This window comes from Festucalex cinctus, chromosome 14, assembly GCF_051991245.1.
Source record: "Festucalex cinctus isolate MCC-2025b chromosome 14, RoL_Fcin_1.0, whole genome shotgun sequence".
Lineage (NCBI taxonomy): Eukaryota > Metazoa > Chordata > Actinopteri > Syngnathiformes > Syngnathidae > Festucalex > Festucalex cinctus.
In genome coordinates, this window is record NC_135424.1 from 18,308,621 (window position 1) to 18,380,081 (window position 71,461).

Here is a 71,461-nt window from a genome sequence, read left to right on the forward strand (position 1 = left end):
AGTGTGTCATAGGTCACACCGTCCCCATATATCATATGTCCCTCCCGACGCCGGCTCCCCCGTGCTATGTGCACAAAACTCTCAGCTATTTCTTGTGGCATGTCCAAAGACTAAATACACGACGTTTCCAACATTTCCTTAAGCAGACCACCTTCCATGGCACGCTTTAAAGGGACACGCCTAGAAAGTGAAATTCCACAGTAATATCAGTGATTATAAATTATAATTACACTTAGTATTTTCATCTTTGGGGGTGTCTTTTCAAGAATTGTGCAAGATTACATGGCAAAAAAAAAAAAAAAAAGTTAAATATATAAGGAAAAACAAATAATTTTAGTGGGTTATTTGCACAAGATTTTTTCTTTTTTCTTTTTTATTAGAATAGTAAGAGACTAACACTTGTTTAATATTTCCGGAACTCTAAATCACATTTTTTTTTTTTTTATACAAGCCTTTTAAATTTGTTCATATATCAATTATTATTAATCATTTACCAGTATAAGGTAATTTTCCTTTTTTTAGTTTCATGCATTTTTCCACAATTACTAATAAAGATGTAACAATAAGCGCAATATTGTGATATTAAAACTGCCACAATATTGTCGTCGTCATGTTCACGATATTTAAATTCAACTCAACTCAACTCAACTTTATTTATAAAGCGCTTTAAGAACAGGCGTTGCTGTATACAAAGTGCTGTGCATAAACATCAGTTTTGCAGTAAAGAAGAACAAAGCAAACATATTGAAGTGAAATGCAACACATCTGTTAAAAAAAAAGTCAGGTTGATTTCCAGTTGTGCAATTCTAGCACCCTCTCGTGGCTAGTTTTTTAGTGCAATTTAATTTTTATTAGGGATGTTTTGGACCTTCTGTGTTTAAAATCTACACTAATTGCAACTCAACTCAACTCAATGCCGAGTTACTAAGTTGTCAAATAAGTAAGTATTAAAGTAAAATTAAATAAATTATTAATAGTCTTTTTTTTTTTTGCCCAAGAAAATATAGTTAATAATATATCACAATATTGCAAGGAAAAAAAAATAATAATCTATAGGAATAAAATTGTAATTTTACCAGAATAAATTAATGATTTTAGAAGAATAGAGTTGTAATACTGCAAGGTAAAGTAATTATTATCGTATATAATATTGTGGAAATATTATAAGGAGAAAATATCATAATGAAGTTTAAATACTACCCTCAAAAAATAATTTTAGAATACTGACGTAATATTAAAACAGAATGACTTAATTCTCCGAATTCCTATTTTATCCCCTCCAATCTTTATCGATTCTATATAGGCCTTATTCCATCTCTGAGCACGTGTAATCTTCAAATGCTCACGTCAGGGCCTCCTGTGGTTTGTGTTGCACGTGTAATAAACTGTTGGGTGTGTCTCAGTAAAGACTTTAATTACGGTCTGAGACAAGCCCTCCCTCCACAGTAGATAGGGCGTGCAAATATAGCACAGCGCCAGCTGCTCTGATAACAGTGCCGCCACACAGAAAAAAAAATACTCTACCCTCACACTACACGACAACAAGCCGCCTGTAACATCAACATTTTCCACACAAATGTTGGGAATCAATTTGAACTGTACAATATATATATATATATATATATATACATATATATATATATATATATATATATATATATATATATATATATATATATACACCGTATTTTCCGCACTATAAGGCGCACCTTCATTGAATGACATATTTTAAATCTTTTTCCATATATAAGGCGCTACAGTAGAGGCTGGGGTTACGTTATGCATCCATTAGATGGTGCTGCGCTAAAGGGAATGTCAACAAAACAGTCAGATAGGTCAGTCAAACTTTATTAATAGATTACAAACCAGCTTTCTGACGAGTCCATTCACTCCCAAAATGAATAAACAGCTGTTTTGTTATTTTCTCTGAGGGAAAGTATTAGTATTAGCTAGCGATCCAAGATGGCGGGACCTTCTGCGCATGCGCGTCACTGATCGTGCAGGGTCACCGATAGTGTCTTGACAGCGAGACCTGTTGTGGCTCAATATTGATCCATATACAAGGCGCACTGGATTATAAGGCGCATGGTCAGCTTTTGAAAAAAATTGAAGGGTTTTAGGTGCGCCTTATAGCCGTGAAAATACGGTGTGTGTGTGTGTGCGTGTGTGTGTGTATATGTGTATATATATATATATATATATATATATATATATATATATATATATATATATATATATATATATATATATATATATATATATATATATATATATATATATATATATATATATATATATATTATTATTATTATTATTATTATTATTATTATTATTTTAAAGATTTTTACTTTACACAACATTTGTATTAGTATGCACTGGTTTAATTGTCAGATAAGGAATAATAAGATATGGATAATCAAGAGGGTGACTGGTTGTTGTTAAAGGTTAGTGAGTGGGGGACAGAATCAACTTATCTAAATTGTTTTGTTTTCCTTTGGGAAAATCTCGAGGGACTGCCACAGAATACTGATGAATATTTGCCAAGTTCTTCTCTTCTGCCACATTTTTTTTTTATTTATAGTGAATCATATTCCATGCAAAGCCCTACCTTAGTGGAACTCCTCATCTCTGCTTCAGTTGCCTCCCTAAGCCACAAGTTCGGCTTGTTGTCGGGCTCACGTAGCAAGAGAGCAGCTCTCTTGCCTGTTTGACGAAAGCAGCATGACCACTTCTCGGACTCGCCGCTTGGAGTTTGATGTGGGCCGTGCCGCCATGCCGCCTTCCTTTTATAGACGCTTAATAGACACAAACAGCTGGCAGACAGCAGGCCAAGGGTGAAGTGCACCGCCAACAATGTTCACACTGGAAGCTGCAAACAAGTGTGCTTAAAGAATTATTTCGCCACACAATATACGAAAATAGATATGAAAATCTGTTATATGTAAGAATAATACACTTTTTTATTTGTATTTTTTTACGAGTGGAAAATCTGACACCCCAATTGTGGTGCAATTTGGAGTTCAACCAAAACATATGCCTCTGAAGTCAGTCTAACAAACTTGGACTTCAAACCATTATCATGCATGATGATGTCAAATAAAAAATGATTAACCCCCAAGATTTTTATTTCTCCATTATATAGGGTAACATTGATAAAGAAAAGGACCAACAGTGGTGCTGACCAGGAAAGGGTCTGCCTAATCAATATGAGCAGTTAATTAAATCAGTTCCCATAAAGCCAGACAGCCAAAAGGCACTTCATAGCTCATTAATTTCAAAAATACTTAAAAAGTGAGTAGTTTTAATTCATTTTTTGTTCAATATAATTATGGTTTAGAGGAGTTACACTTGTTTGGCAGATAAGAATGTTAATTAAAACGTTGCCTACACATTAAAGTGGAAGTCAACCCCAAAAATTGTCTTCTCGATAATATGTTCTATGCAGGCGCGCTAGTCTAAGCACCGTATTCTGATTAATATTGCGGTTGTGGAATAAGAACTATGCAACAAAATCCAACTGTTTTTATCCATCTCAGTGGGCGACCATTTTGTCTTGCTTTTTTTCTTTTAATCAGAAATTGTATCCATTTTGTCTTACACTGCCACTTACTGTTGATTGAAAATGACACCACAGTTGTTGAGAGCTCAGGTAACGGCCAATCACCGCTCACCTGTTTTCTGAAGCTGAGTCGTGATTGGTCGCTACCTGAGCCCTGATAAACAATTGGATTTTGTTATTAAACGCTAAATAATATTTTTGGGTTGACTTCCCTTTTAAATCAAAGTGATAATTTGAGTTTGGAATGACTTAATTCACTTTATATTCTTTACAATAGGTAAATGTCTTTTGTTACGATTAAAACAACTCAGAAGTCAACCAAATAGTGATGGTGTTCAACTTTTGCGAGCCACACTAGTGGCAAGCTATAATATTTTTCTTTTCTCTTGCTGTGGACAGTGACAAATTGCACATTATGGCCACCCCATTGCCTAGATATGTTTTTTTTTTTTTTTTCCTTATGATTATGATTGGAAGAGCGAGCTTGTGTTGTTATTTCTGGCTGGTGCACTCTGACAAGCAGAATAAAAGCGCATGTGTGACATGTCTGACAGTTGAAAGAAAAAATAAGTGCTCGACATGGACATGACATTAAATGTTTTTTTTTTTTTATTGTCTTTTCATCAAAAGCTGTGAAATTGTGTGTTGTGTTGTTTTTGTCCTTCTATTGGCAAATGATTCATTATGATGATGATGATGATGATGATGATGATGATGATAATGATGATGATGATTATTATTATTATTATTATTATTATTATTATTCATTGGATGGCAACAGTGAAGTGAGTGTGCAAATTGATTCATTTGTTTGCTTGTTTACAATTTGTTCCATGTAGCCCCACAAGTGTGTGAAAGCAGACCTCTGAAGTGAATGCTAAGCGCTTAAGTACTCTACATTCTTCATTCCTGTCACAGCTGCCCTTGTCTACATCCATCTCGCTGTTTATGTGTACTATCGCAGCACACAATCGCACACTGCTGCAGCACTTGCTCCTCTGCTGATTTGGAATAGAATTAAATCAAATTTAAAGCCGTTTTTGATTTTACAAAGCCCTGAAAATGACCTCTTTTTTTTTTAATCTTGCATTCATGGAAAATGTTTTAATAAAACAAATATAAAAATAAAAAAATACAATGAGTGAAAGCATTTCGGATAATCCTGAACTCTGTCCCTGACGGCTCCTGTCCCTGGCGCTCAACACTGCAAGCTGTGGGGTTCGGGGTCATTTTTAGTTATTAAATATTGATGAAGGAAGACAAAACTGGGCTCCAACAGACAGTACAGGTCAAAAGGGTATGCGCCTGTACACCCTTAGGGGGCTATCTGCGCATGTGCTTGCTGTTGAGGGGGATTTTTTTATTTGCTATCTATGTCAAAGCAACATGCCCATTGCAGAAGAACACAAACTTCTACGGTAGGGGACAAAAGTAGTGCATCTCGAAAACAGGTTCCACATTTCTGGTTACACTTTCTACACTGCAGGGGTGTCCAAACTTTTTTATTTGTTGGTCACAAGTGCTGATTTCAGTTTGGGTGACTTTAATTTATCAAACACAATGAAATTTATTAAACACAATGAACTCAATCATGTAAGTAATTACATATTGTTCATATTTTCAAGGTAGCCTATTTTGAAAAACTGCTGCATAACATCTTTCTGTTGAAGGTGGCAAGGCTTTTTCAAGGATTTTCAAGATTTTGGGGTGACCTTGGCCTTGTATCCCAATAGACGAGATCTACCCCTGCACTGAACATATTCAGCCATATTATATCCATATTCAGAACCAAAACAAGAGCAAATTGTACTAAGCTGACTAATTTTAAAACAATCATTCATGTTCGTATATCAGACCCAGTCAGAGCAGAAAGTGAAAGACACTATTTTTGCTTCTAAAATATTTTTTTTTATAGTTTCTTTGCGTATTTTGCATATCTAGAAAAGCTTTGCAGTATACAAATCAGGGGTGTCCAAACTTTTTCATTTGAGGGCCAAATACAAAAATCAGAAGGACGCAAGGGCCACATAATGTTATGAAGAGAAATTGTGTTTAGTCCTAAAAGTTGTTCAAATAATTTATTAGTGCTTTCGCATATTTAGAAAAATGCGACAGTATATAAACCAATTTATTTGGAATATGTCAGTAGGGTTATTATAGTTTTGGAATTTTTAATTTTAATTAGTTTTTATTAGTTTTCAGGGTGGTTCTGTTACTTTTTATTAGTTTAGTTCTTTAAAAAGATGCTTAGTTTTAGTTTACTTTGTTAGTTTCAGTATTAGTATTAGGTTTTTTTTGTTTTGTTTTTTTAAATGTGTATTATCCATCCATCCATCAATTGTCTTGACCACTTATTCCACACAAGGGTCGCGGGGGGGTGCTGGAGCCTATCTCAGCTGGCTTTGGGCAGTAGGCGGGGTACACCCTGGACTGGTTGCCAGCCAATCGCAGGGCTTAATGTGTATTACTTGTGCGCAATATTTAAAAGACACCATGGGAGCAACGTAATCTGAAGGTGCTTTTCTATTGGCTGCTGCTAGATGACGTCACTTCTGTGTGACATACTTTCAAACGTCATCATTCCGGTTTATATCAAAATAAATCTACTAAAAATCCTATTTAAAATCATCCCCAAAGGCTCATGCATGAAATTAGTGACCAAAGACTAAAACGAAGAACATGTTTGCTTTAATTATAGTTAGTTTTCATTAGTTTTGTAAACATAAAATGTAGTTTCAGTTATTTTTCGTTTTTTTTAAAAAGCATTTTCGTTTTTATTTTATTTCGGTAACAATATTGTTTTTTGAATTTTAGTTTTTTCAATAGTTTTAGTTAAAGGGCCTGTCAGTAGGTTTGACAGTTTCTGTTAGTAAATGAACCGTTTCTGTTTGTAAACAAACAATTCAAAATGGGCGCCTTCCATGGCTCAACCCACACGAGCTCAACGTTCACACTCCCTGCCTCTGCCCACCGCCCCCCTGCCTCTGATCACTCTAATCACTCGACTCGTAAGCAAACAGTTGTCTGCCTACACGCCCCCCGCCGCTCCAGCCACGCCCACTCCCAACCCCCGCTCTGCGATTGGGTGGAAGGGGAAACAACTGTCTGTCCACAGACACCACCCAGAAACGTCCCGTTGTTGACAAAACAAACACAAAATGGTAAAATATAGGCTGGAGGTTGGGGGTAAATTAAAAAAATCACAACCATACATTAACTTAAGCCTAGAGGAGTAGACTGAGAAGGAGTTAAAGTGTGTGCATCCTGTATTTAAAAAGTGCCTTTTCCAGAGTGAAATTGGCAGACAGCGCCTTTAACTAAAATAACCTTTAATGGCACCTGTTTTTCGATACCTTCCCTTCTTACTTTGACCATCTCCAAACATTTTTGTTTTGTTTATTTTATTTGAACTGAGTCAAATGCCATTTTTAGCATTTGTCGCGGGCCACTGAAAAATGGACGATGGGCCACAAATGGCCCCCGGGCCGTAGTTTGAACACCACTGATATAAATTATTAGTAGTGGCTCCTATTTTGTGACACCTTCCATTCTCACATTGCCCAATTGCGCCTTTTTTTTTCTTTTTTTTTTAAGCTAACCTGTGTGAGTGTCAAATATCCTTTTTAGTTTATGCTATGGGCCTCTGAAAGATGGATAGTGGGCCGCAAATGGCGCCTGTGCCTTAGCTTGGACACCCCTGCCCTAGCATATGTTGGAGTGTGTCTGTAGCAAAGTTTCTCCTTTCATCCAGAAGAACATTTATGAAGTCAGAAGTCACTGATGTTAAGACCTGAGAGCGGGCCTGAAGGCTCACCATCTCTAATTTATTACAAATGTGTTTGATAAGATGAATAAGATACAATAAGATACATTATTCATCGACGGGGAGGAGAGGGTGAGGGGTTTCCACAGCCACAAAGGCCTTAGCACTAGTACACCCTACTGCAGTTTCAATAAACACCCCTAGCCACTATATGACAAACTACACGATATACTTGCAGAAAAGAAAATAGAAGATGGGATTCCCTCAAGAGAATCTAATTCAATAGGTCTCCTGCACCTCATTTGACACCGAGAAGGTCTGCTGAAATCCAATAAGAGAGTTGTGATCCTTTACATTGGCCCCTCAGCTTGTAGCAGAGCAGGTGTGCACACTTCATTAACTGAAAGAGTGTGCAAATGGGCACAGCTCATTGGATTTCCGTATTGATTTGTTTCACTTGGAGTAGAATGAATGCACTGAGGGTCTTATGTGGTTTTTAGACACGTAGACCCAGCCAACAAGATGGTAACCGTTGACTATGTAGAGTATGAGCTTTAGTTTCTGCTGTCACTAGTTTTACCTGACTTGTCACTCACTCCACTGTCTGCTGTCAGTTCCCAGTTGCCTCCTTTTGTTCTACCCACCAGTGTCTCCTCTCTAATAAAGTATTTAGTTTGCCGTTTTCTGTCCTCTCGTGCCTCATCCGGCTTTGCTTATGTTTTTGCGAGCACCGAACTAAACTTCAATTCCTGTCTACTTTGTGTTGCTGTCTAACAGCATTTGGGTCTCGCACTATCCACCAAAATGAATTTGATGCAGCGAGATGATTGTTTTTTTGTTTTGTTTTGTTTTTTTGTTTTGTTTTTTTGAGTCGACAGGACCCCAAATAGAGGGCATTGTCCAAACAGAAATATTGTTTACTACCTTGTAAAAAAAAAAAAAAAAAAAAAAAAAAAAGTCAATATAATATCTAGCCCTACTAAACTTGTTTTTCACAAAATGCAAAAATAATATTTGAAGCAGGTGTGCGAATGAAAACTTACATTTGAGTCAGAATCTGGATAATGTATTTGGATGCATGATGGCGCGTCTTATCAAAGTTAAGGCAAGAGATTTTTTTTGTTTTGTTTTGTTATTTTTTATTATTATTGGTTAAATATTTGTCATTTATCATTAAAACCATATTTTTTTTATGTCTTAATTTTAACAGTAGTTAACTAACTACTGTTAACAAGATAAAGGTTTGCAAAATTATCTTGGACCCTCCAAATCCTGGTCACCACCTCTTCCAGTTCTTTCCCTCCTCTAGACAGGATCAAACTATGTACATTAAAACCAGCAGACATTAGGTTCTTCCATAGTGACTTTTTGCTCATGTTTGCCAATTTTGCACATAACAGTGTAAAATGATTACACTTAAGAATTTTAGTTAAAGCTCCTGTGAAGCTATTGAGGACAAGCACAATAAAAAAAATATATGGATGGATAGTTTTGTTAAATTATATTTAACTTGTAAACAGGTTATTATCTATGGGTTTTTGTATATTCACATGGAAATAAATCACATAGCACAGTAGGTGACACTATTTCATTAAATCATTGCTGCCTGACCATCTAGTTGCACAACATAGTGTCCTGACCTTGTCGGTATTTTCTGAATTTGTTTGGAAAAATCGTGGCGTAAACACAATATGTACTGTAACAATATGGCCTGCTTCCATAACACATCCCATCAGTCGTAGGAGTGACTTTAGATGGTGCTCATCTCTAGCAATAACATACCCGCCTTCTGGTAATTGGTTGGACTCGTGACTCTACACACACAGAACACAGAATTACTAGGACTGCCACATTGCCTGAAATCATATTTCCTATAGCCAATATCCTGAGACTTTATTGGAATAAATATGAACAACAGGTGGTTGTTTATTGTGGAACAACACTTGGCACAAACTGTGAAAACAGTCGCGGAAGTGGAACTGTGCTTTCATTGTGATGAAAAATTCACAGTGTGGATGATTAAAAGGCTGCCGGCAGTGCATTTGTTTTATCCATGAGATGTTTCTTCTGTGTCAGTTAACATTAATAGCATCCTTAACGCCATATAGGATGGTGGTTGGAATTAGCTGTATCAACATTTTATGTTGTATTTATATGCAGGTTCTTTAATTGGGCAAGTTAATAAAACAAAGTACTGTGGTGCCTTCAGATACAAGTTGAATTATTTATGTCACCATGTTTGTAACTCAAAGTACCTGTTTGTCAAATTGTTTTTTCTCCAGATGAATGGAAATGCAAGAAAATTCTGCCACATAAATGCTATTCTATTATGTGTTAGCGTTAAGCTACCTGACGTTGTTTTAAATACTCAATGTGCAACGCTCTTTTTTTTTTTTTATGTTTAGTTTGACAGTAAATGTTAACCAGGAGTGGCATCAAACAACTTGAGGATCTTTTTTTGAAGATGTATTCACAATGTCAAACTTCTGCTTGCTGTGAAGTTATGCTTTCAATTCAAATCAGCTCACATCTAAAAAAACAAAACAAAACAAAACATCTAAGTCTGGTGCTCACTTGTATTTCAAAGGCACCACTGTATTTCTAAAGTAATAAATAATACAGGACTTGTAAATCACTTATTTCTATTATCAGCAATTGACATTTTTAAAAACTGAAATTGTAACATTGGAACAACCACGTTCCAGTGCTTCCTTTCAAATGTCCCTTCAGTGGCTTGAAGTCTCTATTGGCTCAAGGTGGATAAAAGGCGCTGTCAAAGCATTCCAAAGGGACACTGCACTCGGGAATGTCAGAGTCGTGATGTGCCTCTCTGCTGGGAGCTTGTGGCAACAGCTCCACATCTTCATCAGACGTAGAGGGATGAGTGAGGATGATCCGCGGGATCTGTCAAAGAATTGACAGGTACCAACTTAACGGTGGAGCTACATTCAGGTGATGTGTTGCACACAGAGATATGGAATATAATACATCCATTTCTTTGTACTGTATTTTGTTTCAATAACTAATCTTGGAAATGGAATTATAAACTGTTTTATGATTAACTGCCACCCTCATAAAACCTTGAATATAGTCATGTTTATATTGTCATCCTAATCATGACAATAATTTATTTTTGATGTTCCATTGTTGTCCTACTAACAATGTTGAGCAAAAAAAAAGAAAGTGGTTGGACTAATATGTGCAATATGAATTCACTTGTATAACGGAACAAATGGTGTTCCACAGGGTTCAATTCTGGGGCCTCTGCTGTTTTCATTGAATCTTATCTGCTGCCATATTTTTAAAGTTGAGTTGAGTGATGGGAGTCAGTCAAGCTTCAACTAACCCCGCCTGGAAGCTAACGTGCTTTTTCAGCCTCATTTGCCTTCAGGCGCTCCTTCATGACCCACTTAAGTTTTGGAAGGGGGGGGGGGGGGGGGGGGGATTACAGTGAGGGCGAAACAGTAAAGAGGAACTGTCTGATGCTCCGGGAATTTTGAGCAAACAAGCTGTCATGCTGTCATGGATGAAGTAGCCGCAAACGCCGCAAGATCTCTTTGCAGATATGCTGATTGATCAGGTGGCCCACATTGATGGGGGAAACTCTTTGATTGTAGTTTGGGTTTGAAATAGAACTTTCATGACACCAGTCCTGGAACTTTTTTTTAACAAGCCTCGTACATCCCATTTAATAAAATTTAAAGAAAAGTAAACCAGACAGGAGCTGGTTCAAATACAGAATTTGGTTGAATTAAAAATGTCCATCATCTTTATGTCAGATAAAATGGAAATAGTCATTATGATTTATTTATAAGGGGAAGTCAACTTTTTTTTTTTTTTTTTACAATTACATGTTCTATGCAGCCTCACTAGTCTAAATATGATATTCTGGTTAATATTGGATTAGTGGAATATGAGTTAGGCAGCAAAATCCAGCCGTTTTAATTAGTGTTGTTCCGATACCGATACTGGTATCGGCAGAGGCACCGATACTGCATTAAAACAGTGGTATCGGTTTCTGTGACTACTCACAAGTAACATGCCGATACCATTAATTCCAACGCTAATATAGGATTTTGGATGCAGCAGCTTGTGTCTTGCTCGTGCACGACATTCACTGGTATATGACATGTTCACTGCATGCCGATCTAAGATATCCTATTGGCCCTTGAATGCTCTGAAACAATGGCAGGACAGCTTTTTCATGTTGAGGAAAAAAAAAAAACTTAAGTATCGGTATGGTATCGGTGTCGGCCGATACTGCAAAGCTGAGTATCAGTATCGGGAGCCAAAAACAGTATCGGAACAACACTAGATTTTATCCATCTCATCTCATCGACTGAATATGACATCAATGTTCCTACCAAAAAAATGGCGGGATTTTGTTTCATATCTCATATTTCACAAATATAATATTCAGCAGAATGTCATGTTTAGACTAGAGAAGTCACATATAGCTTATTGTCAAGTAATGTCTAAGGTTAATTTACACTTTAAAAAAAATAAATAAATAAAGGAACTAGTAAGCAAAATATAGCACTAATCATCTATTAACAACAGTTTCTTGTCTAACTTGACACTTACATGAATCATTTTTAATGTGTGAGAAGTCTAATAATTATTGATCCTTGGTGTATTTCAACACAAGAAAGTCACATGCATGTTATGAAAACATCTGCAAACCTTTTGAAATTGTCAGACAATGTTATTAAAAACTAAACATCTTACTTTCATTGTGTTTTTGTCCAAATGCAAATCATTTCTTTTGGCCAAGGCCTCTGCCTCCGTCTGAGACCTCCGCAAGTTACTCTTGCAATCAGTCTGGGGGAAAAAACAATAATAAGAAAAAAGGGAATACGAATGAGTTTGTGGGGTTTTATTGAGGGCATCATTTCAAGGAAGCTGTGAGAATTAATGACGGGATTGAAATGCATTCTTTGTTCTCTACCCACAATGCCATTGCCGTTGCACACCACATCCATTTTCTTGGTCGAACAGTCTTCCTTGCCCTCCGCCTTCTGCGGCGTGCTCTTTTGGCATTCGGCGGCGTTGTGGCCGCTCGGCCGCCGGCTCGCAGCATTCTCAGCGTCATCTGTCACCTGCCGTTTCACGTCCGCCCCTTCCCGCAGCACTTTCATTTTAATGCAGCTTCCGGCGTTCCTCAGGGCTCGGACGGCCTCCAGGTGGGTCGCTCCCTGCATGCTGAGGTTGTTGACCTGGAGGAGGGCATGAAACTTTCATAAGTCAAGCCTTACATCTTACACAGCAATATGAATCTTACAATATTGTATTTACACTACAGGCACACACGTGTTTTGCTTCATCTCACATTGGTAATGCAAGCAACGATTCGAATTTTCTGTATTTTGTTTTTGTCTGTGAAGTAATTTCACTTATTTATTGATTTGGTCATTGATGGAAGCGGCAGCAACTTAATAATTTCTGGCTATACTTTAGTGCCCCCTATTGTTCGAAATTAAATCAGCATCTATCCAGACATAAAGTAGCAAAAACACAATTTAAAAAGGATGAGAATCAAATGTAACTACATTAAAAGGAGCAATAACAACAAGAAGGAGGCAAAAATAATAATACCTCCAGTAATCTGTCTCCAACATGGACCCCTGCTTTTTCCGAGGGCCCCCCTTTTGTGACTCTGGAAATAAAAATACCCTGAAAGGTAAAACAGCACACTTGAGTGACAGCTGAGATCAATCTTACCCAGCGCCCTTAAAGAAATTGATTTGTTCAAGGTAAACACGAGTCACCCGAGGCTCCTTGTTAAATACTTCGATATGATTTCGAACGGGGTGTAAGGGGGCTCAAAAAACAAATATGTTGCAGGAAATTAAAAGGCTTCAGATGTTATTTACCAACCTCGTCATGATCTTTGTAAGGCAAAGAACCTTTCCCACCAGCTATGCTTATACCCAGACCGTCCCTCTGGCCTGATACTTTAATCTGTAACTAAACAAACAGATATATATAAATAATAATTCTAGAAAATTTCCAATAGAACCCAACAGAAATAAGAAGCAGAAATTTGCCTCTATCAGTCTATATCATTCTGTGACATTAAAGCCAAGGTGCAGGTACCCCTAATGGCACTTGTGAGGTGATCAATTCATGAGGTGTCTGCAAAACAGGCTGTAGATGCCTGCTGACGGAGGGGAGCTTTGAACTGTGGGCAGGGTCTCCATGGAGACGGCATCCGACATTAAGAGGTCCGGGCGGCTGAAATTTCCGTCCCTCTTGAGTGCCACTTCTGTGGTGGCGAAATCGACGTGGGAAGCTATCACTCCACGTCAGCCGGCTCGCGGCATCCTGCTGATAAGGAAGGAAAAGACGGCCAATTACATTTTGAGGTGACAGCAGAGTTTGGAGTGATGAAGGAGGGAAAAATATACAGGGGTGAACATGATGATTACCTGCAGGGGTTTCCAATAATGGAGACTGGGGCTTGATGTCACACTATTTACATCTTTATATGTTTCTTGGAATCAATACATCAAATATAAACAAAATGTGTACCAGATGAGAAATCAAAGTCTCAGATATATATTTTGTATTTATGTTATTTTCATATTTTGTATCAGTGCATTGGGAACATGTTGCCCACCATTGGGTAAGTTGTCTCACTATATGGCGTACGATGTCACAGTGCATTTTGCAATGAATAAAACAAGGACCATTTTTTCCCCCCCTTTGCTTAACTTGAACGTGAACATTGAAGTCAGCCATTTTTATCATTGATCTTGGAAAAAAACAAAGTTGAACATATTCACTGAGCAAATGTTAACATATGCAACATGCATTGAATTAATTAAAGTCCTTAGACAATGCTGACATGTAAGTCAAGGCTCTCAGCCTCAAATTCCTGTTTTGCCTTCCTGTAGGAATAATTGTAAATAAATTTGCTGCAATGAAGAATTGCTTCTCCTTGCAATGAAGAACGCTTTGTTCTGTTCCTACTCACATTCACATAGCATAGCTATATGAAGATGACTCAAGAAGCTGAAGAACCAGAAAATCTAACACAGCAGAATGGTTAGAGCCAGTCTGCTGTTTTGGAAATGATTGCAAACTTGACAACACATGTACTCAGCAATCTTCCACTCACATGCACAACACATAGACAAACAAGTACACCGTGTTCCAACTCTGCCTGCATTTGCATTTTTAGGGTTAGAACGCCGATGTAACTAGGGGCGTGGCCACGTGGAAACCAAATAAAAAGAGAGGGTGAGGAGAGGATTCTTCAGAGAGTGCAGTAGTGAATTGTGTCAGCCAGTTCCTCTCCTTGTGAGCCTTGAACTGAGTGTCTTCTCTCCTTTTTGTGTCATGTTTAATACTTGTAGATGTCAAACAGGTAAACCTGACACTTTCTTAAACTGAAAACTCAAGATTAAATTGAATTCCAAAACATAAAGTGTTCATGAAATTTAAACCAGTCTTGAAATGTGGACATATTGTAGTTCCAAAAACAACTGAAAGATTAATTTTTAAACATACAAACTAAACCTAGCAAACCAAATTTCTCACTCTAATGATTAATCATGGAAATGAAATGTTGGCATACATAAACGGTAAACTAATTTGCCAGCAGGGCATTTTTCATTGGCTTATTGTTTGCATATGTGACAACTAACCCAAATGATTGAGACATCTTACCCCAAACTACCATGTTAGCTACTACTTTGTACTATATCTAGTTTAAAGTTACCTTACAAGTTTTAAGCTGTTCAAACAGAGAATTTGTAGATGGACGCGGCTTGTTTCATGTGTTGCGCAAAAATGGTTAACTGGCAATGTGCAATGAGACGACAGAAGAAAACTAGCATTCCACTTTTTAGATGTGCCCTCTGGTGAGAAGAGAATCACAATGTGACAACCTACCCATGTGACAACAAGCCCTGGTCTTCCCAACCTTGTAATTGAGATCTAGTAAACACACCTTAGCCGGTTTCTCCAATTTCTTTGAATGGTGACCACATACGCCATCAGTGCCTGGGAGGAAGTGGACGCCCCCGTGCAGACACGCTTTCGCTACCTTGCCAATGCCAGGAAGGGCCCAGTTTTGGCAGCTGGTCTTGAGGGACGGACCAGTTTGATGAGTTCTACTCTCCTGGAGCAGATTGGAAGACACCACCTGCTGCTAAAATGTGATAATTGTGTTATGATCAGGATCAGGTGGTTGATTTCAAAAGTCTAAACGACTCTCGTGCTCATTTTGTGGACGGTGATGAGCAGTCACTGAAGGACACCTTCTTCATCTTGATTGCTGGTTGCAAGGACCCTGCTGACAGGTGACACAAATGATGACAGCCAATTGATGTGTTATTTGGATTGATGCCACTACAGGGTTAGGGTCAAGGGTCGGGAAGCTTTTTTTTTTCTATTCCTCTGAGGATTATATTACTTTATACTGCAGCTGTGTCCCAACTAAGGCAATTTGGGACCATTTTTTGGTGGCCTGCGGCAAACTGAAAATAACATTTGACGTTATTACCCAATTTAAAGGCAGCATTCGACATGTAGCTGTTGAAAAATAAACTTTTATAGATATGCAAAGACACAAATAGATTTAAAGCTAAATTTTGCTTCTTGACAATACAGAGAATCAAAATAATTTAGCATCAGGAACAAAAATGATTTCCTCCACTTTCTACTTAGTATCAAGTTTATTTGTGAACGTATTATATTAATGGTTCTCAAGTGCGTATGTTCAACTTACTGCAGATTGCTCTTGTTTTGGTTAAATATGGACATGGAATCCAGTTGTTTAAGCCACCCAAAAACCTTTAAAAAGTCCTAAACTATTTGTATTATCACCTTCAGCAGTAGCTTTTTTTCAATAACATTGTATAATTGCTTGAATGATTGATTTATTTTACCATATTTAGAAAAAACAATAATAATTGCAGTAACCCTTGCCTTTCTATATTTCTTCATGCGGCCCTCGCAAGAAAAAGTTTGGACAGTTTGGCCTTGTGACAGCTGCAGCTTTTTAAAACTGCTATATAAATAAAGATGACTTGACCCGTGATCTACTGTATATTACCCCTGTATATGATAAGATATGATGCAATGATTAAGTGTTAATTATAGTATTGCACTATTATTACACAAGTAATCAGACTACAGTAGTCCTCAAACATAATTAAAGGGATACTTGACTCGTTTACCAATTTTCAGCAGTAAGATATTTTGTCTAGAATTAATTAGTGTTGTTCCGATACCGATACTGGTATCGGCAGAGGTGCCGATACTGCATTAAAACAGTGGTATCGCTATCGGTGACTACTCACAAGTAACATGCCGATACCATTAATTCCAAGGCTAATATAGGATTTTGGATGCAGCATCTTGTGTCTTGCTGGTGCAGGACATTCACTGGTATCTGATATGTTCACTGCATGCCGATCTAAGATATTCTATTGGCCCTTGAATACACTGAACCAATGGCAGTACAGCTTTTTCATGTTGAGGAAAAAAAACCTCAAGTATCGGTATGGTATCGGTATCGGACAATACTGCAACGCTGGGTATCGGTATAACACTAGAATTAATATAACTTTCTTATTTCTCATGTACCTACAATTAATACCTTTAAAAACAAATTTTGCCACTTGGTTGTCGACTGAAGATTACATCTAGCGTGCTGAGGAAACAGGAAATGACCAATCATGGTTCAGTTTGCTAACATCACATGACCAAACCCAGACAACAGGTGAGCCCTAAGTGGCCGTTACCTTTTTCCTGAGCATCAGTGATGCCATTTTCAGTCGACAGCCAGTGGCAAAATGTGTGTAAAGTATGAATTGTACTGTACATGAAAGTAATAGTTATCAATTTAATTCTGGACAAAATATCAACTTTTTACTACTGAAAATGGCTTGAAACATTATTTTGTAGAATATATTTGCTTCAACATGTAGACAGAACAGTATGTATTGTGAACTAAACAGTGTTGCCGGTAACGCGTTACTAACGCTTTACTCAAAAAAGTTGCTTTCTAAAGTAACTAATAGTCTAACGCGTTACTTTATTCTACAAAGTAGTCTGATTAAAGTTACTGTCCAGAGAATCAATGCGTTACTCCACATTTATTCATGAAGAATGCAAACTATCTCACTGTTGTAACAGTCACAAACAACTACTGCTAACTACGAAGATGAGGCAGAAGTCATTGATCACCACACTGAATTCAGCCATGGTCTGGTCATGAATGGTTTGCACATTCAAAACAAAAGTGATGATACTTTTACTACTAGTTTTATTAACCAACAGGCACACAACACAACAAAAAAAGTGTGCATTATGGACCATAAAAGTGGTAAAAAAAAAAAATAATTTATTTCCATCCTCAACTGGTCCGTGAAGCATTATGGGATGAGGTCGTCTCCGCCCTCTCGCCAGGGGGAGTGACGTCAGACAAGTTACGTTTTCAGTAGGGGTGGAACAAAAAAACGATTCGACCGAACCATCGTTCGTCAAGGGGAGCTAAACGACCGTATCGGTTGCGAGTGAGGCTTTATGGTTTTCATAACAATAGCAAGAGTTCTGCGCCGTGCTCTACTTGTTTTGTTTACATTTCAGTAGCATCACCATTCAAGCTACTTCCGTGTTTCCGTGCTCGCGACACGGCGCGCGCGCGCGCAACGAGTGACAACATACAAATGGAGACAGTTAGCAGAAGCCGGTGCCGTACATCTCGGTATTTCCCATGGCTATCGAGTCCTCTCGGTGCACTTGTATGTCTCGGGCCGGCGTTGGTACTGCGCGCGAGCCAAAAAGAATAACTCCCGTGACGATCCAATGCATGGATTCAAACGACACAGGTATGTCCCACAGCCAACACACCAGCTAAGCTAAAAGCACACTGCAAGTATCTCATTTCTCAGTTTGTGGCTCCCTGTCAATGTCTACAACTAGCATGAGCAGCAGATAGGAGAACTGAGACGTGCCCGCGATTACGACAGCCCAAAAAACAAAATATAAACAGTAGTGATTCTGTGGTCATCATCGTGTCTCAGATTAAAAAAACGAAAAAAGATGTCATACATTAACCAAAAATGAAAGTGATGACAAAAGAAAAAAAAATTGTTAAATACAAAAATTGTTGATTAAAAAGGGAAATGAACTTTTGGAAATATTTTTGCATATATTAAGTGGTTAAAATGTGTTTGATAGATTTATTGTTCCATAAGGTGGCTTCATATTTCTTTTGGCTGGACGGTAGGTTTATTTCATGTCTTAAATTTATGTTTCTGAAATACTTCACAATGTGCAAATATTCTGTTTAATTGTGTTGGTGTCTGTCTAAAGGTTAAATATTTATATTTAACATTAAATTATCAACCTTTTGTTTTCCTGATCCTTATTTTGAAGAGAAAAAACAAACAAACCAAAAAACAATTATAACTGTCAATAACTACTAATAAATATTTAAACTGATACATGTGTACACACTGGAATAGCGGAACAAACAAACAATAGAGGAATTTAGGGGATTTTCATTTTCAACCTGGATAGATTTGTATTTTTTGTTTTATAAAAAGTATTTACGTTACAAGAAGTCAAGAGAGACTGCCTATTTTGTTTTTCATTAAAAAAAAACCTTTATTTTCATGTTAAAAATGCACTTTCAATAAAGTATTTGGAACTCCGTTTCTACTGCATTATTTTTATGTTGAGATGGTGTTATCGGCAGCTGCTGAAAGTAACTAAAAAAGTAACTTTTAATCTAACTTAGTTACTTTTAAAATCAAGTAATCAGTAACGCAATTTAGTTACTTTTAAAACCAAGTAATCAGTAAAGTAACTAAGTTACTTTTTCAAGGTAACTGTGGCAACACTGGAACTAAAGAATCAACTTTCGCATGTGAAGTGAAGCAAGGTTGTCGCTGTCTATTAAAAAAAAAGTAACTTGCAATCTAACTTCCGTTAAGTTGCGTTACATTAGTTATACGTATAATGTATAGCATCTTTGAGTAAACATGAGATTTATGTATCTGGAGGCCAGGGCGAGCATCCATTTTTTGGAAATCAAGTGGATAAAATCCCTGTACGTATGAGCAGCATGAATGATGAACATATAACATATGACAACGTACATTCATTGGCTATCTAATGAAAAGCATGCATTTGTACGTGCAGGGTGGACAAGCTAAGCAAAAGCATAAGCAAGCAATAAACAGGCAGGAAATAATCAACAAGACACAAGATTGCTTTATTGATGTATTAGTTTAGAATTGTACGATCTTGTTTTAGTCTGAAATATTCCCACAGATAATAAACCCATTAAGTGCTGCATGATGAAAGTTAAAGTAACAGAAACACATTTAGTGTTGCACTTATTTTATTGATCAGTGGTTAAAAGTCAATCAGATCTCAAGGTTCAAAAAGCTCTTTAAGATCCGAGTTTGTGCAGTTTGATCAGGAAATAATTAAAAAACATATAAAACAACTCTTTATGAACCTGGTCCACAAATCATACACTATGTGTCCCATAAAAACAATGAGATTGGTTGACAAGTGCGTTGTGGTGGAATTTCCAAAACTGCATTTTGAAAAGGAAGCCATTGTTGTTACCGTCTGGTGCGAACGTCAGGCTGATCAACCCACCACTGTTTATTCTGAAAAGTACTCTTGAAAAAGCTGGAAAAGGAACTGCTGTATTTTGGCATCTATTTTGAGAAACGTGAGAAAGCAGTGAATTGTATTTCGACATTGTTGAACTGAAGTTTTGTGCAGTCATTCAAACAGACGCTCAAAAAAAAAAAAGGCTTCAAGGCCATCGTACTCAATGACATTTAAATGGACTGAATAAGACATGAGTGAATGAGATTTTGTTCATTTCCTTTTGATTTTTAAAGAACAAAAAAAGTACCAAGTTCAAAAAGGAAAGAAAAAAAAATTAAATTTGCTATACATTTCTATTTACATTGGAGCTGCCAAAAAGTACTGTATAAAAGTATTCACATGAGACTATACAACAATCCTTAATCAGTAGATCCAAAACCTCCTGCTTTTATATATGCCCAGAATGGAAAAAAATAAATCACCCAGTGTTTAAAAATAGATATAAAGCACAAACATAACATTTAAAACGCTTTGACTGTATTATAGAAATTTAAAATAGTGCAACTACCTAGTGTCTTTTTTCTTTTAAAAGAGGCTTTTAAAACATTTGAGCATTATTGCTGTGGACATGAATTCAAAACAGGAAGGCACAGCAGTCCTGAGGGAGAACGAAGCTTTACAGGCGTTCCAGGGTTCAATCTCAGGACGGGAAGGCCACAGCAGGGTTTGTCGGGTTAAAGGAAGGAGAAGGGAGGGAAAAAAAAAAAAAAAAAAAAGAGGAAAAAAAAAAACAGTTGCTGGATTGGATTTGTGCGGGACGACATGGTGAGACACGGGAGGTAAAAACACAAATCCCCCAAAAAAAGTCAAAGTCACACAGACGTGGTCACATTGTCTACCGCGTTATTGACCTCGTTCTTGTTGGAGTCCAGGCCTTTGGCGGCGTTCAGGTCGTTGCGGAGGTTCTCTGCTGCTTTCTTCATTGTTTTTAGCTCGCCCGGGTGGGGAGTGGCGCGGCGGAGTAGCGTTCCCTGGAAAGAGGATGCAAACTTGTGTTAATGTGCAGCACTGGCGGTCGACACAAGTGGTGCTGAGCCAGCCGCAGAGACCGGCGTAATGGCCAGTTGGACTGTAACCACTCTCATATGCATATAATGCAGCACAATCCAAGATGAATGCATGATTTCTTGAAAAAAAATAAATAAGATGAGTTCGTTCAATGGCGATTAAACGTGGATGAATTTTGTTCTTACTTTCTCACGGAACAGTAAACGTTCAGTGCTGGGAGTCACTGAGAATGATGAAAACTATTCAGCTCTTTCTGAACATCATATATTTAAAACGAAAATCTGTCAAAGATTATAGGTTTTGAATTCTGAGAAAGGCGTCTAGTTGTTAACTCAAAGTCATCGCTCACAGCAGAAAGAACATAATAGAGTAGAAGAAATGTGATTTAATGTTAAAGGGCATCATGCATAAATGTTTTACTGTAAATTCCCACATCATGTAATTTACTGCATACCGAATGACCAAAATGTAAAGAAAATTCTTTTCTTTTTGCATGTTTTTGTAGTTGAAAATTCCTATGTTGCAAAGTTAATCATATACTACAAATGGCAAATATTCTGCCTTTACTTTATATCTTTGTGCTGTAAACGTTCAGATTTTTTCCTGTCGAATATTGGCCTCAAGAAATCTATATTGGTCAGGCCATTCAACATATTATAACAATATTGTGAAAAAGGGGGAATAATTTCATGAGGAAAAATAAGGACGTCCGGATAATACTTTTCCCACCAGACCAATGCTAGTAAGAGTACTCCCTTGAGTAGTCACCGATACTACAAGTGCTTTTAGGGCTTTAGCCACCATATTTTCCGCACTATAAGTTGCACTAGGCCAAAAATAAATAAATAAAACAAAAAACTTATATATATATATATATATATATATATATATATATATATATATATATATATATATATATACATATATATATATACATACATATATATATATATATATATATATATATATATATATATATATATATATTTTATGGGTGTTAAAAAAAAACGATTCAGCAATATACCGCAATACTACAGCACGCAATTCTCGAATCGATTCAATAGGCAGCCGAATCGATTTTTTAACATCCATTTTTGATGGAAAAATATTCAACAAAACATCTAACTTTCACACCTTAAGCATGGAAGAATGTTATATTAATGGAACATTTAGCCTTAAAATTTTATTTCAATGCTGTTCAAACATGAAAAATGTTTTTAAACCTGTTTATTACATACAGTGGCTCACAGTTATAAGATAATAATACATTTTCATACAAATCTTACAGTGTAAGTTTACTGAATGGTATTTTCTAAATTTGAGTAAAAATACCGCAACAATCGACTTGTAAATTCGTATCGAGATTAATCGGTATCGAATCGTGACCTATGAATCGTGATACGGATCGAATCGTCAGGTACTAGGCAATTCACCCCCCCACCCCCCCCACCCCCATATATATATATATATATATATATATATATATATATATATATATATATATATATATTGTTTTTTTTAAAGAATAACGTGATGAGAATAATGGTGTTATATGAGCAAAATTTCAGTTTAATGAAAGTACACGTTAATGCTTCAAATATAACTTGCACATTTTTACTCAAAAGAATATCACTTTATTCAGGTAAAATTCCAACTTTTTGTCATTTCAATGGTACGTTTCAATGGTTGTATTACATTGTAAATCAGTGAATAAGGCTGCCTATAATTTGCTACCAAGTTGAAGGACAGCACACTGAAGGACTCATTTGCATGTAAACAAAGATAGCTTGGCTGTGTCAAACACATTGATGTGATATAAATGCGTCTTTGTTACTCCTCGTTGGCAACACCAAACCCTTGACCTTGAGTTCAAGGCTCTCACCTTTTCATCGTCTTCCTCCTCGTCATCATCCAGGAAGTGGATGGCGCTGATCCTGTTCCTGGCTTTGTTGTCCCACGTGTCGTCCGACATGTCGTTCACCAAACTCTCCAGGGCTCCAAAGCGGGCCAGATTATCCGAGCCTGCGGATTTTTATTGACAAGAGACAACACAATAGATGTAATGCCGACATTGAGATGGCAGCAAGTGGACGAATACAAGAGCAAATTCAAGCAATTGTTGACTTTTTGCACGCTCATGAGCTGAAATCCGCCATTCTTCATGAGAACGAAACTGCCAGATCACGGTTTCAAATCCCGGCTTAGTCACGACCGTACAGCAACACAATCTTCCCTGCCTCCTCCCCCATCCTCAACTTTATTGGTCTGCTAAAGTCTCGTCTCAAACTTCATCATCCATGTGACATTTTATTCTTCAGTAGCAATCTGTTAAGAAACCTGAATTACCACGAAGATGCATATTAATATATTAAAACTGTTGAATCCAGCGACAGAAGTACCAGCATTGAGGCACGTCTTTATACCGAGCGGGCGAGCTTTTATTGGCAGCAGGCCAGCCGCTGCTAAGCCTCTTTAGCTGTCCAATCTACCGCATTTCAGAGTAACAGCGCCAAGGAAGGCCTCAAGGGACAGCAGAGGCCGTGATCTCTTACAGGCGCTCTGATCCTAGACACAGGATACACTCATGATCAACAGATCCTACCGGGAAGGATCAGAGTGGAAGAACAAGAAGTTGGCGTCTAAACTTGAGATCATGACAGCATGAGAGAGGAAGATGAGCAAGATCACTCAAATGTCACTTGGGAGAAAGACTACACATCAAGGAGTTGGTGTAGAAAGAAAAGAAAAAAAAAAGTCATGTTACAAGGATAAATTAGAAATGGCATAAAATAATAGCACCATATAATGTAATTCACCAAAGACAACACCAGAGGGCGCACTATATCCTTTGCACCAAGGATGAGCAGAAATATGTCCTACAAACTTAGCAAAAAAACAAACAAACAAAAAAACAAAAACAAAAACAGTGCATACCTTTGTTGTCAGACTCAAATGGCTGTTGGGGCAGCAGCACGCAGGTGAGAACCTTCTCACCCGAATCGGGGTCCTCGTCAGTCTGAAAGGTGAGGAGGGGCTGTGACTGGTTTTCTGACAGCCATAAAGCCTTCAGGCGAAGGGTGGTCAGAGACATGGGTAAGTGGGCAAGCCTGGTGAGGACACACAGCACAACTCGATCAAATTTAGACCTCATATATTGTATTTTTGATCTCAAGTAGATGACGCATGCTGACTACATGCTATGTGTCAGCATTATTTAACAAAGTGTTCCTTTTCAGTATATTTTGATTCAAACAGAACAAGAGTCAATAGAACTCTCACTGCTAAGTCATACTATACACACTATAAGACGTTAAGTGTGTGTTGTCCCTGCAAAGTAATCACTGATAAGTGAGGAACACTGCTTTACATGGCAGATGATGTTATATTGTATACTATGTATTAATATTGACATAGCTACTACAAGCATTTTAAAAAAATGGTAAGGTCCCTCAAGCAGGATACAAAAAATAATAAAAATATTCCCGTACTTACATTTAAAATCTGTATCAGTAATCAGTATAAGGCCCAATTTCCAGATGTTCCTAAAAGATTGTCCTCAACTCTACTATACTATACAGTACTATCCCATACTATTTATGTAGCACTTCAAAACAACCATCACTGCATACAAAGTCCTGTACATGGAGCAAAAATACATAACACAAAACCATTCAAACAAATGACATAAAAACAGTATTGTAAATCAAATACTACAACAATACAGAGTCTCATACTGAGTAAAAAGCCAAAGGATAAAAATTTGTTCTTTTAAAAAGAGGTGAATTGCCAAACATTTAGAGGGAGGTCATTACAAACAATGAGACCAGCAACTGAAAAGTCTCGAGCCCCTCTGAGTCACCCCGTTTAGTCCTCGGTACCTCCAGTAATGTCTGGTTTGTTAACCAGGTGCATAGAGGTGGATGAGCTCAGAAATATAAGGTGGGGCGACACCATTGCAAGATTTGAAAACAAATTAAATATTCTTAAAATAAATTTTAAGATGTACAGAGTGCCAGTGAAGGGACGCCAAAGTTGGAGTTGTGTGCTCCCTCTTACGAGCATCAGTTAAGAGATTGGAGACGCTTAAGGGAAGACTGGCTGACTCCAAAATAAAGTGCATTACAGTAATCCAGCCGAAATGGAACAAATGCATGGACTGTCTCAAAGTGCGGTTGCAAAGAGAGCAGTTTTAGCTTAGCCAGTTGCCTAAGATGCATTAAGAAGAGAGAAAAAAAAAAGCTTGCACCAATGTAACCAATGTAATTTAAAATAACTGTACAACCTAACAACCAAGTTCAACACTGTTGACTTTAGATAAGGTGCCCAGGGGCCCCAAGTCAGCAGGATGTACAAGGCCCAGTGGGACCAAACCCCATGACTTTTCATTGAAATTCAAGAATATTAGTGACATCCAGGCCTCGATTTTCCCCAGACAGGAGAAAGCGTCTTTTTTTGCTCAGAGGGTCTGACAGTCATCCGCATAGCAGTGGAAGGAAACCATGTTTTCTTAAGATGGAACCCAGGGGCAACAGATACAATGTAAACAGCAAAGGCCCTAGAATTGAACCCTGTGGATCACCATACGACAATGTTCTTTGTTGAACAGCAAATATGAATCAACAGCAGCCATAAAGTGTCCTCTCTCAGAGATCACATGTAGGTTCTATCTGTGATTTATCACATCAATCTCTATTATCTACTTGACTACAAAGTTTTGGCAGCAGCTGAAATGATAGATTAATCACCCTCCACTACCTTACTAATGAAAGAACGGACCTATTTCCAGAAACGTCAAGCACGTGCAGCTCGGTTGCTTGCGACAGCTCCGAGGGTATCCTCGTCAGTCGGTTCTCCCGCACACAGAAGACATTCAGGCCACTGCAGCCTCCGATCTGGAGAACAAAACAATATGATTCAATGAAACTACCAGCCTGGGAAGCAAATCAGCAAAGTGCAACAGCGTGGAAATGTGGGGGCTTCTATCTTTTTTTTTTTTAGACTGAGAATAATGGATGCAAAAGCAGCTTTTAATCCTACTATGAAACATGGGAGAAAATCTGTTGGGAACATTTGAACACTTTGTCCCAGAACTATCAGTAGCGCTCTAGTTCACTTAAAAGTCGATGTAATGCAGCAGTGCGACCTAAAATTAGGAACAATTAGGCTCGCGCTTGACGAGCCATCTAAGCTGACAAGTAATCTATTAATCTGCTCAAACGCAGTGCATGGTGTTAAAAGGTTAAACGCGTGTAAAATGCTTCAACAAGTAGATTAGTGTCAAAAGGTAAGCATTCTGGCAAAGACCTCATAGTGCCAAATTTTCCAGCTCAGTTGAGAGCCTGTTAGAGAAAAATAAATAAACAATCAATGGGATCTAGAAATGCAGACCAATTGTCAAGCAGCACACATCAATGCTGTGCACCATGGTTACAATGTGAGCGTTGATGTCATGCAACGGCCTCTTTGAGAAAACAATGACAGTGACATCATTGTAGAGGCCAAGTGTGCCATTATGTTTCTCCAAGCTGCGCATCATTAAGACACAAGACCATTGTACGGCATCTCGAAGAGCCCCTTACATAGTTTTGCATCAGACCAGCCTCCACTTAAACAGACACTGTGAGAAAAGAACATCACATGCAGACACAATCGGGGGAAAAAAGTCAGATGGAATTCAACAAGTTAGGTCTTGAAAAGTGCAGTTTTACAAGTACAGTGTTAGAATTGTGAGCTTATGACAAAAAGAAAATGTTGCTTGAATTTAGTTGTATTACTACAGAGAAAAAACTTATTTCATGATAATAAAGTCGTAATTTACAGGTGCTTCATAATCCTCCATTCTAAACTATTCATTTTGCGAGGGGAAAAAAAATACTTGGTCAAATATACACAACAAAAAATTTTAATAATTTACTGCTGAGCAATTAATCGAAATTCAATTACAATTTAAATTATTACACTCCACATTATAAAATCAGCATAATAATAATGATAATAATAATAATAATAATAATAATAATAATAATAATAATAATAAAAGATTTAAGGCTAATTTTGGAGTTGTTTAAATTTATACCGTACATTTGCATCTTTTTAAATTTTAATATTTTATTTTTAATAAATTTTGTTTCATCCAAAATGAACTTGCATAATTATAGTGTTTCAAAGAATTGTTTTTGTCTTAAATTAATATTTGTATTTGTTTTTTACATTTAATAATTTTCTTGTTTTGTACCAAAAAATAAATGATCATCCTACTACACAGTGCACATGCTGCACTCCAAATTCCAAATAAATACATATATATTATTATAAATATATATTATTATACATTCTGTTTGTTTAACATTTTCTTCCTTTGTACCAAAAATAATCGTTTGAATACTGTAATTGTGATTTCAATTATTGCCAAATATATATATATATATATATATATATATATATATATATATATATATATATATATATATATATATATATAGTCTTGTAAGAGATACATATTAGGCTTTCAACAGTCAAGGATAAAGTAAATAGGATGATACATTGGCAGTTTATATTTGAAGACAAACCTCTTTGGGCAATGACGTTATCAGGTTTCGGTCACAGTTGAAGTTGGAAAGCCGCTTCAATTTCCCTATGCTTCTTGGTAAAACCTATTGGAAAAGCAAACAATACAAGTATGTGTTTATAACCCAAATATATCCTGGGTGCATCTAACACCTTGCAGCATGAACAGATTGCTTCTTTTGATAAGAGAATCAATTACATTATTGCCAGTTTAGTAGAGAGATGTTGACCTTTCACCCTGCTCATTCAGCAACAAACTACTAAACCAAGAAATATTAGAAAATAGCCATGCAAGATAGACATCTCATTGGCTTTCACTGAAAAAGCAAGCATTATATGCCGTTTTAAGTACTGCAAGTACAAACAGTGTTTTCATTACACTTAAATACAAGTAAGCTCTGAACAAACCTGTATCTGATTCTCTGTGAGCACAAGTTCAGTAAGACTTTCACAGTTGCCAATGCTCTCCGGCAGGTACGACAGTCTGTTCTGATCGGCTTTCAGAATCGACAGATTTCGTAGTTTTCCTTTGGGAATAGACCAAAAGTTTGTAAAGTCTTACAACGTACAGAGGAGCACTAGCTCATATGAAAAAACTTTACCAATGCTTTCTGGTAGAGCGTCAATGAGGTTCTGCGACACCAGCAAATCGGTGAGCGCTAACAGGCCTCCAAGTTCCATAGGAAGTCGCTCCAGTTTGTTTTCAGACACATCCAAACACAGTAGGCTTTTCATGCTGCCCATCTCCTGAAGTTTCATTTTAAAAAAGCAGACATCTATAAAAGATGAAGTGGCTCTATCCATTTCAAATTTAAATATTTGTAAATACTATTTACATAATGTTCAACATTTTAGCGTTATAATTTTCATGAATGCATTTGTTCAATAATTTTAAACAATGTTTCAACATACAAAGAACACACTTTTACATTATCAAATTCTGAGTTGCACAGCGACTAAAATGCTCAGGTACCAAAGTCCAATTCATGCATGTTAAAAATCACACCAAAACTACTGTTGGACGTGACGGTTCTTCAACCCAGATTTAAGCTACTTTAAATAAAGTTTTGCCTTCAAAAATGTGAATGGAAAAGAGACATAAGAGGTGATGTTGTCGACAACAGTAGATAAATTCCATGATGATCTTACCGCAGGTATTTCGGCCAACTGGTTTCCATCTAGCCACAAATCCTTTAAACTGACAAGACAGCCTATTGTGTCTGGCTGCGTGGGGGGAAGGAATGTCACAATGGAATTAGCAAGTAAAAGGATAAAATGACAACAAAATGCAACCAAACAAAATTATTTAATAATCATCAAAATGGAATATGCCCTTGATCAATTCTTCACAAATATTCAATATTGCTAATACTGCATTTTGGACAACGTAAGGAGTTGTCTATGAGTTTCAGCAGACAGACTTAAAAAAATTTAAAAAAACGCAACAACGGCCAGGTCACGGCAGCCTGCTTTTGGCTTGTGCCAGTAAATCACTCACACGATTTTGAGAGCTCACATAAGATTACACCCTAAAACCAAAGCTGGAAGCAGATGGCCCCTTCCCATCTGCGTGATAAGACAGGGGGGAAGCTGTGCTTGAGGAATTCTAATCTACTGCTCTGATGTGATGACAGCAAGGAAATGGAAGAAAAGTTACGAGTCAGAGAATTCAGATTTCCCAGAATCCACAAAGAAACTTACCAAACTATATAATTCATTATTTCCTAAGTCGAGTTCTTCCAGTCTGTGGAGCAAGGAAAGGGAACTGTGGATATAAAGAGAACACATTAGCGAGGATATAAAACAGTTACAGGATGGACAATATCAGTACATAGTATGTGCAACAAGGAAGGCAAATGGTTTGAATACTCACTCTGGGAGGAATGTCAACAGATTTTCTCTGAGTTCTAGTGACACCAAATTGGAGAGGCTGCAATGACAAGGCAATATTTATGTAACACCTTTAAATTTCCACAGCACACATAAACACTCAGAGTGCTTTTAAAACAAAGAGAGCGGACAAATTAAGTCGAGCCACAAACAGCCATAAAAAACCTCTTTGCCATCTAGATGTAAGAAACAGGAAACATTACGGACGCTGGTCCCATCTTATCGCAAACAGGAGCAGCCTAAACAACGGAATCACTTAAACGAAGGGCAAAACGTCTCATGGGCCATGAAAAGAGTGACGCAGAAGCACAGTGTTTATCTTTGGGTGGTGTTTATGTACGTCTTGTACCCACTTTTACAGCGGCAAGCTTTCACTCGCACCGCACAAAGTTCATCTTGATGCTGCCTTCCAGAGAGATTCCAAGGAAGTGTTCTGATTTTTTTTTACGAGGTTTGGTGATGCTCATTTGACTTGAATTCCTCAATTGACCACATGGAAACGTACTGCTCTAATAATCACTTAACAGTTAAGTCACTTAACAGTTGATTTTGACTCTATTCTTCCCAATAAAATACATACAGCAGTTCTTAACCTTGTTGGATGTACTGAACCCTATCAGCCAATACAATGAAAACAGCAGAGGCTCCAGAATTGAACCCTGTGGAACACCATTTGTCCAGTTATACATGTAAATTCATATTGCACAGTCGTCCTTTTCTTTTTGATCGACACAGTTAGTAAAAAGTGATTAGAAAAAATAAATCACACAACGTACCATCACAATAGCCACAAATCAACTACCGAGCACAGCAAATTCCCTGTAGCAAAGATAGGCCAAGAAATGTATCGTGATCACCTGCAACCCATGAAGTGTCAAGCGAGGCGTATCATCATATTTGAGTCAAGTGTGTGTGTCTTGATCTCTGCCAAACCCCTGCGTTCGATCAAACCCAGTTTAAGAAACACTGCAGTACCCTAAATGAAGAAAGCTTTTGTTGTCGTTTTATAAGCGAATGAGAAGGATGTAAGACAGGAATGGTAATTATTTTAACATTCGCTGTCACAACAAGTGTAAAGGTTAAGGCTAACTACTACAGAACATGAATTAAATAAAACAATAGCTAGTAACAAGCGACTATTTCAACCTCATTGTCTGGACTTCATGCCTCTTCAGCGTCACAATCTTCATCAACTTGCATAACGTAAAGCATGAAGTTTAAATCTCTGGGTGTTGTTGTAAACTCTCAGGCCATTTGAATGTTACAGTAGCACTATAACTTGTAGTACTAGTAACAATAAACCACTGTTTGAACACGTGTTTAGCTTTAATGACAAATGAGCAAGGTGGAGTAAAAGTCACCCCATAGTTGTGCATCTCATAACATTAACAAATGTAAATATTATCCATTGTCAAAATCAATAAAACACTGTAGCTTTGATAACATGCGGCAATAGGTAGCTAGCGGTAGCCCTAGAAGATAACGTTTGCAGCTGGAACTATGTCAGGACTTTACGTCTCTTCAGAATCACGTGTTTAGTTTTTGTATAAAATTTAAGGCTGTTTTTTCCCTCCAAGAATTTCAATGGAATTACAAGTTGTACAGACTTTCGTTCGTTCCACTAAAACTCTGACAGCAAATTATGTGGCTAAAAATCAGCTTATCTTATAGACATGACCTCAGACAGTCTCCACAGGAAGAGTCTCTAATAGCTACATATGAAATAAATGTTAATTAACTCAGTGTTGATCAATGAGACTTGTTTTGCAGAGACAGACTAAGTCTGAATCCATCTTAAGCTAATATATCAATGATTCAAAGAAAAGTTTATTTGTGCCAGATTTTTCATCAGATGAAACTCCCCAATGCCTTCCAACCCCAAGAACATCCATTTTATCCTCTTCGGAGAATCCAAAAGATTTTGTTCCGTAACTGTTTTCATTAGCCTCGCCACTTGACGATGAGCAGCTCTCGACTCAGAGTGTTACGCAAGCGACGAGATATGGGACATATGGGCACATAAGCCGTACCAAGAGGAACAAGGTGCAGGGAGATGAGAGATCACTTGAAACAAAACGTTATATTTCATGGGTTTAATCCCTACACATTGCACAAGCACACGTTCAAGATCATTTAATGAAACAAAAAAAGGTTTAAATTTAACTGATTGCCAATATGTTTTTTGTGAGCAATGCTTAGTTTAAATACTCTGGATTACATTTGCCAACCTGAGACTGCCACTGAGGTTGTCCACCATTTTCTATTACACAGTATTATAAACATTACCGGTATTTAAACACAAAACTTCGGAGTTAAAATGACCGCCAGCATTATGCAGAATATATTTTTTTTTCATTTGAACTCTATAAATCCCGCTAGACCTCAGCAAGGAGTTTCTTTATTTTTGTCTCTCTTTCTTTTGAAAGCGCTATATAAATAAAGATAGAGATTGCCTGTACAATGAATAAAGGTTTCATGCTGGTGACAGTTTGACAGTTAATTTTCCTATTTATTTATTTGGGGTAGGGAAAAAAAAAAAGTTTCAAAGTCTGAGCAAATTAGTCATAGAACTGTTCAGCATTACAAGTTCCACTGTATAATGTGCAAAATAAAAAAAATAAAAAAAAAGTACAACAGGGTTGAATGGGGGCGTCTGGAAAAGAAAATCAGGACATTATTAACATTTCTCCACACAAGTGCTCAAATTTTCTAGCTAAATCCACCCTCTCAGAGCCGAAACTCAGTCACGTAAAAGTCCACATTTCCATTAAAATATCCCTTGTGGCAATTTGACCCAAAAGTGCATAGTTGTGTTATTAAATCCAATTATAAGTTGATAGGAACAAGAATGTTGGCAGACAGGCCTTTTCACAACATGCTGATTATGTGACATCTGACAAGCCTTCTTCCGCTTTTAAGAGACAAAGTAATGAAGTAAAGGTTACACCTGAATAAATTAGATTCAAACTAGATTCCTATGAAATGTTAATATTTCAAATTACTAAAAAAACAAGTTCCAAAGAACATGGTAAAATACTTGATGAAACAATTTTACACGTTAACTTGTAAGCAGGAACTATATTATACTGTGGTTTAAAATGGCTAAGCAATGCATGCAAAATACAAAAAGTAGATTTGGTATTTTCTACATTTCCTTGCTCTTGCTACAGAACTGTACTCATGTCAAAGCAAATACGAAACATTGTGGTGAGTGACTTACTTTCCAATGTTATCAGGTAGGACTTGCAATGAGATGTCATTAATGGAAAGGCATGTTAGATTCCGCAGCTCTGGGAAGCTTTCAGGTAGTCTGGAAGAACATGGAAAGATGCAAAATACTAAATACTCCACATTATTTTGCCACATGATGAACATGAAGCAACAAGCAAACAGTGGTATCTGGAAGGAGGTAATAAAACACATTCACTCTGGTCTCCTAATGGACTATTATTTACACATTTTCTCCCTCCCTAAATGTGTTTGCTTACATTTTTTTCCGAAACCATTAGAGCTTATCAGGCTTGTCATTATTATCAGCAGATCTAATAACAGTTAAAATGCTCACTGGCAACAACAATAATAATGTGTTTGTCATTTCTCATTTCTGCAAATAACTGTCAAATTACCTTGTTAATGGATTCCCACTAAAATCTGCCACTTGGAGGGCTTTGCAATGTGAAATGGTCTCTGGGATTTCCATAATATCTGCACACGAGAAGAGCAAACATCATAATTAAAGGACAATGACATTGATAGTGCTTATAGCAAGGCTCAAAAACATGGAACCCACAGGCACCAGGTCACACCCAAAGACCACTGGTGTTGCCCACATATCACATGACCAAACCATAGTGTTCTTGGAGACAAACTTCCAGGCGCAACGATGATAGGAAAATGATTTACCCCAAAAAATATAGCATAACAAAAGTAAGATTCATTATGAGTGGGATATTTATTTATTTATTTAATTAATTAATTATTTATTTCCAGAACTGCTAGATCTTCGCATTAATCAGTACCCAAGAAGTAGCTCTGTTTCAAAAAGGTTAATGTTCCTGCCGTGGCTTATAATGTAATAACATAATCAAAATTGACATTATCACTTACCATTTCGCGATACATCAAGCTCTACCAGTTGCATGAAGTTGGCTATTTCTGGAGGAAGTCTCTGGATCTCATTGTCACTCAGGCTGAGCTTTCTTAGCTTCACCAACTGGAAAAATGGCTGTAAGGGGTTTAAGAAAAAAAAATAAAAAATCACTGTTACATCGGGTCATATTTATGAATAAGCATAAATATACAAATTAACCTGAAATGGTCTTAAAAATAAAGACTGAATTTTGCAAGATTTTTTAAAGGGATAGTTCGGGGGTTTTTACATGAATCTCTATTTCATCCTCACCTCCAGTGTGTGAGATCATCACTGACTTACACCTGACAGCGTTCTGTGCCACGAGTTCTGGTCCGGTGTTGGACGAGAGGAAAATAGTCCAGCAAGCTGGCTGGTGTCACGGAAATAAAGCGTTTTTCTTCTAAATAAAATTTGTGTTCAAAAGAGTGATATATTTGCATCACAATACTCCTTTCTGAAAAAAGTCAGACGCCATTACCGCCAGGCAGAACTTTTCTGTTCGTTCGTATCACTGCGCGACGCCCCGCATGCAGCTGATAGACGCGCACTAATCTCCAAGTTGTTTGTCTTTTCGACGGCGGAAGGCGTGACTATCAGCTGTCTGCTGCGCGTCTATCAACTGTCTAGAGGGCGCCGCGCAGTGATACGAACGAACAGAAAAGTAGTGCCGTGACTCCAGCCAGCTTGCTGGACTATTTTCCTCTCGTCCAACACCGAACCAGAACTCGTGTCACAGAACGCTGTCAGGGGTAAGTCAGTGCTGATCGCACACACTGGAGGTGAGGAAGAAATAGAGATTCATGTCAAAAAAGCCGAACTATCCTTTTAATATGAGAATAAAGACATAAAAATCTTTGGGGAAAAATATTGCAGACTGCTGCACTCATGGGAAATTGTGACATTTGACAAAATGCAGTTAACACGCCACTTAAAAAAAAAAATAAAAAAATATTCAAGTAAGGCTACATTTTACATGAAGTTCCTAATGGGCACGGCAGCCCCATTTTAGGCAAAATGGGATTGCCATGAATGAGGGAGGACAGGATGGAGAATGCGGGAAGGAGAAGCTCTCACCAGCACATTTGCAGTGATTTTGTGAATAATCGCCTCTTTTACATTTTGGTGCAAAAAAAATGATTAGTAAATAACAGTATTTTTGGACTTTAAGTCATTCTTTTATCCTAATTTGGCTATGTTCTCTTGTTATATGGCATTACAACTTCATTTTAATAATATTACAACTTATTCCATCTTTTTGTGTAACAACTATTTTTGCAACCTCTTATACAACTACTTTTACACCGTTTTTTCCCTCATAATTCAAGCACGGTATAAATAATATGATAGTGCTGCACTGAAATATAATCTCCTCCGTATTGGACTTTAATTGCACATAGCCAGACTTGTGTGGTGCAATGTCAGTGATACACTCGCACCTAACGTCAGAGTAGTTGTTGCTGTCTCTCACGTGATTGACTGCCTTGTCGACCAGTCCAGGGTCTGCTTTTTGCCCTACTCACCTGAGACAAGCTCCAGCTCCCTGCAACCCTGAACAAGATAAGCAGCACGGACACTGATTAATGAATTAAGTGTTGAGATGTTATCAGCAAGGTCATTTTGTTAATTTGCAAGAACGTTTACAACTGTGGTGAGGGAAGATTTGTAGACAGCTTGAGTTACAGCAAAGATACAGAGGATGATGGAAAAGGATGTTTTGATGTGGCAAATGGCAATCTCTGAATAGAGTTAAGTTGAAAAGGAAGGAAGTCTACGACTGATGAAAATTACCGGTCCAGCCGGTTTGCATGAAATTGAACACAATCATTCAAATTCACAATCATTTGACGGAGCAAATTTCTGCAAAACTTTCATGTATCAGTCCACAACTCATCTTTTATGGCTGCACTGACAAACTCTAAAACAAACTTAAACCTATTTCTATGTGCTGTGCAAAAATATACAGTCTGCATCATGAGAAGAACTATACAGGTCTGAAACTAATTAAGAGCTAGAATGAACTTGCACTGAGAGCAAGCCAACTGGCAGGCAAATGTAGGTTATACATGCACATACTTGATACGGCTCATACGAACCAGCAGTCTTGCCTGTGTGACAAAACAGTTGGTCTCATTTTTATTGGCTTTACTCGGGGAGAATCGTGTAGTTAAAAATACGTAACATTATAACATATATGGAGATATGACTATTTGATACGTAAAAAAGTATTAATCTAGTTTTTTTTCCAGGGGATGACTTTTTTTTTTTTTTTTTTGGTCCATTTCAATTTCAATGTCAGTGTTGTATTACGCATAATAATGATTCCTTGTGGAGTTGTGCCATTGTGGGGATGTATAAGATGGAACTTACTCTACAAGGGTGTTGTACATCGTGCTGACTGTCAGTCAGTAGGCAACCAAAATCAAACGAGACATTTTTACCTTTCTTTCTATCCAAGTGAGACAAACAAAAAAAGAAAAAATCTTTTGATGGGTGGCCTACTAAACGCAGATGACTCCAATCATCAGAAGAGGTTGCAAAACTAATCTCCTTTTCTCAGTTAAATCGCTGTGACATTTTAAAATATTACAGTTTAACTGCTACATGCCAAAAGGTTCAACTACCAATGAACCAATACTATCTTCTCTTTCAACAACAAAAGAAAAACACATGTGCAATAAATATTAAGAGTAACGTCTGAATTCCATTTCACTTGGGTAATGCAAAATATTAACATAACCACATTAAGCTGATCCCTGGCCAAAGTTATCAGTTCCACCTGCACTTTTCTGGCTGACAACTTGGCAGCAGACATAACAACAAACAGGAGTACATTAAAATTCAGGTGGGAAATGACAATAACTGTGCATTTGATGTCTAATTGTTTTTCTTATGCTGTGATGAACTTCTGACACTACAAATGAGTGAAGAAAAGAGATGGGGAAAAAGGGTCCTTTCCAGACAGAATAGATGATTCATTCTGATTACTGCATAATAAGTTGTTACAAGTGAAACATTGTTGTTAACTGCAATCTGTAGGCGAGAGAGACAGAACACAATTCAACTGTGTGTTGTACTAAAGTGTATAATAAATAACACCAAGAGTACCAAAGTCTGGACCCCACCCTGAACTTGCTGCACATGTATATCGGTTAAAACAGCCCATAATCCTTCATCGGTGCAAGCAGACGCATTGAGCATTTGCAACTTAAAAATTCACATTCTATGCAACCAAAGATGCAAATTTCTAATTTACAATATCATCAAGGATTGTCCTCTTTGCTTCAGACTTAAGTTGTGACAGACACCAATCACAAGCAAACAATGGCAGACTGATACACACGTCACCAAAACACACATCTCAAGAGTTTCATTGTAGCACTCTAATCTGCTTGACGATGGCGCTCACGAAAAGTGCACGTTTGCAAGTGCAAACCTGATCTTCCTGTTAATCAATCGGCTCCACGCCCCTCAAAAAAAAAAAAAAAAAAAAAAAAAAAAAAAAAAAAAAAAAAGAAGAAAGAAGAAAAACTCACGTGCAACACAAAAACATCAACAGGGTGAGTTGAGCGTTGAACCTCTGAAATCCTAAGTCAATGATTAAAATGTTCAGTTGGTTTCACCTTCAGCACCGCCTCTTTGGGTTTGAGGAGGCGAAACGGGCAACAGATGGTTGCACTGTTGCACAGCACATAAATAAGGTTATTAAAAAATGTTCAGCGGGCGATTTGAAATGTAGTTTAGAGATAAATGGATATTCATGCCAATAAGACACTGGAGTGGAGAACAACGCAATTACTTTAAACTGGCAATCTGCCATAATGAGTGTCCATGCACAACTGACAAGAGCACTCCCCATAAACCATAGACACGAATACAACTTTAAGTGACAACTGGCATGCTGTAGCATAAAATCACTGTAAAGCCTAAAGTCAAGCAACCTTTCAGACCCTTATAAAGTGAATTCAGAGCTCTCTTGCTAAATACATAAACACACATTTTGAATGTAATCGCTGAAAACATGCAAAGACAACTATGCAATAGTCAACTGTATTGTTATACTGTTTTTCACCATTTAATTATTCTGATATATTTTAATTGTGGCTAAGATGGCGTGTTACCCCTCCCCCTCTATGGTTCAAAACTGTATTGGTTCAATGGGAAGGGCTGACAATGTGTTGATGAACAACACAGTTATGAAATTCCAAGATAAAAAAAAAAAAAAAAAAGATGGTCTTAAAGAGATCAAATAATAAACTAGCAAACCAATTACTCTTATACAACTTTCTGTTTGTTCTAGTGGCTCCACTACATGACTTTAAGTGCCTCATCTTCATCACACGGCTGACAAAATGTTATGTTATGGTTCACTCTATAATCATGTAGGTATGAAGTTGGTCCAAAATAACGTTCTGAAGCGTCACCAAGATGGTTGCGCCAAGTGGCCAAACTTGCCCAGGAGGAATTCCCCTCTCTTATGCAGAAATATGTACTTACTCATGCAACTGCACAGGTCAATGAAAGTTGATTCAGTCAAACGACTTAAAATGAAAACATTCAAAACAAACAAAAGACACACAATTTCATCAAAACAACGGGCACTTTTTAAAAACTTGACAAATAACAAAAGGCTATCTCAACTTATTTGTCGTAACTTATTTGTGTCAGTTTGATGATTATTTAGTCATTTGCAAACCAGTCTGGTGATATTTGATGACAGATGTTACAAAAGACAGATACAAAAAATCCACCACCAAATAAAGTTGTCATACCTAAGAGATAATCAATAATAGACCATCTAAGGCAGTTGAAATTATTAACAATTACACAGCCCCTAATGAAAAAGTATTATGAAGTATCTCACTTTGGTATATTTGGCAACGTTAAATCAATCTTGTGAGGAAATGATATAAATACAAGTGCGGAGTGCCACACCAAAATAACCCATTTTGAGGTCAGTGCGGTGATTAAGGTCTTAAATGTGCTTGTGAATTTTTCATGCGAGGAAAACAACAATTTCTTTGGGTGAAAAGGGAGCGCCAAGCCAAGTCCACTTCTCCATCTCAGAGTCAGCAAGCACTGAAGTGGATAGTGAGGGTTCATCCAGTTATGTTTCTTGAGTTCACTCAGCAAGCATTGATGACATTAGTGACATGCCAGCAAGCATGATTAACGGCTTCTCTATGCGGGCATGTTACTCAGAAACCCATCATTATGCTAAACATGCATAGAATACTGCTGAACTGGACTGACACATCATTCTGTCGCGTTAACAGCATACCTGCCAAAAGCACCATTAACAAGCTGTTTTATAATCAGTCCACTTTGTTCAGTAAATTGCACATTAAAGTAAAAAAAAAACATAATAAAAAATTATAACACTGTTGAAATTGCAATCATCTTTGTTAAGAAATCTCAGATTGAATTTTCTCAATGTACTTATTATTGCACAAAAACATTGGGGGTGGGGGAATTGAATAGTTATTTATTATTAAGCCAAGAATATTGTCACTGTTATGTGAAAAACAATTACATCCATATTTTTTTTTTCAATTTTTACATTTGTGGAATGTCTGCATTCAGTTTCATCCCAAAAACATAACAATGGAAATAATGACAAAAGTGGACCTAAGTGTTTTTCACATAGCAGGAATGGTATACTGGTCCTTGAGATCGAATTGTATTTAATGTGACCCATGCACTAAAAGGAGTTTGTCACCCCTGATTCATGGCATGTTTCGTCTTATGTACAAATTTGGGTTACGTCACCACCATAAGAACGGAACTCCATCCTAAGGCATAGGCCACTTTTATTTGACAAAAAAATGTCTTACTTAAATAATTCACCCACCAACAGAGTTTGATAGAAAAATATTAGTGTACTGATCATGGCCGCCATCTTTGTGGAGTGTGTTGCAGCACGACTCAGTTGTTGATGTCCTGCTAAATTCTTGAATTCTTTTGCTGAACTTGACGCAGCTAACAGCTTAGTATTTAACAAGAAATGACAATATTGACAAATGACAAGACACATAAAGATGCCTTGAGTAGCAAAGTCATGTTCCACAAAGTTGTTCTTTTGCAAATATACAAACTTGAAAGGCATAAACAAACCAACAGCATGTTCCCTACCAGGCCCGCTTCCGCAAGTCTACAAGTAATGGTGTCCACAATAGGTTGTAAAGAACATTTTTGGGTTGACTTCCCCTCTCACAGCCTAATTCACTGATACAAACTAAGCACAACTATTTGCTATTATTTAAAGCCTACCACTCGAGTGAGGCAGTAAAAAATAAAAAAATAAATATGAGCGATCACATGAATTGAAGGCAGACCCAAGTGGCCTACATCCTGTGTTCACTTGTCAGGGTCAGGTGTACAGCAGAACTTGCTTGGCGGCAAAAACTGAGGGTACGAATGCAAGTTAACGAAGCCAAACTAGTCAGAAACAACATTTCTGAATCTTGGACTGCATATAGCTAGACTTAAATAATGTTGAATAGGGACAAACACTGTAAATCCGTTAAGTAGCCAATTTAATCCATAGGACAGGGGTCAAATGGGGCCAAATTAATGGACTTCATCTCAGGGGCTTGCAAGTTTATCTTGCCTTCTATTTAGCTACTAGAGCTCTGTTTTATTACACAAGGTTGCCAATCAGGGTCACATACAGTATTTGGCTTTCACACAGTGCATTGAATGAGAGGTCAGGTTTTTTTAGCTAATCTCACATTTTGTTAAAGTCTGACAGGAATTTTCCTGCTTCCTTGGGGTGGGGGGGGGGGGGGGGTTAGATAGGATATCACAGCTTTATTACCATGACCCACTTTTTATGTCATCTCTTCCTGATTGTACCGCAAGCTATGCGCAGTGTACTTCCTGCCATGTCACACGGTCATGAATATTACACAGAAGAATCAATGGTTTTTGTTTGTAACAATTAGAAATGCCATAACTTATGACAACACACAGCAGGTTAATTTATTATAAATTGGTGTGTACTTCGATGCAAAAGCTATGATGTGTTGACATTCAGCTCCAAAGACATACTTTAAATTATAGACCCAAACACTTGGATGTTAACTAGGTTTCTGTTGACCATTTTAAAGTTTGCACAAAGATGTGTCTGTTCGCATTAGACGGGACAGACAAAAAAGTTATACTTCAGTCTGACTGAACAGCACCAAAGCAGACATTATAGTTTGCGTTTAAAGGCCAGACGAATGCCACAAGCCAACAGTGGTGTCGTTAACCCGTGTAGTGGCGTGTAGTGCGGGAAATTTCCACCTCCACGGGTTTGCCTGCCTTGCTGATCTTGCGTAATGATTGTCCCCGGGTCCCAGAGCTTTCTCACGGGATGGATGGATCAGCTCAGCAGGCTGCTGTTCCGTGTCACCTCTACTTTAAACTCATTGAGCCGATGCGGCCTTTTGTGCGAGTGAGTGGGTGGGGAAAGGTGTACGGAAGAAGCCGCTCGTCGCTTGCTTACCTTGGGCAAGTCTCGAAGTTGGTTGGCGTCCAGTAGGAGCTCCTCCAAACTGCGTCCGTAGCGGTAAATCTCATCTGGCACAAAGAGCAGCGAGCAGTGGCGTCTATCGATCAACTCCACATGACGGTTGCACCGCCACAGGGGGATACAGTGAAACATCACGGGGGTGGTGAGGGTGAATGTCGAACCCGGGCGAGAAACAAACAAACCAGCTTGGGGGAATGCAACAGATTGCCGCGACGGGATAGTCCCGTGCTTCCAAAAGAAAAGAAAAAACACCGGCAAAGCGAAGCGAACAGGTGTTCCGCAGCGAAACTCCAGCCGTAAACAAGTCCAAGGTGGCGTTTGTTAAGTGGCGACCGACATGGGAATCACTGCGTCCGTCCGTCGTCACTTTGCTTAGTTTGAAGGCACCCAACTACACCGCTCGCCCACCGCCGCGAAACACCGCTGGGAACACCGCAGCTTTTACTGCATGGAATCCCGGCTACATGTCCGTGAGTATGGGGGGAAACAGAACCATCGCCGCGTCTTCGCGTAGTTCCCGGAGTTATAATTTCCTCTCGCGTACGGATTCTGACCCGGAACACACACTCCCTCATTCCAATCCTACGTCATCACTCCTGGCGGCTCCTCCCTCCTCCCTAGGCCGCCATGTTGGGACAGAGTGGGTCCGGCTGGCGGAGGGTGTAACCCCGCTATGCACAGCGCACGGGACACCCCTGAGACACCACCAATAAATAAATAAATACATAAATAAATAAATGTTTTTTACTGTATATATATATATATATATATGTGTGTGGTGTGTGCCAAGAAATCGATTCATAAAAGAATCGAGATTCTCATTTATTAATCGAATCGATATCCAAAAATCGATTTTATTTAAATTAGAAATGAAGAAGGGGAAAAGGCAGTTGTAGCCCACATGCTGTTTTTGTGGAAAAAGGCACTTACAGTACAAAATTAATAAATGTTTCCAAAAAAAAAAAAAAGATTTCATTGTCTATTTGCCATTTTGTCTTGCAAAGCAGACTGGAGCAGATCATGACAATGTTGTACATTGTACATTGTAAATTAAAGCAGAGATCATTTGTCAATCAAATAATTTTGAATCAAAAATCGTTTGTATCAAGAATCGAAAATTGATTCTAAATCGAATCGTAGACCCAAATATTGTAAACGAATCGAATCGTGAGACAGTCAAAGATTCCCAGCCCTAATACACACACACACACACACACATATATATATATATATATATATATATATATATATATATATATATATATATATATATATATATATATATATATATATATATATATATATACATATATATATATATATATATATATATATATATATATATATATATATATATATATATATATATATAGGCATGCATTGTCCACATATACAGTAGACATGAAATGCTAAGTTTATTATTTATTGTTTATGCTCTAGGTATTTTTAACTATATTTCAGCTTTAATATCAATGTCCAAATAATTTTTTAAAAATATGTTTTTCCAACTGTTTACATTTCATTATTTCATACATTTTCATTAGTATTATTATTACTTTTAGTAAGTTTTAGGTAGTAATAATATGCAATGTCATCAAACCTAACCAATAGTTTAGGTTTTAAATATTAATTTAGACCACTCACAACTTCACTATGCATGTCCATGCAATGACAAAATAGTTGCACTACCTGTGCTGGCGATCCGATGAGGCCAGATGGGGAAAGGTTTCCACAAACAAAACATGTTAATCATTTGTGTGGGTTAATTGTAGAATTATGTTTTATGTATGTGTATGTCTTTTTTGCGCATGTGCAGTAGCAAGTGTGGCAGAAGCTTGTGATAATCAGAAGTTTGGAAGACAACGTGTGAATGTATTGTGAGTTGGTCGATGGTGCATCATCCAAATACACAAGCGTGCTAACGCATTATGATTATAGCCATCGTCTCTTTTACAACGTGGTTGTTTGTATATTGATATGACTTTCATTATAGATTGTTTTGGCCGAGTGGCGATGGTTAAGGTAAGTCTGCTACCGGAAGTGCTACAATTTTGCGTTTCAAAATAAGAGCTAAAACGGGTGACTGACAGCAACACAGCAGTCACAATTACCTGTCTGTATATTTACATTATAAAAATAAAATATAAAATAAAAATAAATTTTAAAAAAGGCACAACCGAACCAAAACAAAATAAAATTAAAAGTCAAAAACAAAAGCAAAATCACCATTGAGGTGGATGCAAGGAAAATAAGCATCTAGGAAAAAGGAGACCGATTTAAAAGTGATGCTGTTGGACTGCAGCAAGTAAAAGTGTAAATATAGTTCAGCTTGCCACAGCAGTAGCCATATAACTAGAAAATTAGTAATTCACAATTGTAACATTCAAAATCTTTTTCTGTGTGTTTTGTTACTTTTGACAAACATGATTTATATACTGTGCACAAGTGACATGGCAGACGTACACAGTTTTGGCTGACTGTCAGTGATGCCTTAGTAAACAGGTTGTTTTCGGGGGGATTATTATAATGTGATCATATCACTTAGCATTACAGCATGGGTCAGGCTGGTGCTTGCATCGCGTCCAGTAGGCCAATGTAATTATCATTATGCATCATTGCCTCTATTGCTTCAAGCAGATTAAATGTGCGACATCATGACTAAAGTTGATATGACCCGCCTCATCAAGCCAACATTAATTTTCTCCCAACGGGTGATCTAAATAATAGGTGCCACGTCAGCATAATTACATTAAATAATGTCGACAGCGCCTCAGGATATGAAGCAAGAGCCACATTAGTGAGCTGACCATCTTGATTAACAGTGATTCTTACCAATACGGCGAATAATCTCAAATTAAAGTCACAGCTAATCACAGTAGAAAAAAAGAAGAAAAAAAAACAATCACCAGTTCACCACAGAGTGAATCTAGGGCTGTGGGAGCCCCGGGCAGTCGTCTGTTTCGTTTTTTTGGCAAGTCTGCCACACTAACATAACATGCCCTTTTTACTTTTTAATAAAGTACATTCACGTCAGTCTCAATCATGCCCACTGGGAATTATTCCAATAATTTAGCCCTAAAATAAAGAAAATAGTTGTAAAAACCTAAATCACCTCCATTATATTAAATTCTGGCAATTGAGGAGGAAATAAGAGCGGTTCCCCTGAAGCATGGTGCCATTAATTATCATCTCCGTGGGCTATCACAGGTGGTGCTGAAGGTTGTGACAGCTTTGAAACATGCCCGCATCTCAGTGCCAGTTGTTCCAACATAGCCCAAATGCATACAGACAAGCATGCATGAAAAGTGAGAATCAGGAAAAAAAAAAAAAAAAAGATTTGCAAGTCGTTTTTGCACGATTGTTTGTTGAAACCAGATGATTAAAATAACTTAAAAGTATGCATGAGAAACAGGTTTTAAATGTAAACATGCAATGTTTACAGTACAGTATTTTAAAGTATAAGTAATGTGCTGTGTATATTGGTCTGTATGAGAAACCATTTCCCAACACTTCCTCTAGAGGGAGCCACAACCCATTTGGTAATTCTAAAGTTTTTAACTCCCAAAAAGGACCAGCTTTGCATTTCATATCTGTTTATTATTCAATCGTGCAGAAAACATTTCCAGAGAAATAGAGTAATTCCTTGTATTAGCTGTCATACAGTAATCCAAAGTGAACAGTTTCAATGACCCTGGCACGACAACAAAGTGCAAGATCATTCACGTGGATTTATCGCCGTCCCAGCTGCTTCTTGAACGCCTTCAAGGACTTTGCCATCATTGGAGCCACCTCTATGTTGACAAACATGACCAAAAGATTATGCAAACTATAATAAACATGGTTAACTGTATAGCCTGGTGAATAATTAAAATGGCCTACAGTCTGACCACGAAATAAAATGAATCTACTCTTTTTTTGAGAAGCTGCAACAAACTTTCATCAAAAACAAGTGAGCTTACTTGTTTTCTTGCGAGGGTCTTGTGTGTTGTTTGACCCTGAGGTAGTGCTGATATTCTTTGCTGGTTCATTGCTCACCCTTGATCTACTCTCCTGGGACTTGATGCTGTATATAGAACAAGTACAAGTTTGCAGAACTCCACATTCAAGAAGTGTCTTACTATGAACATCAACTAAACACGACCAACAGCTCACATTACAGTGTATCTAATAGCATAATTGTCCATTCATTCATAATCTGTATCATTCATATTACAAATATTTCAGAAAACACGAAAAAAAAAATAAGCACAGATACTTTTTATTGCTTTGGCAACAGTGGATTAATGATGACTAACCGATTATGCTACAAGCCATTCGATATGACAAGGGTTGTCTAACAACAGCAAAACCAGTCTATCAAGCACACTTGGTATGTTTAGATAATTATCGAAGGGGATTAAAGAGCTGCTTAGTGTGGCAAGTATACACCTATTCTACATTCAGTGGAAATAAAGTCTACATATCCTGTTTGAAAGTGGTTTAAAATCAGAGCTTTCCTAGTTAAGTGGTGACTTGAGTCTTTGAGCTGAAAATGGGACTGTTCAAAATTAACCAGTCACATTCAGCTGCAAATAAAGTTGAGATGTTCTTGTAGGGTTTTTCTGACATTTTGTAGTCACAAAGCCATGGTTGGTTGAGCGTTTCCAAGGCATTGAATATATGACGGAACACAGTGAAGACAGGCACAACAGTGACATTACCAAGAATTGGATATCCCTGGAGAATTTATGAATATATTAGAAGAAAACTGGTTAGAGAGGCTACCAGGATGCAGACACCAAAATTGAAGGGGTTGCAGGAATTTCAAGCAAGTGCTGGCTGTTCAGTACTTGTGACAACAATTTTCCCCTCTTCTTTATAACTGCATGTCTGGGCTGCGGAGTAGCATAGCAATAAGAGGCATTATCTTACATAGATAATCACTTTAACGCTCCCAAATGCATGTGGGAATATTTGTTGAGGTTCAGTGAAACCAGGGTTGAATCTTTTACATCTACAGTGTACCTAGAGTGAAGCATGGCTGTCATAGCATCATGCTCTGTGGCTGCTTTAGTTCAGCTAAACCTGGCATTAGACAAGATGGAGGGATTTATGAACAGGTCCAAATATCACTGAGTGGTAGCACAAAACCTTCAGGCTTCTGATAAAAAGCAAAACAAAAAAAAGGTCAGGAAAAGCCTATTAGAGCATCTGAACTTTATTTGAGGTTAATCTGAGGCACTTAAAATGGTGGCAGGTGCCGACTGGTGACATTTTAATATGATTATTATGTTCTGAACACAGCCACATTCCCTAGTAATCACATTCTTTTTTTTGTACTTGCACTCTCAAATTCAATTGAGTTGTATTCTTTTTAGGTCACATTATTCGTTGAACATTCTTTGAAATTATTTAACTTGATCTGCATTTGAACAGGGTGTGTAGACTTTTTTTATTTTATCCACAGTATGTTGAACCGCAGCAGTGTAATTCATGAAAAAAAAATGCCACAAAACCTATTTGTCTAAGTGTTTTCTCAATGTTTTGACTTTTAAATTAGGTGCCTTAAAAGGAAAGTCAACCCAAAAACATTTTTTGACAATAATATGTTCTATACAGCACCACTAGTCTAAATATGGCATTATGGTTGTTATTGCATTACTGGAATATGAATTAAGCAGCAAAATCCAGCCATCTTTATTCATCCTATGGAGCAGCCATTTTGCCACTTGTGGTCAACTGAAAATGACATCACGGTTGCTCAGGTCTCAGTTAACAACCAATCACAGTGACGCTTCAGAAAACAGGGGAGCTGTGATTGGTCGTTGCCTGAGCAACTGTGATGCCATCTTCAGTTGACAGCAAGTGGCAAAATGGCCACCCCCTAAGATGGATAAAAACTCATATTCCACATATGAAATATTAATAAGAATGTCATGTTTAGACTTGTGAGGTCACATATAACGTATTGTCAATAAGTGTTTAAGGTTGACTTCCCCTTTAACCTACGGCATTACTGTTGGTGTCCCAAATATATTGGGAGAGTCAACACATACCTAATCCTGGGCTGCTGAGGCTGCTTAACCGCAGTGCCATGGATTTCTTGTTGGATACGCACATCTCTCGGTGGCTTAGCAACTGTGTGAATAAATGCCATCTTCACTTGCCGGCCTAAACAGAGACGGGAGAGTGTAGTGATGTCTATTTACTCTTCAACCTTAAGTGGTTATTTTGGAACTCTTGTGCACACCTTTGGGTTTCTTTGAATGATCCGAAATGATTTTTTTGGCCAGCGTCTGGAATTTTCTTTCCCTCTCCTCGGACAGTCTGATGTACATTTCCTTCCATGATTCGTACTCATGAAGTTTCGCATCCTTGAAGTCCCTCTGGCAGTGTTTCCCCCAAAGGTGGTCTGTAACGCCGATGTACATCTGTAAACATAAATGATCGAGATAAAACAGTATATTGACAACAGAAAATTACAAAACAAATGATAATATATACTATATAGCACAAAGTCAATAATTTATATAAACTCAGGAAGCCTGTTTATCAACTGCATTGAACTGGTCGCATAAAATGCAAAATTATGAGGTCATTGCTTCTTCTTATACGACAGCAATAAAAGACATGAGATTTATGTGGACTACGCACTCAGGTCAGTGGATGAACCTTTTTTTATATATTATTTTTAAGCATCATTTTAAATTCATGATATAACCTATAAGGAGAGGCTTTAGCAGGTGTGTTTAATGTTAAGCGCTGTTCTAATTCTATACCTACCGGATTGCATTCCTCAATACGCAGCAACTGCTCCGACGTACACCTCTCCAACACCGGCTCAAGGATTTCAAATGGGACTCCGCCAGTTTCATAAAGCACTGACAAAAAGAGAATAAGACCAACAGAACGTCAAAACATCTGAAAAATGGGGGGAAAAGAAAAAAATGCTGGGCCTCATTCACAGTTAATATTGTTTTGCAGCGTGCGGATACACTGCTGGTACAAGGTCATCATAGCAGGGAGGAAGACAGTCTTGGCCCCCGAGTAGACCTGCATTTTTGTATTTAGTCGCTGGCCTGTGAAGATTGCAGAGTCCTCAGATAGGTCCGCGAAATCAGGCTCTTTCTCAACTTAAACAAAAAAAAAAAAAGTTTGTTAGTGTATATTAATAAGTGAGATAATGCCTCTGTTCTGTTTATTAGACATACTGTACCTTTCCCCTCCAGGTAGTCAAAACTGGATGCTTTGTCACATTCCGGTAGAAGGGCAGGTAATGGAATGTGAAGCAGGTCCTTTGGAGATTCCATAAGCGTCTAAAATCCAAGTTAATCAAAGTTAACCAAAGTTTAGCCATTCATTAGGAAGCAAAATGTTCACTTTCACTCAAGAACCTTTTTTGGAGAAACGGGCATCCTCAGGGAATCGGCAGGTTTGACAAGAGGCCGCTCCTTCATCACCGTCTTGGGCTTTTTGGAAGGTTTCTTTACACTGGATCGATCATTCTTCTTCAAGGCTTGTTGGTCATAATTCAGGTACGATTCAAAAGACATGGATGGCTCCTCCATTTCACTCTCACTATTGTCTAGTTGGATTTTGGCCTTTTTCTTTAAGGGTTCCTCATCGTGTTCAGAGTCAACTTTCTTTTCTTTCTCTCGTTTCTTCCTTTTCTTATTTCGACTGCCGGAGCTACTTGATAAACCCGATGATCCGTCCTGTCTAGCATCATTCAAGTTAGGGGACTTTTCTGACTGCTTGTCACGGGATGAGAAGGTTTTGTTACAGTCCTGTGGGGGTTCCTTCGATTGCTTTGACTTCTTTTTTGATTTGTCTTTCTTTCTTTCCAAAGAAGAGCCTCCACAGTCTGAGCCACTGCTGTCTTGTACCTGACAGTCAGGCTTGTATTTACAGTGTCCATTTTTTTTGTGTTTGGAAACAGAACGATCACATTTGTCCTCAAGAATAGCATTTTTTAAATTAATGATTCCATTTCCCAATTTCCTAGGGTCATCTTTGTCTCTCGGTTCACACTTTTCCTTTTTCCTTTTGGAATCTTCATGTTTTTTCTCAGTGTGACATTTTTTAGTCAAATGTTCCAAACTCTTGCCATTTGCTGTGAAGGAATTATTGTTGAAATCGTCCACTGTATGGCCTTCATGTTTTGGGCTATTTTGGTCACTGATGATTTGTTCTTTGGCGAACAAACTGTCCAATATGTTTCCATCTTCTGTATGACTGTATTTAGAAGAGAAACATGTCAAAACTCAACAAACCATGTCAATTATATTGTATTCAGTCAGGGAGAAAAAAAAAAAAAAAGATGCCTACCTCTTTGACTTCTTTGGGATTAATTTCTTCCAACCTTTGACCAGTGACTTTGCTAATTCTCCAGCTTCATCGTGCTTGCGAAAGGAATTCACAGTTCTGCCAATTCCAGTTTCCTAATTCATAGAGAGCACTCACAAGTGAATAGAAGATGAAAACATACATACAAATATGGTCACATTCGCCACTTACAGCAAGAACATCTACACTGATGTCTAGATTGTTGAGCTTCTGTAAGATTTTGACAACCTGAAAGGCAATTTATAAAGAAGCAAATTGTAATTTAAACAAACAGTAAATGAGAAACATTTCATGTTACTCAACACACATTTTCATGCATTTTTCCCCAACACAAAAGGGAACAAAACATGACACACCAAATATGGCATCTTGGGTTTGGATTGCCACTGTATGCATTAGAACCGTTCATGCCCTCTTACTCATTTTAGGCCCAGCTATAAATGGACAAGCCCTCTGCCCTTTGCTATACATTCTATCCATTTATACGTAGTATGTGACTCTAAACTAAGCATTTATAATCTCATTTAGGCATATTTAAGTAGTATAATACTGTTTTAGTCATCGTTAGAGGCCTAAATGTACAGGTTATCACAGCTGACTGAAATGATAGACAGCAGTCATAAACTGAACAACTGGAGGCATAGCAATTTTTAGCAGCAAACCACCTCCCATTTACGTTGCCTGACAACAGCATTAGTGAGGCAACCACATACATGGCAGTGACTCAACTCCTTGCCATTCTTTACTGAACTATAAGGAAATTGTTCTGACATCTAGTATGATCAAACAATAAATGTAAAATGTTTTTCCCATGACATTTAAGTACAATAAACACAGTAAACAACAAAATCCACTTCCATTCAGATGGGTAACTGGGAGACAATGTGTGGTTAAACTACTTACTGATGCATTTAAGGTTGACTGAGTCTTTATTTATTGGAGTCATTTACTTTTATGACCTTGTTCATGAGTGAGTGGTTTCTCACAAATTTAAATACCTAGATTTTCTTTTATTCTAGGTTAATATACTCACTTGTAAATACCTAAAGTACTAACTTCCGAATAATAAGGACCACAGTAACAAAATTGTGCACATGATAAACATTTGCCAAATGTGTATCGACATTGATTTGAAAAGGAGCATACACACAATGTACCGTTTCTTTTTAGCTGCATAAACCGTAAAAGTAACATTTGAGAAGTTTTCTCCAGACTTTCTCTAGACTTTTATTTTGGAAACAGTGCCCATATTTCAAATTAGGAGCTTTAATGAGCTTTTCTCAAATTTGAAATCAATGTGCAATTGTTCCCTCTGTTTTCATGTCAAGTTTATCAAGTTAAGTTTATTTAGATATCCTTTAAGCTCAAAAGAGTCTCAAGTGACTAGTTCAAGACTCGTGCAAATTAAGGCTACTACGCCAGAAGCAGGTTGTATGCCACCCTATTAACTGTTTATCATAATGAACATGAATTAACTCCAGTACAAGGTCGCGCTAAAGGAAGGCCTGGTACGCACAAGGATTTTTCCAATCTTAATTGATGCTGTGATGACTTAGCGTCATTGAACTCATCACGATTGATACAGCGCTGAATAAAAGAATGATGCATTTGATGTAGCCAACGCGTGTATAGGAAGAATAAAGTGTTCGCTACCGTGGCAGACTGCGCCGTGTCTGATAGTTGAAGTTTGAAGCGTAAAACTCTCTTCACCACGTCCGAGCTTCCTGCCATTACTGTGCGGCATGTGTGAGCGTCCACAGCGCACACACCTGACGCACGGGCGACACTAATTATCAGCAATGGAAGTGGTGAGGGCCACTTCAGGGCCCGGTGGTAAAGTAGAATCAGTCGTGGCGTCACGTATGAGGAAGGTGTTATTTTGACGTCATTAGTTTATGTTGATGTATGTGGCATTTGGAATGTCAATGTGCTACGATTGCCCCCAGTATTCAATAATAGACAGAATACACTCCTCACGCTAGTGTCTTTTCAACATTACGTCACATTACCTCAGGGTGGCAGAAGTTTAAATGCCGTTTTGTGATCTTCTCTGTTCAATTACAAAACGACATGCACTTGGTTTATCCTCTCCAACTGGTTCTGTTGGATTAATTTAATTTCTTTTAAGGAAATTAAAATAAATAAATAAATAAATAAATAAATAAATAAATAAATAAATAAATAAATAAATAAATAAATAGGGCGGCACGTGAGCGAGTGGTTAGAACGTCCGCCTCCCAGTTCTGAGGACTCCGGTTCGAGTCCAGGCTCCGGCCTTCCTGGGTGGAGTTTGCATGTTCTCCCCGTACCTGCGTGGGTCTTCTCCGGGTACTCCGGTCTCCTCCCACATTCCAAAGACATGCATGGCAGGTTAATTGGGTGCTCCGAATTGTCCCAAGGTGTGCTTGTGAGTGTGGATGGTTGTTCGTCTCTGTGTGCCCTGCGATTGGCTGGCAACCAGTCCAGGGTGTCCCCCTCCTACTGCCCAGAGCCAGCTGAGATAGGCGCCAGCACCCCCCGCGACCCTTGTGAGGAGTAAGCGGTCAAGAAAATGGATGGATGGAAATAAATAAATAAAATGTTTGTTTTGTTTTCAGTTCAGGGTCAGTAATAGTCACTTAGTCATCCTGGATTTCTCCTGGTGCCTGTTGTTAACAAATTATTATAAATGTCTATTTGTCTTTTGTGTGAAACTATAACTATAACCTTATGTTGACCTTGTCTAAATATAGTGAATCCATCACCCTAACCAATGTCCAGCTGATCATTTTATTTTTGCACAACTTCTCTAACAAGGAGCTAAATGGCAAAATTCAGTTGAGCCTTGAATCAACCAATACAGTCCAGATCTGTTTTTCTGTGACTCCTCGAGTCACACTCTATCTCTGTTATCACCTGCTGAAGATGACACAATGGTTGTGTTCTAAATCAGTGGTTCTCAACCCTTTCGCAGTGATGTACCACCTGTTGAATTTTTTTTTTTTTTTAGCCAATTACCCCCGAACCAACGCAAAGCATTTTAGGTTGAAAAACAGAAAACACTTAAAATAGTGTTATGCCATTCTTGTCTGATTCAGTAAACTTTGCAACTTCATTTGAATAGTGTTCTCTATTGAATTATTGGGGGATATAACTAAAAAAGAATGAAAGAATTACACTAATTGTAAAGATTTGTGCATATTGCCTGTCATCACTTGGGGTCATAATAAAGATATGTTCTCAAAAATAAGTGAAAATCACTTACCTAATTTTAAATAAAGTTTTGAAATGGTTGACAGGTGATGTTATATGTGGCATATGACAGGTTGGGTCGAACCTTTCTGCTATAGGGAGACTTTAGGCCACTGAAGTTGGGGGGGTTGCAGGGGGACCCCCATTTGAGAACCACTGTTCTAAATCACTCTCTAGCCACTCCATAGTGCACTGCTTATATAGTGAGTTCACCATTTTGTGGCACTGTTCGAATGTGTAATGAGTATTGGTCATCCCCTATGTAGCTCTGTCCATGATGACACGTCGACGATACTCTGGAGGTCGGAGCCAGAATGTTAACATCAACTAATTGGAAACTACAGTATTATCTGAACGTGAGACCTATCGATCGGTTGGTGGTTTGGGGTGGGTACCCCCTGCCACATGCAATTCACAATGTGTGATTGGCACCCACTCCCCTAGAGGAGGAGCTAGTGAAGATTTCTCTTTCAGCGTGAGTGACTGCTGGTCTCTCTCTCCTGCTCCAGTAAGTGGAGGCACAAGTGCCTTTTCCCCCCAGCCTCAACTTCATTCTTCAGGTATTTGGGATTTATTTGCAAAGTAGTGCTAATTGTAAAGTCCATGCTGCCATGTTTGATGTATATTATAACTTCAATAGTGGAAAATATATTGTTTCCCTTTTATTGGGCTTTGATGTTTGGATGACATGCTTGAAGTTGTTCAACTATTGCAAAGAGATTCGCATTGCGTTTTAAAGTTCTGTAAATTGTGCTGACTAAAAAGTCATTTAATACAAGTTTCAACTAATATATTTGAATTCAAAATTGAACCAAAATAGGCTGAGCGCACACGAGGCCTGCTGCTGGTGCCTCAAAGTCTATAAAAGGAACGTCAGTAGTGAGACGTTGCAGTGTGTGCTATTCCTGGACAAACTGCTGATAAAATGTGACAGATGCAAAGAGGGCTGTGTTGACGTACTCACTAGCTCCCGCATCGCCTGGTGCAACACATGCTTCAAAGGTGTCAGTCTCTGTTCGTGCCTAAAGCTACTTTTTCAAGGAACAAATTTAATAGTTTAATGTGGTCAGTTGGATGAATGGGGCAGAGCGATGTTGTCAGTGATAATTTGCTCTTGGCCAATCAAATTTAAAGGGGAATTCAACCAACATTTTTTTTCTTGACCATAATATGTTCGATGCAGCCCCACTGGACTAAATATCTGGTCAATATTGCGTCCGTCGAATATGAGTTAAGCATCTAAATCGATATCAGAAAGCAGCTATTTTGCAACTTGCTGTCGAGTGAAAACATCACGGTTGTTCAGGTCTCAGGTAACAACCAATCAAAGTTCAGCTTCAGAAAACAGATGTGCTGTTATTGGTCGTTGCCTAAGCCCTGAGCAACTGTGATGTCATCTTCAGTCGACAGCAAGTGGCAAAATGGCCACCTCCTGAGATAGATAAAATGGCTGGATTTTGCTTCATAACTCTTATTCCACAAATGTAATATTAATCAAAATGTTTTTAGACTAGTAAGGTCACCTATAAAATATTATTGTCAAGGAATGTTTAAGGTGGCGGCACGGTGTATGAGTGGTTAGCACGTCCGCCTCCCAGTACTGAGGACGCAAAATCAAGTCCAAGCTTCGGCCGTCCTGGGTGGAATTTGCATGTTTTCCCGTGCCTGGGTGGGTCTTCTCAGGGTACTCCGGTCTCCTCCCACATTCCAAAGACATGCTTGGCAGATTAATTGGGCGCTCCGTATTGTCCCTAGGTGTGCGTGTGAGTGGTTGTTCGTCTCTGTGTGCCCTAAATTGGATGGCAACCAGTTTGGGGTGTACCTCGCCTACTGCCCGAAGCCAGCTGAGATAGGCTCCAGCACCCTTGGGAAGAATAAGCGGTCAAGAAAATGGATGGATGAATGTTTAAGGTTGACTTCCTATTTAAAGCATGTAAACATTTTTTGTCCACATATGACAAATTGTATTTATATTTTCAAAAGGTCTGGGTTGCGCTCTGCTGCTTCAGTCATGGCCCCAAAAAAGAACAAAACGACCAAGAAGAATAAGGGAGACATCAATGAGATGACAATCATGGTTGAGGACAGCCCTGTCAACAAGATCAATGGGCTGAACGCACTTTTGGATGGCGGCAATGGCTTCAGCTGCATTTCAACCGAGGTTACAGATTCTGTATATGCCCCCAACCTCCTTGAGGGTCTGAGCACCATGAGGCACGACAATTTCCTCTGTGATTTGACAGTTTCCACCAAGTCCAAATCCTTTGACGTCCACAAGGTCGTCATGGCCTCTTGCAGCGAGTACATCCGCAACATCTTGAAAAAGGATTCAACGCTGCAGAAGATTGACTTGAACGACCTCTCGCCTGTGGGTCTTGCCACAAGCATCACATATGCGTACTCTGGAAAGCTCACGTTGTCGCTCTACGGCATCGGCAGCACCATTGCCGCGGCCATGCTCCTGCAGATTGGCACTCTAGTGAAGATGTGCAGTGATTTCCTCATGCAGGAGCTCAGCGTTGAGAACTGCATGTACGTGGCCAACATCGCAGACGCCTACAACCTGAAAGAAACCAAGGCGGCGGCGCAGAAGTATATGCGAGAGAACTTCATTGAGTTCTCAGAGATGGAGCAGTTCCTGAAGCTCACCTACGAGCAGATCAGCGACTTCCTCTCGGATGATTCCCTGCAGCTCCCTTCCGAGGTTACTGCCTTCCAGATCGCCATGAAATGGTTGGACTTTGATGAAAAGAGGTTGAAGTACGCCGCTGATCTCCTGACTCACATCCGCTTCGGCACCATCTCAGCTCAAGACTTGGTGAACCACATCCAGAGTGTGCCAAGAATGATGCAAGACCACGAGTGTCACCGTCTCCTTGTGGACGCCATGAACTACCACCTGCTGCCGTACCAACAGAATATCCTTCAGTCACGGAGAACAAAAGTACGCGGTGGTCTCAAGGTGATCGTCACGGTCGGAGGACGCCCTGCCTTGACGGAGAAATCTCTCAGCAAGGATGTCCTCTACAGGGACGTCGACAATGTGTGGAATCGGCTGGCAGAAATGCCGGCAAAAAGCTTTAATCAGTGTGTGGCGATGATGGATGGCTTCCTGTATGTGGCAGGAGGCGAGGACCAGAATGATGCAAGAAACCAGGCCAAGCATGCCGTCAGCAACTTCTGCAGGTAAAAAAATAATAATTCTTAAGTTGCCAGTTGTCATGGTGGTTTGTGTAGTGCTTTTTTATTTTCAAAGCACTACACAAACAAATATTCCATTACAAAACCGCTAACACAATACGACCATATCGGTCATTTTACCATGCACCAAAATATGACCAAGTGTTACGTGTTGTAGTTTAGTGACCTCTGTCGGCCTTGTAAATAGCGGAAGCGGAGTTACTGGGACTCGAACCCGGGTCGTTCGGTCGTCCGCGCTGCTGGCCAATGAAATCTTGCCACAGTCACCTCACTCCACCTCATTACTGTGTGTTTTTATTGTACTTTTAAATAATTCAAAATAGCGGTTTACCAAAAATCAACTGATTATTAAGCAGTTTAGTTTATAAGCATAGTTCTAATATTACATCCGTTTTAATAATTAACTCATTTTCTTCCATAAATGTATAAAAATGTTCTGTTTTAAATATTGCCATAGTCCCAAAAACGTATTCATACGTTGTTGTTTTTTTTGTTTTGTTTTTTAGTTTTTTAGTTTTTTAATGTTTTTTATGCTGGAGCATACATAAGGCTTTGTTGCAGCCTCTGACCTGAAGAGGTCGCTTAAAGCAATGGTAGTTATTATAAAAACGGCCAGCAGATGGCAGCAGAGTATAAGAGATCAACAATTAAGCTCTTTTCCCCAGTGTTTTCAACAGGTGACTAATGAGGAAACTTAGCTATATTCAAATGCTAATTGCTTCAAAACGGAAACAGATAACAAATGTACTTTTTTTTCCTGATGAAAGAAGAGACTATAATCTTTCTTTTGGTAGGTTCCATGTTTCTATAGCAATAGAACACAATATTCTGTGGGCTTTGCAAAATCAGTGAAAATCCATAAAACAGCTGAGAGCGAACGGTGTTGCTTCCGTGAAAATGGCTGTGAGTGAATGAGTTAATAATCCATATAGTTAATAAATATCCATCCAGAATTATTACTACTTTATGAAAGTTTGTGTGAAAGCAAACAGTGTGTAAATCTGTCAAGTTCGAAGCGAGATAACAGAGTTCACGTTTGTTCAGATGACTCACCTTCACTCACAGTAAATACAACAGACCTGACTGCCTGCCTGTGACAAGATGGCCGCCCCGTGTGGAAGTTGGATTTTGCATCGTAAGACATCTCGTCTTCATAGATATCTACGAGAAGGTGAACGTCTACCTTACTAAGCTAACAGGCCAGTAATTATTTTAGTGTTCTTTAGTGTTGGTATGTATGTCAATTCGTCGTCAGCGTGACTAATGGTTGGGGTTACTAACAGGCTGTTGTAGTATGGTTGATGAAACACAGTCAACACAAAAATAATTAGTGGCCTGTTAGCTCAAGTTGGATAGACACTCATCTTCCAAACAGACTGCCCGGGTTCGAGGGCCAATAGCAGTTATGGTTCACGTTTCGATTTTTTTTGCTCTTTACATGGCGATAGGGGTCACTAAACTACAATACGTAACACTTGGTTGTAATTTGGCACATTTCAAAATGATCTATGTGGTCGTATGGACTGTCTCAAATATTAACCACCTTCACATTCTTCAGGTATGACCCCCGCTTCAACACCTGGATTCACCTGAACAACATGATCCAAAGGCGCACCCACTTCAGTCTCAGCACCTTCAATGGTCTTTTGTTTGCTGTCGGCGGGCGTAACGCTGACGGTGTCCAGGCATCTGTGGAGTGCTACGTGCCATCTTCCAACCAGTGGCAGATGAAAGCGCCCATGGAGGTGCCCCGCTGCTGTCACGCCAGCTCGGTCATAAACGGAAAGATCCTTGTTTCGGGAGGTTACATCAACAATGCCTACTCCAGGGCCGTGTGCTCTTACGACCCGTCCACCGACTGCTGGCAGGATAAGAATAGTCTGAGCTCGCCTCGTGGTTGGCACTGCACTGCCACAGTGGCAGATCGCGCCTACGTCATCGGCGGCAGTCAGCTGGGAGGTCGTGGGGAGAGGGTGGATGTCCTGCCTGTAGAGTGCTACAACCCTCACACCGGGCAGTGGAGCTACTGTGCTCCTCTTCACATGGGCGTGAGCACGGCCGGCATTGCCGTTTTGAACAGCAAGATATATCTCCTCGGGGGTTGGAACGAGGGTGAGAAGAAGTACAAGAAGTGCATTCAGGTGTATAATGCTGACCTCAATGAATGGACCGAGGACGACGAGTTACCTGAAGCTACAGTTGGCATTTCATGCTGTGTCGTTACTATCCCCACTCGAAAAACAACGCGAGAGTCTCGAGCCAGCTCCGTTTCATCTGCACCAGTCAGTATATAATGATGATGTAATTTACATGCTTCCTGGCCTCAGGTTGATTGTTACGTAAGCCTTGGATCTAATAAATCTATGTGGTGGTGATCACTAGAAAGATTTATAATAGGGCCTTTAAAATTAATAAAGGAACAAATGAAGTGCAAAATTAGACATTTACAGTTACAGTTTGGCAGCTGGATGTTTATATTTGGCATCATTAGGGATTAATCATGTTTATGATACAGACAATCTGGGCATAGCTATATCCATCACAATTCGCTTTTTATTAGGCAGACCTTTTTCTATGGGGCCAATTTAGATGTTAGCATTTAACTTGCCCTCATTCTGTTGCCTTTAAAACTTAAATTGAACTTGCATTATAAAGACATTTGTTTGCCTTTATTTGCCCAATATTGTACACGTCAATATTTATTTCAAAGGATAGTTTATGGAGACTATGGAGCTACTGTGATTCCGGGATACTTGAACAGCAAGTAGTTGGAGTTAATTCAGGAATAACACCCACCAGGAGTAGGTGTTTAAAATGAGTGTTTTGAACAAACTCCACTGCGATCTCAGCATTCAGCGGTCATATAGTGTCATAAACACTCAGTTAGTGAGGGGGGAAACAGGTTCTGCTGAAGAATGTTGCAAGGATGGGGATTGAAAACAATTTTGTAAAACAATATTGTAACTGGAGACATATATTTCTGCCTGAGCTAGCTTGGGAATTTAAAGTATTTTCCTGGTTGCTCATGATTTTTTTTGTTTTTTTTTTTAATTAAAAAAGTGACATATTCACAGGACTGTTGTCGTCATTTATTAAACTTGCATCGTATTTTTTATTTTAAAATTGTTCTTATTACTAGGGTTATCTATATAAATAGTTCCATCTATGCAATACTTCTGCAATGTTTTCCACCAATGGATCACATTCCACCAATTGATTATAATTAGCTGATACTGTATAGTATTTTCACCACCAGGTGTTGTAATTTTTAAAAAATAAACCAATCAGAGACCAAGAAAACTATATATATATATATATATATATATATATATATATAGTTATAAAGTTAAAGCGTTAATAGATTAATTAATCACAGAAAATTGTCGCATTAATCACGTATTAACGCAGATTAATCGCACTATTTTTTTTTACCGCACTTGAGCCTTGAACGTAACCGCGGATGGTTACATTGAAGGCTACGCAGGTCAGTGATGAGGTCAATACACGACATTTCCTACGCCTGTTGTTCCAGGATGAGCGTGGTGATTCCAGTTGGTGTGCTCGGTGGTCAATTTCGCTTTAAAAAACACCCCGACATTTAGATAAAACAAAAGAAATTTGTGTTTAATTAATAATTGCTGAATTGCACCCAAGATGCTGTTACATTTTGAGCAATACACGCGTAAATGCAATTGCGTACATGCATTTAATCAATGTTTGCAAATGACAGATAATAAAATGTGTTAATGTCAAAATATTACGGTATTTTGTATTTATTTTATATTACGCGAATATGCAAGTATTTAGCTGATTAATCGTGATTAATCAAAATTAAAAAGTGTGATTAATCAGATTAAAAAATTGTATCGTTTGACGGCACTAATATATATATATATATATATATATATATATATATATATATATATATATATATATATATATATATATATGTGTATATTAATTATTAATATTATATTAAATTTAATAGCATTTACCCCATTGAGGGTTAGCCTACTGGGAGCTGCAAACTATCCCAGATAACTTCCAGCCAAAGGCAGACTGGTTGTCAGTCAGTCTCTGGGCATATAGAGGCAAGTCAAACGCACCCCGACACCACTCCTATTATAATTTATGTTGTGTTTGTTTTTTTTGTTGTTGTTTTTTTTTAAACAAACCGCATAAACAAATACAAATATTGTAAGGGTACACTATGACACTATTCTGGCTCAGCGGGTCAGTTTTATTTGCATATATATTAAAATAATGTGGCATGCTTATTTGAATTTCCATCTTTAATCTTCCATCAAGGCTCTCAGGAAAGAACTGGAAAACGGCTTGAAAAACTAAAGCATTTCTCTTAAAGAGTATGAAAACTCTGCTTCAGGGCTTGAAACTTGAACCAAAAATCTTATCATAATTTTTTCCCATTCAGTTAATACACATCATTGGATTCTTAGACCTCTGCCATAGTGGCAAAACATTTTGGCATTTTAACTTAAATTGTTTATACAATGTGAATGGGACGATGCATCTTGGGGGCACTGACTTTTTATATAAGAAAGGAAATTCGTTTTGACAAAAGAGTAAGCTGTTTTGGGAGAGATATGAGCTCTTGCAGGTGATCCATGATGATACTCGACTGACTCCTTATATGGGAAAGAAATCTAGCTTAGCATGTGTGAATTGTTTTGGAAGAGATATGAGTTTTTGCTACTGAGATGTATTGTTGCACAGAATTGTCAGACTGCCCAAATGATCTTTATCATCCACATGGTCATGCTTAGAGCAGAAATATGTTCTGATAAAGAAGACACAGTAAGTAACCCAGAATGACCCTTGAAAATACTATCATAGCTTCTGAAACAGAGGACAATGTCCACTCAGCCACAACTTTTGTTTGAGTCTTACACATCTCTTTATGGCCATGTGTGGTCTTATTTTATTTATTTAGTCGCTTGAAACATTTGTTTACAGAAGAAACTAACTGAAAACCTGTCGGATTACGAGCAACATGATGTTTGAACTGTTCACTCGCAGAAACATGTCTTGTGATTCTCTTGTGGCCCCAGCCTGACTCATGTCCTTTTTGTTTCCTCCAGTTTCACATAAAAAATGCAAACTTCCTTTAAACTAAGATAGTCACGCTCCGTTAGCTGACCCCTTTTTCCATGCAGAGGTTTGCATTGCAATGCACCTTTGTAAGCTGATTGTGCGGGCTAATTGTCTGGGTTGAGTATTTTCTGTGGTGGTTTGTATTTGTATACTATATGTTCGGAAGTTTGATTCATTCGAAGTCTGGTGTTTGCGTGTGGATATTTGAGTCATCTGTCTTATCTAAATACTTTTTACCTGATCTTGCTTATGTTGTAAGCCACACCCCTTCCTCTTGAGTAAGAATTACTAATCATTTTCTCATGCACTCTTTCAGTTTGGATAAGTTTTAGCTGTGCGCATTTAAATAGGATTGCTATACTTAACAAAAAATAGTTATCCATCCATGTTCTATACTGCTTCTTCAGCCTATCCCAGCTTTCGGTGAGACGCTGGGTACAAACTGGACTGGTTGCCACCTAACCGCAGGACAATTTATTTTGTTATTAGCCACAGTGGAATTTGGGTCATATGTTTTCTCAGCACTATTCAACACTCCCCTGATCATCATTTGCTGTGTCATGCTTAGTTTACTTTGTCTTGCAGCCTTACGTCAACTTACACCAGGCGTGGAAGGGCAAGGTTCTTATAAAAAGAGAGAGAGAGAGAGAGAGAGAGAGAGAGAGAGAGAGAGAGAGAGAGAGAGAGAGAGAGAGAGAGAGAGAGAGAGAGAGAGAGAGAGAGAGAGAGAGAGAGAGAGAGAGAGAGAGAACGGACTGGAACGTTCTGGAACGTTTTCACTTCAGTTTAAAACTCTTTGATTGCCAGGCGTTATAAAAACAAAACAAAAAAATCCACAGTGCCAGCCGCTTTTGAGCATTTTAACTCATCTTTGAAAAAGAATATTGTTTGCCTTTATTACATATACAATGTGGCTACTCAATGAAAGATCGCATTCCATTCATTGGAATTTTACTAATCATATCATGAAACGTCTTTGGCAGTCAAAGAGTTAATATTTTCTTTTTTCTTTTTCTTTTTTATAAACAATATTTATTGACAAAAAACAAGGTATGACCAGTCACCATCGTATCATCATTTTGTTTTCGTAAATTTTACCCCAATAAAACTAAAAAATGACTGAATGAAATGAAAATGACTTTTGAAAAACAACCACCCCAGAACAACACACAGGGGCCCCTCTAAATAAGATAATTCAAAACAAAAAAACAAAACAAAACATGAGAATATAAACATGACAGCACTGCTAATTTTAGTACAAGACAATTGTTGCATACATCAAGACCAACCATCAAAGAGCATAAACGTTTCAGTTTGCCAGATCTTAACAGTAGAGGGGGGGCGGCCAGACCCACACAAGAATCGGACTCCACAGGACGGAGGTGTTATTTTCTCATCTTAATAATCCAAATCCTGACACAATTTCAGTGTTGTAATTGAGTAATAATGAAATGCATTGAGAAAAGGAATTTAAAAATAGAGTTGTCAAATAAAAAATTCAAGAAAGTGAATGTTGTAATATTATTGAATTGCTGAGGAAAAATGTGAGTATATAATTTAATTTAATGATAAAGGCTGATGGAGCTGCTAATAGATAGAATTTGAACTGTTAGAAAAGAAGAATACTCCTCTGCATTATTTATTTCGTGACAGGGGAGTGTTACTGTTAAAACAATGACGAAATGAAAAGGTTGGAAATGTAAATTTTACTTTTTAAAACTACGTTTCTTCTTCTATGAAATTACTTCTTATGTCTCTACGTTGCTAAATTTTACCCTCACATATGCGTCTTCATTATATTAATTTTACGACCATTTTGTATCTCCCCTCAATTGTTTTTCCTAAATTCCTACTTTTTCAAAGTAATTTGAAGGCATCTGCTTGACAGGTGGAAACATAGCTTCTTGAAGAATGCTGAGTCATACTGACGTCACAGTGGCTTAGGTGGAGGGGTGGTGGGGGACGTCCATTATGTACTACGTCAGTCAGTGGGTTCGTTCGGCAGCAACAGCACTGGTTCAACCCACAACAGAAGTGCACGTTTAAAAAGCGCAAAATCGAGCAGGCAACCGAGGTGCGGGGGGAAAAAATCCAGACTGCTTTCAGCGAGCATCGTTGCAGCCACAGCGTGTCTTTTAGCTAAAGCATATTAGCAAGTGATGAGCAGCGGGCATTTTTTTATTTATTTTTTTGCTGATCTGGAGAACACTTTAAAGTTTAAGAGAGGATAGTCTAATTAAGAACACTTTTTTTACACAACCAAATCAACCTGGAATATCCCGAAGAGCAAATTAAGGCTCATCCCCCTTGGTTTTGCGACTCTATGCAGACGAGCTAGCTAGCTAGCGAGCACTCGGCGTGAAAGTTAGCCGAAAAAGGCAGCGAGGCAAGCGGCCGTCACCTCCCCCGCACCGAGTGTCTCCGAGATGGGCTTACTGAGTCAAGGCTCCCCGCTGAACTGGGAAAATACCAAGAAGTATGCGGATCACATCCGAGCACACGGCATCATTCAGTTTGTCAACATTTACAACAATTTGAAGGACCGGCAGAAGGATGTACTCAAATGGGGCGACGAGGTAAAACATTTTCCGTTTATTTCATTTTCTACTTCAACAAATATACCATTTAAGAGAACCTACTGCGGATAAACTGCTGTTTATTTGACAAGGGTATTTTGGGGGCATATTTTCCAGACAGTCATGTGCTCCATTTGAAGTACAGTACTGTACTGTAATGAGTTTAAGGGGGGCGCATATTTGTATCTGTACTTGTGACTTATACATGAAGTCATGTGAGTAAGGCTATTAAAGCAATAATGAGACTGAATATTCCATTATAATTCCTTTGAGGCATGCAGCAAACGCATAAGTCACACCAAAACAATTGCACCTTGCCGAGGTTGTATAACTAACGGAGTAGATAAATCAATAAAAGTATGCTTCGCAGTTATCGTCTCTAACTTTGATCTTCCATGTGGAATGTGATTTCAAACAATGTGGAATGCTGTTGTTATAGTTGAGACAGGGGATTACAAGTGTAGCTGAGTCAAAAGTCAAGGAAACACACACGCAGACCCTCATGAGTTGGAATACCTTGACTGTTGCACGGAAAATATGATCAACTCAACTCAACTCAACTCAATGTGTTATCATGCAGCATTCATGTTTATTAAGAATATTTTGTGTATTCGTAGGTTGAGTACATGCTGGTGGAACTGGATGACAAGAACGAAAAGGTTCGACTTGTGTTGAATAGTGGCGATGTTTTGGATACCCTCCAAGGCCAGGGTGAAAAGATAAATCCCAAGTAAGTTTACAGCAGCTAAGCAACAGCGTCAGGAAACTTTGCCCCACAGCCAAACCCATGACTGTATTTGTTTGTCACTCACGTTTGCACACAAAACTGTCATGTTAATGTGTCGTAAGATAACTGTTTATATATGTTACCACAACTGCTGTACATTCACATAAGTAAAAGTCTTCAAAATAAAATGTAGTAGAAGAAAGTCTACTAACCCTTTAAAAGTATGATGCCGTATTTATAAAGTGGCACATTTGCTTTCCCAGTGTGGTTGTACTTGAAAATGTACATTGAAGCGACTACTACAAAAGACTGTAAAACTTATTGATCTGTTACATAATATGTTATTATAATACAGTGAAACTGGTTAATGCTACCCGTTCTTACAGTTTCAGCAGAGGGGTCGCACTGTGAGGATGGTATCTAATTGTTCTTTGTGTAGAACTCCAAAGGCGTAATTCCTTGTTCTAAGGATTGTTTTAACGTGTTTTTTTTTTTTATATTACCAGAACTGCTTGCAGATGTGTGCGTCTATGTGGCTTAGTCCAGAAGTACAGTATCATTTCCAGTCTCCAGGTTCCACCTTCACCCTTATTGTAAAGCTCAACATACCTCAAACTTGACGTATGCTGCAGTTTTTATGTGCAGCAACATGTCAGTTATATAAAATGACCAAATAAGTTTTGGATTTCTGTCACAGCAAATCACTGGTAAAAATGACTTCAATAATTTAAAACATGCTGTTAAATTTAGTTAAAAAACAAAACAAAAAATCAAAAAACAAGATTCCCAGTACAACATTTTTAAAGATGTAGAAAATATTTGGTGACACAAAATTGTGCAATTATGTGCATATCATAGGTGAAAATTCCCTTGTGTTTCAAAAATAAATATCTATTTTCTTTTATGTATTTTCATATAATCCCGCGAAAGGACATCCCCCTCTATACAGTGCTTTATTTTAGTCACATGCATTACATGCATACAGATCTAATCCACTTGCAAAAATAGATTCTACAGTCATGCAGATGATGGGATGACACTTGAACAAAAAAGTGCTCAGGAAGCAGATTAGCATCTCTGCAACATTTCCATACTTTGATTTGCTGTGCGATTCCAACATTCACCCTTTATGTTCTGAAATGCTGCTGCATCATTTGACAGTTAAGTAGTTCTACAAAAAGTAAGGATATAATGTTCTCATGGTGAAGAAATGGCATCTGTTTGCCGTGCAGTCCCCGCCCATCCTTTGGAATGCTTCAAAACACAATCTCAACCTGATGTTACATTACGTTCCATAGAAAAGTTATGCAGAAGAGTTTGTACATGCCTGCTCGTGTTGTGCTTGCCACGATGGCCATGTCATTGCTCTAAATCTGTGCTGCCAGCTTCGCCCAGCGGAAATCCTGGTGACCGGGTGAATGGTAGAGCCCAACATTCCTCAATCCTGCCCCTCTGGTGCTCTCATACAAATCTGATGCGTACTCTCGACCCGCCAAAATTCTGGCTGACGTAAGCGAAACGGGAAGCGGTCATTTGAGATCTCTGATTACTAGCGAGTTGTGTGTTTTCTTTCTTTTTTTTTTTTGTGCAGCCACCCCACGCTTTGGAGGCCCGAATATGGCAGCTACATGATCGAAGGAACTCCAGGGCAGCCGTACGGCGGCACCATGTCCGAGTTCAACACTGTGGAGGGCAACATGGGGAAGAGGCGACGAGAGGCTTCTTCTGTTCTGAACCAAAATGAAATTCTATGCACAATCACCTCATTTCCAAGGTACAAACGTAAAAGTCAGGGATTTTTAAAAGCAGCTACATCCTCACTTCTTGTTTAACAAAGAAATATTGTCTTCCTGATGGAAATACGTTTTAACACAAGTCTAAAAGTAATTTACAGAAAAGGGGTGGTAGTAATGGATTTAATTGAGTGAGAATTACATGTAAAAAAATAAAATAAAGAGATTACATTAAAACATTTTGAATAACTACCTATATACCCCAATATAGAAGTTTTTCTTACAAATACAAGAAATTAATGGCAATTTTTGGTTCTACTAATTTCTAGTTCCTTATTGAGAAACGGCCACAAGGGGGCCGCAAGTGCCGAAGGCTGCGTATGACCAGACACCGATTGCATATCCCTAAAAAAATTAAATAAAACTCCAAGTAATAAGTGTTTGTTGTGCAATAGGTGCTACTATCTATTTTGTGCGGCCATTTTAACTAATGAAAATTTGAACAATTTGGCAGTGGATTGATTTGTAAATATCACAATTGAATATTAGTTACATTTAGTAATAAACTCACATTAGAAACTGTTTTTCACTGATTTGCATCTGGACCTTTAAGATGATCATTTTTCTCATATTTGCACTGAACACACGTAAATATTTCACGGCCAATTTAAGATTTGTGTAATTTTTTACATAACAAATTCCCATTTACTTTTTCTATTAGATAATTGTCACACAAACCTACCAAATAAACCTGATATGAGAGATATTCATTAATCTAATAAAGCCTTTATTTGAAATGCATAATCCTCAAGTTTATGTATTTAGTATTATATTCCAAAAACAACACAACAAGGGGGGGTGGCGGGGATGAACATAAATGTTTTTCACATAGCGACGATATGCTATTTATCATGTATAAGTACCCTGATCATTATGCAATTCAAACAATATCCCTTATGTAAATAATTGCTCTCATTATTATTAATTTAAAGTAATTGTACTTTATTAATGCTAAATACATAAACCTGAGCATTATGCATTTCAAATAAATAGGCTTTCATTAGACTGAGTATGTATCATATAAGGTTTAATTGGTAGGTTTGCGTTCAAATTACCTAAAAAAGTAAATGCGAATTTGTCATGTAAAAAAAAATACATAAGACTTAATTTGGGCTTGAAAGATTTCAGTGAGTGTAGCATGCACAGTATTAAAATAAAAATAAACAAAAACTAATGGTGTACTTTTGTTCTATTGTACTATTAGGCTGGGTTGTCCTGGTTTTACGCAGCCTGAATACCCGCCAACGCCTGTTGAAAGCGGAGCGTCAAAGTCACTGTTTTTCCCTGATGAAGCCATTAACAGACACCCAAGATTCAGGTAAGCACCAACTCACTTCATATTTTGTATTACTTAATAATGAATGAATACATGTGTGACGGTGTGCATATTTTGTGGACTTGCTTTTTCAGCACCCTCACCAGGAACATACGACATAGACGAGGAGAGAAAGTTGCAATCAATGTACCAAGTATGTGTCTCATACATGAACAAATTCATTTTTCATCCTTTTTATCCTATTTCTAGAACAACCGAAATTGCGTTTCAGTTTTCAAAGACAAGTGCACGCCATCCCCATTCGTGGAGGAGTTCCCTGAAGATGACGGGGAGTCGGCAAGGGCGGCTCTGCCCGACCACATCTACATGGACGCCATGGGCTTCGGCATGGGCAACTGCTGCCTGCAGGTAGCGAGCATGTCAATGCAGCCCAAGCGACAACTCAAACAGCCCTTTTGTTTTTATTATCACTCACAGATAAGAGGGCGCAATCTGGTCTGCTGGCGGCGACGCCGGCTGTAATCATGCCCCATAAACGTCCTTCTTTAAAAGGTTTATTATATTTTGCAGGTTACTTTCCAAGCTTGCAGCATCGATGAGGCAAGATACCTTTATGACCAACTCGCGACATTCTGCCCGATAGTGGTAAGCCAGATAATTGTGTTTAATTCACTTTTGTCGCCCGCCACTCTGAAAGTTGGACTGTACTGTAACTGTTGCTTTAAACAAACATCCCCGCCGCAGGGATCAACAATGCATTGCGGCTGTAATGATTTAAACGCTGCCACTATTATGACTGTGTGCACGCAGATGGCGCTGAGCGCGGCCTCCCCCTTCTACAGAGGCCACGTGTCAGACATCGATTGTCGCTGGGGGGTTATTTCCGCCTCAGTGGATGACAGGACACAGGAGGAACGTGGACTCAAGGTGAGCCACAAAAAAACATGCTGGTACACTTTGCACTTGAGAATGAAATTACATCACATGTATTTATTTCTTCTTTATTTTTTTTATTTGTCACTGAGTAACATCTTTTTTCTTTTTTTTGTAAAGAACTTTGAGTTTTTTCTTTACATGATAAGGTGCTATATAAATAAAGTTGACTTGACTTGTAAATTAACTCATTCACTCGCAGCTATTTTCACTGAAGCAACCCTTCACTCCTGGCTCTTTTACTGGATTTTGACTGATTTTGCAAGTTCCACAGAATATTGTTTCATTGCTATAAAAACATGGAACCTACCAAAAGAAAGATTAGAGTCGCTTCTTTTATCAGTGAAAAAAGTATATTTGTATCTGTTTCCGGTTTTCAGCAATTAGCATGTGAATGCAGCTAAGTTTAATCATTATGGGGTATATGCCACGAAAGAGGCGGAATGTGATTTTGCACATCAGTTTGGTTCCGGTCCGGGTTGCGAATGCGCAACCGAGGCAGCACAAAGTCGCACAAGTATTTTGACACAGCCCACACGTCGCAAACCGAACCCGGAACCAAACTGATGTGTAAAAACAGTCCCGCCTCTTCCGTGGCATCTGCCCCATTCACAAACCTGATGAAAACATTGGCTAAAAGAGAATGTTGCAACATGGCCCTGGCTGATCTCTTATACTCTGCTGCCACCTTCTGGACGTTTTTTTTTTGTTTTTTGTTTTTTTCTAATAACTACGATCGCTATAAACCACCTGCATCAAAGCCTTCTGCGTGCGCTTGTATTAAAAAATAAAATAAAATAACGTGTAAATACGTTTTTGGGAGTGAAGGACAAAATATTAAACGTATTTAAACGTTTTTAGGTTTGATTGAGTTAAAAACAAAATGGCTTACTGCTTGTCTTTCCATCGCAGCCTTTAAAGCACAACAAATACAGAATCTTCAAGTCAAGATACGACTCCATTGACAGTTACTTGTCTAAATGCGGCGACAAGTATAACGACATTGATTTGACGATAGATGAGGACATCTACAATCAGCTGCTGGGCGCAGGTATTAAATATGCACATTTAGAGTCAATTGTCGTCCTGAAGTAAAATGAACGCCAACTGGCGTCTGACTTTAAATGCACTTCTTGTAGGAATTGACAAGCTGCTGGCCCAGCACATTGCTCACCTCTTTATCCGAGATCCACTGTGCACTTATGAGGAGAAATTGCAACAGGATGACGAGAATGAGTCGGACCACTTTGAGGTGAGAGCATTGCGCCTGCATCGAAAGGTGTTCTTAACTTAACTGAACTTAACTTGAACTCTCCTCTGTGATGTTTGACAGAACCTCCAGTCCACAAACTGGCAGACGATGAGGTTCAAACCGCCTCCGCCCAACTCAGACATTGGCTGGAGAGTTGAGTTTCGCCCAATGGAGGTAAGTGGTGCAGCTTCGCGTCTGATCCGTTTGAAATGAAGATCACTGGCAACAGGACCGTGTTTCATTTCTCAGGTGCAGCTCACTGATTTCGAAAACGCCGCCTACGTGGTCTTTGTCGTCCTGCTCACCAGAGTCATCTTGTCCTACAAACTGGACTTCCTCATTCCGTTATCCAAGGTGGAGAAGTTGAAGAAGTGCATTTAAGTTGAGCTTGTTTATTTGTGATTCTCATGCTGACGTTTCTGTCATCAGGTGGATGAAAACATGAAAATGGCACAGAGGAGGAATGCCGTGCAAGAGGGAATGTTCTACTTCCGAAAGGACATTTTTAAAGGTGACCTTACCTCTTTTCCCGCCAAAAACGTCAATTGACGTTAAGGACACACCTGCCGAGTACCGCCAATAACATCAATTGACGTCAACTATGTTTTTTTTGTTTTGTTTTGTTTTCTTAATGGGCAGTGCAGCGTCTTGTGCAGCTCTGGTTTGTGAATGGAGTGAAAAAACAAAACAAAACAAAAAACTAACTATGGCCAGCAGATGGTAGCATTGTATCACTTTTTTTCAAAGGGCTCCTATGTATCAAATTGCATGAAAACATGGCAGATCTTAGGAAATGGAACATTTTCGAGGATGATGTGAATGATCAAAGCCTTTGTCACATTAAATCTAATTCACAGAGCATCACTTAAACCAAAAATATTCGTGTCAGTTACTTGTGTAGAAAATGACCTATTTTCAAATGGTGATCGCTAAAGAACGGAATAAGGTAGAAACATACTTTTTTTTTCTGATAAAAGAATGGCATCCAATTGTTCATATGGTAGCCAACGTGTTGATGTACTCATAGCACGCAATAATCTGTTTGCCTTGAAAGATGCGTGAAAATGTTCAAAATCAGCTGACATTTTTGGGGTTGTTTTGGATAATGTTTGGCAGTAAAAGAGTTAAAAGGATGAGAAAAAATAATAAATAGATATGATAGTTGCCAGTGGGTACTAGTTAGCCCCATGGACAACATGAACAGTTTATGGGTGTTTTCTAAAAAATAGCTCACCTGTGATGAGAAACTGATTTACTATGGTTTAAAACAGAAGAATGTTAATATTTCTTTTTTCCTTTCAACTAAACACGGTACACAGTTCTTAATTTACCAAATATTCTGTTTTGTTTGAAAATAAACTAGATTTTGTTCACTTTGGGATAAAAGAGTGTTTTACATGAATATTAAAAAAAAAAAAATTCACCTGTTACTTTGATACTTACACATGAACCCATTTGTCGGCAAACAGGATGCAACCCCGGCCTGGATGGCGCCTCCTCGGCCCAGAACGGCTTGGAAACGGACGGCGCTAACGAGGAGTACACGCTGATGAGCATCGACACTATCATCAATGGCAAAGTAAGGAAAAGTGCATTTCCATCATCTTCATTTAGTGCTTCGCGGCCATCTTTGGGCATCTGTAGTGCAGTTTTTAAGCTTTGTTTTATTGAGTACTGCTGCTGTAGATCATCATCATTATTATTACCTAAAAATGGAAGTATATGCAACATTGCTTCTTAATTTTTGAATAACTAGGAGGGAGTTTTTCAAGGTCTCATCCCCATCCTTAATTGCTACCTTGAGAACATGGAGGTTGACGTGGACACCAGGTGCACCATTTTGAATTACCTGAAGCTCATCAAGAAGCGCGCCTCCGGTACATTTTCAGCTCATTTGTACCGCAAGTGCAATCTAACCAGTGATAGACTCCAGGCGTCACGTCACCTTCACTTTTTGC

At 38.3% G+C, this 71,461-nt stretch overlaps 5 protein-coding genes across 9 annotated transcripts in view; 2 read left to right on the top strand and 3 right to left on the bottom strand.

The window, feature by feature from the left end:
- Positions 1-9,266: 9,266 nt before the first annotated feature.
- LOC144001630 (uncharacterized) lies at positions 9,267-15,595 on the bottom strand. The gene is made up of 8 exons (XM_077496117.1): positions 15,587-15,595; positions 15,277-15,477; positions 13,419-13,649; positions 13,200-13,289; positions 12,918-12,995; positions 12,275-12,538; positions 12,051-12,143; positions 9,267-10,226 (listed from the first exon to the last, which is right to left on the bottom strand). Exons 1-8 carry the CDS (start codon positions 15,593-15,595, stop codon positions 10,074-10,076), a joined length of 1,119 nt encoding a protein of 372 aa, XP_077352243.1. The 3' UTR covers positions 9,267-10,073.
- A 4,070-nt stretch (positions 15,596-19,665) lies between these two features.
- LOC144001399 (leucine-rich repeat-containing protein 1-like) lies at positions 19,666-41,646 on the bottom strand. Its single transcript, XM_077495672.1, has 14 exons — positions 41,051-41,646; positions 33,540-33,657; positions 33,059-33,137; positions 32,653-32,742; positions 29,416-29,472; positions 29,244-29,307; positions 28,692-28,766; positions 28,145-28,289; positions 27,951-28,069; positions 27,545-27,628; positions 25,752-25,867; positions 23,910-24,082; positions 22,858-22,997; positions 19,666-20,938 (listed from the first exon to the last, which is right to left on the bottom strand). Exons 1-14 carry the CDS (start codon positions 41,207-41,209, stop codon positions 20,780-20,782), a joined length of 1,578 nt encoding a protein of 525 aa, XP_077351798.1. The 5' UTR covers positions 41,210-41,646; the 3' UTR covers positions 19,666-20,779.
- A 3,007-nt stretch (positions 41,647-44,653) lies between these two features.
- Positions 44,654-51,223, bottom strand: eloal (elongin A, like). The gene is made up of 11 exons (XM_077495846.1): positions 51,056-51,223; positions 49,574-49,630; positions 49,385-49,497; positions 48,451-49,291; positions 48,273-48,372; positions 48,022-48,189; positions 47,840-47,937; positions 47,307-47,487; positions 47,113-47,227; positions 45,037-45,140; positions 44,654-44,868 (listed from the first exon to the last, which is right to left on the bottom strand). The coding sequence occupies exons 1-11, from the start codon at positions 51,131-51,133 to the stop codon at positions 44,807-44,809; spliced, it is 1,917 nt and encodes a 638-aa protein (XP_077351972.1). The 5' UTR covers positions 51,134-51,223; the 3' UTR covers positions 44,654-44,806.
- Positions 51,101-59,097, top strand: klhl31 (kelch-like family member 31). Of its 4 annotated transcripts, XM_077495844.1 has the most exons (4): positions 51,101-52,989; positions 53,078-53,193; positions 54,617-55,819; positions 57,393-59,097. In XM_077495844.1, the coding sequence occupies exons 3-4, from the start codon at positions 54,645-54,647 to the stop codon at positions 58,126-58,128; spliced, it is 1,911 nt and encodes a 636-aa protein (XP_077351970.1). In that variant the 5' UTR covers positions 51,101-52,989; positions 53,078-53,193; positions 54,617-54,644; the 3' UTR covers positions 58,129-59,097. The 4 variants fall into 4 exon arrangements, with proteins under 4 accessions (XP_077351970.1, XP_077351968.1, XP_077351971.1 ...); XM_077495842.1 differs by having other exon boundaries at positions 51,101-53,193; XM_077495845.1 differs by lacking the exons at positions 51,101-52,989; positions 53,078-53,193 and adding an exon at positions 56,900-56,969 and having other exon boundaries at positions 54,108-55,819; positions 57,393-57,425.
- A 3,796-nt stretch (positions 59,098-62,893) lies between these two features.
- gclc (glutamate-cysteine ligase, catalytic subunit) overlaps positions 62,894-71,461 on the top strand; it is a 9,267-nt gene continuing 699 nt past the window's right edge. Inside the window, exons 1-16 of one of the 2 annotated variants that reach the window (XM_077495745.1) lie at positions 63,504-63,522; positions 64,140-64,252; positions 65,635-65,758; positions 65,841-66,023; positions 67,247-67,360; positions 67,453-67,511; positions 67,590-67,726; positions 67,889-67,963; positions 68,129-68,245; positions 69,164-69,302; positions 69,391-69,503; positions 69,585-69,677; positions 69,753-69,857; positions 69,933-70,014; positions 70,973-71,082; positions 71,260-71,380. In XM_077495745.1, the coding sequence (XP_077351871.1) occupies positions 65,724-65,758; positions 65,841-66,023; positions 67,247-67,360; positions 67,453-67,511; positions 67,590-67,726; positions 67,889-67,963; positions 68,129-68,245; positions 69,164-69,302; positions 69,391-69,503; positions 69,585-69,677; positions 69,753-69,857; positions 69,933-70,014; positions 70,973-71,082; positions 71,260-71,380 (1,483 nt within the window). In that variant the 5' untranslated portion in view covers positions 63,504-63,522; positions 64,140-64,252; positions 65,635-65,723. Of the gene's footprint in view, positions 63,523-64,139; positions 64,253-65,634; positions 65,759-65,840; positions 66,024-67,246; positions 67,361-67,452; positions 67,512-67,589; positions 67,727-67,888; positions 67,964-68,128; positions 68,246-69,163; positions 69,303-69,390; positions 69,504-69,584; positions 69,678-69,752; positions 69,858-69,932; positions 70,015-70,972; positions 71,083-71,259; positions 71,381-71,461 lie in introns of both variants that reach the window. The other variant, XM_077495744.1, reaches the window with a different exon arrangement.

Coding starts and splice junctions, on each gene's coding strand:
- LOC144001630 (XM_077496117.1), bottom strand. Junction 12,539..12,917: donor TTGGAGACAGATTACTGGAG/GTATTATTATTT, acceptor GCCCTCCTCCAG/GTCAACAACCTCAGCATGCA. Junction 12,144..12,274: donor TGTGCAACGGCAATGGCATT/GTGGGTAGAGAA, acceptor TTTTTCCCCCAG/ACTGATTGCAAGAGTAACTT.
- LOC144001399 (XM_077495672.1), bottom strand. CDS start 41,209: ATGTTTCACTGTATCCCCCTGTGGCGGTGCAACCGTCATGTGGAGTTG. Junction 28,767..29,243: donor ATAATGAATTATATAGTTTG/GTAAGTTTCTTT, acceptor CCCCCCACGCAG/CCAGACACAATAGGCTGTCT. Junction 28,290..28,691: donor AGTTGGCCGAAATACCTGCG/GTAAGATCATCA, acceptor ATGAAACTTCAG/GAGATGGGCAGCATGAAAAG.
- eloal (XM_077495846.1), bottom strand. CDS start 51,133: ATGGCAGGAAGCTCGGACGTGGTGAAGAGAGTTTTACGCTTCAAACTT. Junction 48,190..48,272: donor TGACTACCTGGAGGGGAAAG/GTACAGTATGTC, acceptor TTTTTGTTTAAG/TTGAGAAAGAGCCTGATTTC. Junction 47,488..47,839: donor GTATTGAGGAATGCAATCCG/GTAGGTATAGAA, acceptor TTATGTTTACAG/ATGTACATCGGCGTTACAGA.
- klhl31 (XM_077495841.1), top strand. CDS start 54,285: ATGTTTTCCCGTGCCTGGGTGGGTCTTCTCAGGGTACTCCGGTCTCCT. Junction 55,820..57,392: donor GCCGTCAGCAACTTCTGCAG/GTAAAAAAATAA, acceptor CACATTCTTCAG/GTATGACCCCCGCTTCAACA.